Genomic DNA, 72,089 nt, shown 5'->3' on the forward strand with positions numbered 1-72,089 from the left:
TTGGCAATAACCTCTTACGCAACTATCAACATAACACTACGTACCGTGTCAGGAGGACACGGACGACGGAAGAAGGCGACGCACAAGAAGAAACTGATCTGCAACACGGTGGGGTGCGGCGGAAGTACTATCAACTCAAGTCCTGCAACGAAAAAGATTGCTTCGGTTACATATAACGGTCACATTTCCTCAATAAACACACTAATCAGCCTTCACTTACATACACACAAGATGAACATTTACCCAGTTATCTGGTACGCTAACAACTATGCTACGAACGTAACCTGGAATAGGAAAAAAATAGCTTCTTATAACGGGGTTTTAGCTTGACTTTGACAAAAACAGAACACATAAGGACAGGCCTGGGACCAAATTCCATATTACAACCATCACGCGATTGTCTTACTTTCATAATCAGATTTGTTGGCTGCATTCGGTTCGGGATTTGAGTTGCTTCATTCAATACGACTGTATCCGGCGACAACTGTGACTGCAGTGTCCAGCATCAATAGGACGACGGGAACCCCACGACTGTCAATTTCAACTACCAACATGAATGTTGGATGACAAAAGTCCACCCAGCAAGCAAACTACTAACATTTAAGGTTACCGATACTACTCTGGTTCTGTAGCAATTGGTAAACAGGGCATTCTAATATCCCGACGAATCCCTACTGACTTATTACTTAGAATCAACACTGCTTCATCAACATAATCTGAAATCCCAGACAGACACATCAGGTATAAAACACTCAATACGGAATTCATCAAGTAAATTATATACATTAACAACCATTTTCCAACAAATTCATATCAAAATGCACAACCTAATACAATGACTTCACAGATTATTTGATATCCGAGAACAACTTACCATCGTATCCACGATACAGTATCTTTGATTTAGCGAGAAACAACCCATTCTGTGACACGATACAAGGCATCGACGATACTGCCGCTAATTATGATGAATTGTGGAATTAGGGTTTCCATCAAATCTAACCCCTGACCACAACCTTCTCAGCTCAACCTCAGCTGTTCTTTTCGGTGAAACGTTTGGCCGAAAGAACCCTTGCCGATTAGACACCTAGTAATACGGAGCCAATCCCCGTCTCCTCGTCCTATTACCATCAAGCCGCCGCATAGAGCATCCCCCTTGCATGGCTACCGCCACCCAAAAATGGCATCTTTTACCTCTGACTCGTGTTGCGGTCCGACGTCATGATTTGATTCCTTAACCCTAAACCCTAACACGTGTCTCCACCAGTGACATCCAGGTACTCGAGATCCTCTGGAGATGTTGCCGCCGCGCATTCAAGTTGAGACCCATTCAAGATCCGATCGACGTTGCCGCTACCCAATAACGGTAACCCCCACTGATCCGACGCACCGCCGAAATACAAGGACACGTGGACCCAATGTTGGTTTCTGTTTGTGTTTCTGTCTGTAGATAAAACCTAAACCGAACGAGCAGTAATGAGGTTGAAGATGAACTGCCCATTTGTAGAACCCTCAGTTGGTGTTGGATAGGGTGATGTTTGATGTGGATAGAATATTATCTCAAAAGGATAGGCATTTTGTGCTTCTCCTTCTTTTCTTCTAGATCCTCCTCTTGTTTTTTATGCTCTGGACCTGCAAAATGAATAAGCCCACACCAGCCATTGGCCCAACTACCTTAAACAAGTCCACCACTGAAGACCAAGACCAAAAAAACAAATCAAAGTCCCAGCCCACCTACCAAACATTGGCACCACATAACTTTACCCCATGAGCCAGCTCCCCCATCAACACAACCGGTAGGCAAACTTGCAGAGCTCTGGCAAGCCTGTCCCCTGCATCCACCATCCTCGACACTTGTTAATATCCCATTCAATCTGTATCCCTAAATCTGTACCATATAATTGGCCAATCTTAAAATATTGAATATTGAACTCTCTTAAAAGTTAAAACCTTTTGACTCTTAATTTTATAGAAAACAAGTCTTAGTCATGCCATGCTGAGTATTTCTCCTGCTTCTCTCACGATCTGACATTTTGTATATATTTATACATATAATAATTAAATTATCTTAATAAAATAAAAGAAGTCGTAATAAATAAATAATTTAAATTGTTTGCAATAATATAATAATTTTTTTATAAAATATTAAATATATATTTTTCTATAGAATGAGTAGTAATTAATTTTAGAGTAAAGTATTGGTTTTGTTTCCAACGTTTGGGGTAAGTTCTAAAGTTGTCCCTAACGTTTCAATCGTTCTATATAAGTCCCTAAGGTTTTAAAATTGACTCAATGTTGTCCTGCCGTTAGGATCCGTTAACAGAATTGACGGCGGGACAAAATTGAGACAATTTTGAAACGTTAGGGATTTAAATAGGACGAAAACGTTAGGAACAAAAATAATATATAAAAATAAATTTTATTTAATTTTATCTTTCAATAATATTAATTTTTTACTGTACATAGTATTCAATTATTTTTTAATTACATCTAAAGAAATTACACTTAATCACATGACTTTTATTTTAAATAAATTTATTTTTTTATAATTTTAAAGAATTTTGATACATTAGAGACAAAAAGTATAATTTATATTTTATTGTATATATATTATTTTTTTCTTTTCTACAAGTTTATATACTAGTCATTCTACAAACATTTCATGATAACTAAAAATTTTTAAAAGTAAAATTATAAAAAAATAATTTATTTAAAATGAAAGTAATATGATTAAGTGTAATTTATTTAGATTTGATTAAAAAATAATTGAATACTATGCATAGTAAAAAATTGATATTATTGAAGGATAAAATTAAAATTTATTTCTATGTATCATTTTTGTCCGCAACATTTTCGTCCTATTTAAGTCCTTAATGTTTCAAAATTGTCTCAATTTTGTCCTGCCGTCAATTCTGCTAACGGATTCCTAACGGCAGGACAACATTGAGTCAATTTTAAAACGTTAGGGACTTAAATAGGACGATTGAAACGTTAGGGACAACTTTAGGACTTACCCCAAACGTTGGGAATGAAAACGATACTTTATTCTTGATTTTATTATTGACATGGTAATGTATTATTATAAAATTGGTTTTGTTTTATTATGAAAAAAAGAAGCATGACTGCATGAAGGAGATGTTGCGTTAAAAGAGGGAGGTGCGGTGAAGTGGTTGAGTTGAGTCAGTTACAAATTTACAATAAAAAAGCAAAGCAGCTTCAGAAATTTGGAAATGGCGCCTAAAAATTCAATCTATTTCTTTATCTATTATTTTTTATTATTAGTTTAAATGAGTTGGTTTCTAAAACGATAATAAGCTGATTTTAAATTAACAGTTTTAAATTACGTGATACGCCCAGTCGCCATTAATTACTTAGTTAAAATCACCTATTATTTTGAAACCGCCCATTTTTCCTATTATTTGAAATTGCTCATTTTCTCTATCATTTGAAACATTCTATTTTTAAGAGTCTGGTCCAATTTAAATTATTAATATTTTTATTATTTTAAAAAATTATATTTTTATATTTACAAATATATATATCTCGTTTACATTGTAAATAAGATAATTATGAATGTATCTCGTTTACGCTGTAAACGAGATATTTGTATTTGCTCTAGAACTCCCCATTCCCGCCCTCAAATTTGCTCCCTGTCTCTGTCTCCGTTCCTTGTCGTGGGGGAATATTGCTCCCCCATCCCCGTTTTCCACGAGACCCATTCTCCGCGGGGACCCCATTCCCCATCTCTCTGATAGTTCTAATTAATTATTAATTTTCATAATGATAGAGTTGAAAGTATCCATCCTATACAAAAAAGTAAGATTTTATACAAAAAGTCCAAACGATAAGAAGGTAACTTCTTTCAAAATGACACAGTGGGAACGCCACGGCAAGTCAGAGCACAGAGTAGTGGACGATGTGGGAGACGCAACAACAGAGAGGAAAATGGACACAGTGACAAATTTCTGGAAAGGAACGCCACGAATATAGAGAATGACACGGTGAGTGTGATGGAACGGTGAGGGGTGACAATGCGGTGAGACGTGAGAGTGGCGAGGGAGTGGTTGTAGAGAGGTTGGATGGAGTATGGACGACATTAGGATCTATGAATTGAAGAAGGGTTATGCAAATAAGAATTAGAAATTTTGGGTATATATATATATGGCATGTGAAAGGACTAAAATATATATATAAGAAATAAACTATTAATTACAATTACGTAAAATTACTTTAATAAAATAATAATTTTTAACCGCCCAGAATAGTTTTGAAAATATAGAAATGATCTTTTGAAATTAAAAAGGTGAAATTAGAATTCAATGAATTTTTTTAAGTTGGAAAATATATCTTTTGCAAAAGATTTTTGTAAGAATATGTACCGATACTTTAGCCGGCAGTACCGGTAGTCTGTCTGGTACCTTGTTTTAAGAAAAATAAGATTTTGAAAAATTATTTATTGTTTTAACAGGACAAAAATAATTTTGAAATTGAAAACTGGGCGTTAATCTTAAAGGTTTTGGCCCAAAGTGGGCCAAACGGACCTAAAACGCTAACGGATTGGACCGGACCCAAATCGAGCCCAAGACCCAACATATATAAATCCATTAATGAGCCAAATCATCTCATTCTCACCCACAAAGAAGTGAGGCACGCTGGTTTGAGAAGAGAGGGAGAAGAAGGCTTGGCACTATTCACCTCCATCTTCCTCAAGCCATATCTTGAGTTACAGAACTCCGATTGACGAGTCATTTGCAGCCACGCAAAGCTCTTGTCAATCTCTTCGATTCTAGATAGGCATTGTTGGTAAGACATCAAAACTCCAGCTCCAGTTTTCTGCCCTAGATCTTGTGCATTTTTTGTTCTTGTTCTTGAGTAGATTTTTGTGTTTTGTTTGCTTAGGGGTGATCTAGTATTGGAATATTATTGGGTTTTACCCATAATTCTGTTGGGTAAGGTGAGTGTATTCTTTTTCCTTGTGGTTTTGTGTATATGAAATCCTAGATTGATTTGTGGTAAAATATATGATGTATAGCTTAATTGTTGAGTTGATTGTGGCCTTTTGGAAATGGTGTTGGTGATTGAAAGCTTGTTGGATTTCAATCTTGGTACGGTGGGCATATTGAGAATCGGCCAATGTATGGTTTCAGTTTTCTCTATGTAATATGTAATATCTCTAGACACTTAGGCTAGTGGATCATAGGATAGGTTCGACTGGTTAATAGTGGATTTATGTTTATTGATGCTTGTGATGATTTTAATGAATTATGATGATAATTGTTGATGTTAGAATGAATAATGATACTTATGTGCAATATGATGAGATGTGATGAATTATGTTGGTAAAGAGTTGAATTGTGTAAGGTTGGGAATGTTGAGATCTTGATTTAGAACTTGTAGAGTTTGTTGAATTATGTTGGAAAATCAATTGAAATAGGTTTGAATTGATGGAAGAGGTCAATTGTTAAGTGGGGAAGACATATGATAGTGATTGTGACACAAATAGTAAAATCTAATTGTGGGTGGAGTTGATGTGGTTTTGGTTTGGTTTCGGTTGTGAAATTAGAAAATTGAGAACCTTGTGAAATTTTGGTAAAAATGGATTTTTGGTGAACTTTGACGGATCATAACTTGAGCCTCAGTTTTCAAAATTTGTTGAAATTTTCTTTAAATTAAAGTTCATTGAAAAATATTTAAATGGATATAAAGTTTGTGAAAATTAGATATTTGTAGAGGAAGTTATGGACGTTTGAAGTTTGGGGTTTGAAATTGATTTCTACAACTCTGCAGAATTTTCTAACTCTGGGAGTGCATGCGTACGCATACACCCCCTACGCATACGTTCAATTCTGTTTGGTGCTCATGCGTACGTATACATGGGTATGCGTACACGAAATGGGTAAATTTGGAGGTGTATGCGCACGCGAAATACCCCATATGCATACGTGCCATTCTGTTTGGCGCCTATGCGTATGCGAACGCTTGTATGCGTATGCGAAATGGGAAAAAGCTGCATGTATGTGTACGCATACATAGTGCTTGCGTATGCATAGACCTTGTTTTTCTGAAAAATGATTTCTCTTTATTTCCAAGGGTTCTCTAACCTTCTAAACTTCCATCCATACTGTTTTATGAGTACTATCTAGTCGTTAGGTTCTAATATTGTTAGAGATAAGTTAGTGAAATATTTTAGTTAATTTCTATAAGAATTTAGAAAATTGAGGCTTAGGTTTTTGGAATACTGAGGGTGGATTAATTGAGTGAAGTGGTAGAGTACTGTAAAGACAATTGGTATGATGAAATTGCGGAGTTGTGGATTTGATGATGAACTTGAGATATTGAGGATGAATGACTATAGATTATGAGATGACTATATACGGACTTGTGCTATGAGCAGTGATCTCTGAGATTGAGAATGTGATTGTGAAAATGCATTGTTTTCCGTCGTGGGGGTTGTGGCCGTTTTTCGCCTACGTTCGAATATGAGGGTTGAAGCTGGGCTTCTCTCTCACATTTCGCTCTCATGGAGAAGGTGGTAGGGCACTCATCCTTCGGAATTATTCCTCCTGAGAATGAGACTTCTCTCTGGTTGTAAGGTGGTAGGGCACTAACCCACGGAATCATGCGGCATTCAGAGGAAGGTGGTAGGGCACTCTCCCTCGGAAAGTTTCCCTCTGAAAGGAGAAGGTGGTAGGGCACTCATCCCTTGAAATTATTCCTCCTAAGTATGCGTGACAGAGAGACCAATCCAGGAGTTGCAGTCCGAATTTTGTGTCGGGTTTGGTACTATAACCGACATGTGATATCACAACCAATAGGATAGGCTTCATCATGTGCATATTCTGTATGTTTGATTGCTTTGCCGACTTACATTCTTTTCCTACTTGTGTAACATGCTTAATTGCTTCTTGATTTACTTGCTATACATGATAATTACTGTGTATTACTTGTTTGCATATACTTGTGATTGTCTGGTAGTTGAAGAGGTTTGGTAGGTAGTAGGGATAGGATCGCACGAAGGTTAGATTGGCGAAGGCTGTGGGATACAGCGGTGTGAGTAGTATTAGTTAGAAATCCCCTAAGTTTAGATGACCTTGTATATTATTTATGGTTTGAGTTATTTATTTTGCTAAGCTGGGATATCTGTTGGTATGAAGATCTAGGATTGCCTCTGGCATCCCGAGGTCTTACATCTTACATTACTGAGTACTGTTACCATATTGAGAACCTCCAGTTCTCATTCCATACTTCGTTGTTATTTTTTAGATGTAGGTCGCAACCCACCTCAGTTAGTTGCTTGAAGGTACCAGAGCAGAGGATCTTATTCTATTTTGTTGTCATTTTGGTTATTATGACTAGTTCTCTCACTTTTGTATTCATATTTGCCTTAGAGACTTACTTTGAGAAAGATATTTTGTATAAGCTGTTTTACTTTCAAAATTCTGTATGTCTGTATACACTAGTTGGTCTAAACTTCGCAAGCTGAGGCTAGTTCCTTATGATTATTATATTTTATTATATACTTATATCTTGTTATCTTGTACCTTAATTTTGTAGTTTCGTGTGAACGCTTCGCGCTTTGTAACTCTGTTTTTGAGCTTATTTCTTCATTGGGCTTCTAAAATTTATATTCCTTTACAGCATGAGGTAAGGCTTAGGCTAATTAGAGTGTTACACTTGCCTCAGAAAAAATTTTGCTCCCTGTCTCCATTTTTGCAGGAAAAATTTTCTACAATCGAATCTTTATTTGGGGCAGTCTGCATGGATCCTTATGTCTCGAGGAGTTTTGTCATCCCTAGTGTATACAAAATATATTCATAATTATTTCGTTTATAGTGTAAACGAGATAAAATTAGGAAACATATTTTTGTAATAATTTTTATAACTATTTATTTTAGTAAATAATATTTATTTAATTTATTTAAATAAAAAATATGTATCTTTAGAGTTATGCAAAAATTATAGAAAAATTATTTTAAAAATGTTATTTGTATACCAAAATTAACCACCAATATATTTGTGTATAAATACATGTGTGATTTAATTTATTTTCAATATGTATTTTATACTGGTGGCTGATTTTGGTGGCTGATTTTAGTGTACACTTAGTATAACTCAAAGGAAAAGTATAAAGAACCAACATTAACCAGCCAATTTTTTAAACAACTCTATTTAATAATTACTTTTAAATTTTTTAAATTCAAAATTTGAATAATTAAAAATTAATTAAATAAACCCTAATTAAAAATAGGAGAAATCCTTCCCTTTTTCTCTCACACTCCCACAACCCCACAGGAATCCTTCCCCTACTCTCCCTCTCCCACTCCCATTGCGGCGTCATCTACACTCCTCTCCATTGTCATCGTCACCAAACCACCCAGCACAAAGCTCTTTCTATCCTCCTCAGTCATACCAACCCTCTTCTCCTCTCTCCGCTAACCAGAGCTTCGCACCTGCCCCTGCTTTGTCGCCGCTAGCAACCCCAATGCCACCGAACACTAGCTCTGACCTCTCACTCTGTGCCACCCTGTCTCACTCTCCAACACTGAACTAGTAGAATAGCCGAAGCTCCCTGAGCTCAGCTAAGCTTCGACGCAATAGAGGACAACCCCTGTTCCTCTTCCTTCCAGCGAGCTTAGAGACACATTCTGGCTGTCTCCACCACCGTTGCAACCTCCACCTTTTTCCTAATTTCTTTTTCTATTATTCTGTACAGGTTTTAAACAAACTCAATTATTTAATTCCTTTATTTCAGTTTAATTTGGTATAGTTTTGATTAGAATTCAGGTTTAATTTTCAATCAATTTCATGATTAGTTCAGCTTAGTTTTTTATTTTCTTTTAGTGGATTTAGGTTGTATGATAGGATTAGCTTAGGTTATTAGGTTTTGAAAAGTGTTTGGATTGAATTGTATTGTTGGAAATTGCTGCTGAATTCGTTTGAGCTGAAAGCGTTGAAATTGTTGATTTGCTATAACCGCTGATAGAATTACTGTATTCATGATTTGCTGTTTTGTGCTGAATTAATGGAGAATTTGCTGTTGAGATTGTGTAAAAATTATTTGATTGTGTGGAGATTCACTGTTTTACTGCCCGATTTCATGAATATGTTGTTGAAACTAGTGGGTTAATTGTGTGATTGTGTTGAAAATTGCTGATGATTTTGTTGAGAAATTGGAAATATTCTGAGTTTACTGATGATTTTTTTTTTTTGAAAAATTGCTGCTGAAAGTGTTTAGAACTATTATGAGTTTGCTGATTGAATTGATGGAATATGCTACTGAATTCATTTGAACTGGTTTAATTGACTTTCTTTTGAATTAATAGAGGAATTGTTGTTGGCATAGTTTGAATATTATTGGGTTGTGTAGAGATTTCCTGTTTTATTGCTATTTTGCTGAATTTGTTGCCAGAGTTGTTAAGATTATTTGATCCTGTTAATCCATTATGTTACAGCCGATTTTGCGAAAATGCTTGGATATGCTATTTGATTTGGTTTAAATTGTTATACACCAGGAGTTTGTCATATGCCTCGAAGATCTTTTAATACAACTTTGGTTGTCGTAGCAACCTCTGCTTAGACGTGTACGCATACAAGATTGGAAGGATGTTGCAGTGAAGATTCTGAAAAGGGACAATGTACAAGGAAAAAATTTCAAATGACTATCAAGCTAGTGAAGAGTCCGATAGATCTATCGGCATAAAAATGTAAAAAATAAAAATCTTGCTAGAGGAACTATTAATGAGCATGAATTTTTAACTAAATAATGGCCTTGATCCCATTAAATTTGCCATAGCCTCAATGCCAATTCTATTGACAATTTTATTATGTTTGTTATATTATATTCAGAAGTTGGTATTTCAAATTTCAGAAGCAAAATGAATGAAGCTTGTATCCTTGTATGGAATTAATCTTTTCATTATGTTGTTGTTAAAGTAGTTTAGAGAGTTTTTTTAAACCAACATGACATGTTGCTTGGGAAGGTGGTGAAGAAATTTAGAGGCATCCATAATTGCTACACAAGTAAATTCACAAAAACATATAAAGTAATATCCATTTAGTATGAAAAAGGAACATCCCAATGCTTGACAGAAATAACAGCCACTTAGATTTTTGCAAAAATAATCAGGGACCTACACAAAGAAATATGACGTGTAGTATTTAAAAAAAGGTCATACAATTCTTAAAGAAATACAGTCTTTCACAACTACAACACAAGAAAACTCGAAAAATATTTTAAAGTAACATCCATTTAGTATGAAAAAAGAACATCATAATGCTTAACAAAAGTAACATCCACTTAGATATATGCAAAAACAACCAAGTACCTACATGGAAAAACATGCCGAGCAGGATTTAAAAAAAAGCCATGCAATTTGATAAATTCCAATTTTGTGATTTATCTTGTGTTGAATTTAGGGAATTTTATCAACTTTTCTCACATTTATTCAATAAAATAGCATGGTTTTATGAATTGCTCCTAATTTGTGCTTAAGAGTAAAAATATACTTTTTAGGCCTTTAAATCGCTAATTTTAATTCACTTTAATTCCATTCGATGCCTTGATATATTTGTTAAGTGATTTCAGGATTAGAAGGCAAAGATTGGGTTGAAAGAATGAAGAAAAAGCATGCAAAAATGGAGAATTCATGAAGAAATGAAGATTTGCTGAATAGAAGGCCACGCGCATGCGTCACTCACGCGTACGCGTGAGATGGAGATTCACCAGCGACGCGCATGCGTCACCTCACGCGCACGCGTGACAAGCTGCACACAACCTCACTAAAGGCAATACGCTGGGGGCAATTTCTGAGCTCAAGGAGGCCCAAATCCAACTCATTTCTGATGCTTTTGAACCCAATGATTGCAAGGGAATGGGGAGGGGGAGAAGCCATATTGTAGTTTTCATCATGTTATAGGCAGAATTCTAGAGAGAGAAGCTCTCTTATCTCTAGAATTTAGGGTAGTTTAGGTTAAATTTCCTTAGATCCACTTTTAATTCTTGTTTTTAGTTTAATTCTCTTTACATTTTATTGTTCTATTGTCTTAATCTTCTTAGCTTTTCTTGTTAATTTTCTTATTTTGCTCTCTTTTATGTTTATGAACCTTTGTTGGATTTTTTATTTTCTTTTAATGCAATTTTATGTTTCCATGTCTCTTTTATGTTTATCTTAGTTGTTATTGTTGATTTCTTTCTTATGTTAGTTATGGGTTTCATTAATTCTTGCATTTTGTGATGTTTATTTTTATTGCACTCTAGGTGTTTGATAAAATATTTTTACTAGTTTTTTAGTAGTTTTCTTTACTCTTGGCCTAGACTAAGGGAATTGAGTGACCTTGAATCATTCGGTCTCAATGAATTGGTGATTTGAGAACCCTTAGTGGTCAATTTGATAACCATTAACACTAGCCTACTACTAAGACAATTAGTAGCTAGGTTAGAACTTATGGATTGATGTTGATCAAGCCTATTTGACTACTTCAAGCGTTGAAGTAGACATTATACGTACTTCAAGCATAGAAGTAGACTTAATGGGTTGGTACCTCATAATTGCCAATATATGGTTTGTAGACAAGGATGGTGATCTCAATTCCCATGTCTTAGCCAAGAGTTCCTTTCCTTTCCTTTATTAGTCAATTGTTTATTTACTTCCTTGCTTTTATACTTTTCTTGCCAATTACAAAATCAAACCCCTTGTTCTTCATAGCCAATAATTGAGCACTTCATTGCAATTTCTTGTGAGACGACCCGAGGTTTGAATACTTCGGTCAATTTTCATTAGGGAATACTTGTGACAACCAAAACTTTTAAACTTTAATTGAGTATTATTTGTTGGTTGGGAACTATACTATCAACAGAATTATTTTGTGCAAAATTTCTAACCATACGAATAATTCTTTTTCACAATTCTTAATGAAATACAGACATCCACAACTGCAACACAATAAAACTCGAAAAATGTATAAAGTAACATCCATTTAGTATGAAAAAAGAATATCCTGATACTTAACAGAAGTAACATCCACTTAGATCTTTGCAAAAATAATCAGGTATCTACACAGAAAAACATGCCGAAAAGCATTTAAGAAAAAAGAAATATATATCAAAAGTGTCTCAAATGGTGACGGCATCCCATGTATACATTATCATGAATTTTATAGGTATCGTTTTTCTTCTGTCATATGACCTTAAAATTTTCATGTCTTCTGCAATGGATAGCGAAGAAGAAAAAAAGAAAGAGAAGGATAAGTTCCATAGCCGAATCCACATATGTGGGTGTCTTTATGGTGGCGCGCTACGGTCGGCATGAGGCTTTTCAGTAACATAAATCAAGTGATTTTGTAATCTGTAAAGATCTTTGTGTAAGACTTCGCACAAGCAGAACTTTTAATATAATTCCGCGAAAATGTATATAACAACCATACATTGTCCCCATAAAAAATTTATTGGAATTCACCAATTCAGGTAAGGAACAATAGTATTAAAAATAAGTGACATACATTATTTAAATGGGATAGAGTTTTAATTTTTTTAGACAAAACCATCCATTATCTAATGACAGCAACATCTAATATCTAGTTACATACAATTCCTGTTCGTGCTACAATTTTAATTGCACATATTCAGATCATACACTTAAACTTCTAAATTTAATTAATATTACAATATTCAGCAATTTAAAAAAAATTAAATCACCTACGAAACACACCCTAGATGAATATGTACTAAAATAGTCAAATAAATTTTAACTATTTTACCGTAAAATGTAACATCCCCAAACTCAGTAAAGAATCATCCGCATACATAGCAAAAAAACATACTTTTTTATGTGAACAAAAATATCTAAAAATCGGAGAGGAAAAACGGTTTCCAATTCACCATCTTTAGATAACTGAATCAATTGTAATTGTATAGTTAGATTTCAAACCGTGCATACAACACACAACCCAGTTGAGCATGTACAGGTAGAGTCAACTAAATTACAACTATTTTCAATAAATTTTAAAATCATCTGCATACATCTTTAACTTCACATCCATGTTCTTGATAATAAAAAACCAACAATGCTGAAAATAAATTGAGTCTTGCACCATATTTAAGACCAATATTAAATTAAACCAAAATTAATGTAAATTTAATCTAATTTTGTCATTGAACGCCCAAATCACCTTTATAAAACAAAAAGCTTGTGCAAAGCGTGCATGTAGAATCTACCAATTCAGAGAACAAATAACAGTATAGGAAACAAATTAAATCATCAACTTTTTGAATCGGAAAGAATAAAATTTTCTTTTAAAAAAAAAGCTATACAATCTATAATAACAATAACATCCAATTTATAATCGCATCTAATTCAGCATTATTAAACACAAATCAAAGAAAAAATTCCAATTACTTTCTCCCTCCAATATAGGGTATGAAAAAAAAGAAACAGATACATGTTCAAATGTGGTAAAAATAGAAACAGGAGACTCACGGTGGGAGGGTGGCGGCGTAGCGGCGGGTAGCGCCGCAAGGAGGAAGGTCGGCGACGATGGTGGGCACGGACATCACTCAGAACGCGCGTGGAGGCACCAGCAGAGACGACGCCTGGAACTGGGTGGAAGCGGTGGGTTGGTCGGCGTGGTGTTGGCGAGGATGTAGAGGTCGATCGACGCAGCGGTAACAACGTTGAACGGAACAGAGCTCGCAACTGGCAGCGTTGGCAGTGGAAGACTCGACACTAGTGGCCGTTTCACGTTGACAGTGACTTCACTAGCAGATGGTGGCGACGCAGCAGGGTGATGGGTGAGGGAGGAAAAGGAAGGATTGTGCGGTGAATTTTTGAATGTGAACTTGAAAGGTGAGATTAAGGTAACTAGTGGGTGAGTTTTTGGGGTATTTTTTTAGTTCATTGGGACTATACACTGTGCAACGGGATCAGGAAGATATCATACATGTATTGAGAAAGTGTCCAAAAGCTTCTACTATTTGTGTGAAGCTAGTGAAAATAGAAGAAATTCTTTATTTTTTTTTTCGACTAGAGTGAAAAAATTAGATTGAAACTAACCTCAAACAACAATTTAGGGAGGAGAAAGACCTAGATTGAAGGGACGTTTTTATCACAGTTTGCTAAAAGATTTAGCAATGGAAAAACAAGAAAATTTAGCCGCCAACTCACAATCAAGAAAGGCGAGTTGACAGGCTGGTGGGTTAATTCGCTTAACAATTTAAAAAAAATTAATAAAATTAACTAAAATTAATAAAAAAATTTTATAAATTAAATATTAATAAAAAATAATCAAATTATAATATAATTTTTTATTATTTTTTAATTTTTAATTTTAATTAAATTATTTAAAATAATATCTATCAATAAAATCATCTTTTATTTTAAGAAATATTTTAGAACATATGATATAAAATAAAATAAATAAAATTAATAACTAAAAAAATAAAAATAATAAAATATGTTTAAAAATTATACGATTATTAATTTTTGTAGTATTAATAATTTTTTTAGTTAATAAAAAATAAAATAAAATCATTTTTGGCTCGGGTTGGCGGGTTAGATCCGTCCCTCGCACATTTACAGAGCACTCAGCACTCAGTCACTCACACAGCACTCACTCATTCAGCACCTCACCATACTCTATAACAGAATTCTGGCGGGAACTCCTGACAACCGTACTGCCAGCCACCTCAGCTACCTTCTAGAACTTCCTACTCACTATCCTCTCCATGATTATAAATGTTCATTTTAACCGCTCGCGTTTTAGCGAGAGTGAGAGTGAGAGTGAGACTGTGAGAGAGAGAGGGAGAGAAGAAGAAGAAGAAGCAGCGATGGCCGCGATCAGGAGAACGCACTTATTTGGGGCTCCGAGTTTTCAGCTGAGAGAAGCTCAATTGCGTTTTGCAGGTTACGGTGCTATCCCTACGCGCTTCCGAGAGTCTCATCGGAACGTGGTTCTTGCACGCAAGGCTGGAAATGCCGCCGGGATTCTTCCCATAATCAGGGCTCAGACTCCCTCAGGTACAAATCCATGTAGAATGGAGAAAAAAAAAATCTAATTTATATTCACAAATTCTAAGAATGAAACTGTTGTTCTATTGCTAAATCTGTTTGTTGCTTATTCTCTATTTCTCTCTGTAGCAGTTCCGGAGGATGATCTAGAACCCAATTTCTACATCGTGGAAGCCGTTCTTAGGTTATAACCTTCTCTCTCTCATGTTCATCGAAGAGATTTACGGTGTAGTCGTTTAGCATGAGTGTTTTGTATTTTAGCTACGTGTTTATATCTTAGCTCGTTTGTTTTAAGCTGTTAATTCTCCTATGCAACAGGCCATGCCAGATCCCTAAGGTTTCTTCGGTGAGGCATCTTTCACCTTTTTCATCATCTCCATTTATTTCTCTGCAATGCGAGGTGGATCTTGTTATTTCCGCTGCATTACATATAGATATGCATGCATTATCAGCACAACTCTTCACTTTGTTACCCATGCATTTTAATGTTGAACTTAAAAAACATTATATACGATATCTATTATTGTTACTAATATTTTGGATCTAAAGAATTGAAAATACCGCCAAGATTTCTCAGTACCTGCCTATTGATACCGGATAGTTAGTTAGTCATTGTGTTAGAACTTAGAAGTTATTCTTGCAGTTATGTTAGAACAAACCTACTTCTAGGTTTCATTCACATTTAAATTTGAGCTTAATTATTTGTCATGCAACCTGTGATATATAAAGCACAGACTGATGTACATAATATCAACTAGCTAATTGATATTTTCACAGTTAAGATTCCTATCCAAATTTTCTGAGTTAGCTCTTTGCTCCAACTGGCTTCAGCAATTTACCATGTTTTCATATGTATAGAACAGGGTCAGCTTGGTTATGCTTTGGTGGCTATAGTTAGAAAAGAGCAACTGCCTTCTTAAACTATTGGTTTAATCAAGTATTGCTTGTATGCATATTTCAGTTCAGTGGCATTTTGCTGTTAGATTTACTAAGCTTATTGAGCTGTGACATGGTTGGTCGTGTTTTTCTCCTTCTTAATGTGAAAGGCATTGTTGAAAATGGGAATTGGTGGAATCACTGTGTCTGATGCCAGGGGCTTTGGTGCTGAGGATGATTCAGAAGAGGGGCAAGGAGGTAAGTTTGCAGTGGACTGAACTGAAAATGTGTCTCCCTAATGTCTGCAGCTTAATTGTTTATAGCCAAACTGTTATGCTTTCTAAATATATGTTACCTTACGAAACTAAAATGTCTGTGCGATCATTTAGGCCTCTGTGACCAATATACTTCAATTGTGTTCTATGTTTGTAATTGTGGTTAATGTACTACGCTACATATAAGTCACCTGTCACTTAATGGAAACTTGTTTTTCGCAGGTTCTGAATTTTCTGAAGACAGTTTTATTCCGAAAGTCAAGATGGAAATGGTGGTGAGGAATGATCAGGTATCTAGACATTTGGCGGGAATTGTAATTTACTATATACTTTTCTTGTTAATGGAATTTTGTAGGAAGGGAAAGGGAGAAAGAATTCTCAAATGTCAATTATTTAATTTTTTTATCACATCAATAATCTTGAACAAAAAAGAGAATGTTCATTTCTGCACTATTTGTGATTTTTTTTTATATGACATATGTTCATAGGCTGAAAATGTTGTCGTCAAAGTTGCTGCTGCAGTATATACTGGAAAGTTTGATGGTGGCAAAATATTCAGTAAGATTGAACCTAGAAACTTTCTTTAATTTATATGCTTGAATCACAATTGCATGACGTTCTTATATTGAAAATGAGAGAATAAGAACTAAGATGATGCAATGTCAAGATTCATTAAAGTTGATTTAATGATGTCAATATGTGGTTAAATTCATAAGTGCTAATAGAATTTATCAATTATACAGTGATTCCTGTCTCAGATGTTATAAGAGTTCGCACAGGTAAATACCCAAACAAAAAATTTTAAATACCCATTTGGGCAGTCAAGGCATCTCTTCATACTTTGTATGTGAGAATTTTACAGGCGAACGTGGGGAACAGGCATTGAGGATGGCTGGGGGACAAAGTGACATGTCTTCTGCTGTATGAAGTATAAACTGGTTGGGATCAATATTAGCATTTGGCCATTATGATTTACTCTTTGAGCGGCTGCTTACTTATACCTTTAGATGGTTTGCAATGAGCTATACGAAAATGCATGGGTAGTTGTTATTACTTGTGTAATGTAATGGAGACAATTGTCCATGATAATAAATAAATGCCAATTTAAGATAGTTGTGATAACTGATAAGTAAGATGCATCAACCTGCAGATCAAATTAATAATTGGTGACTCATGAATTATGAATGGGAACTTAATTGCTTAAGCAAAGTGGGTGCAAGCCACAACTTGTTATCACTCGCCTCCACACTACACAACACCACTACACAACAATGTTACTATAGAAAACATTAATCGAGGGCAAAGCTAATTTCTACTGTGTACTATAACATGATATGCTTCCATTGACAAATTAAGTGAACGAAATAAGAATTTCCTTCTAGCATCTGAATCTGAATTAGAAGCAGCTGTTCTTCGTTTTTGTTATTTCTAAGATGACTCCATGAAATTCAAGCTCAACAGACCGGAATGCAGTGTTTTTTTCTCTCTCTTGAGATTGCTTTGCGTGTTAAACACCCTGCTAACCTGACCGATCTCTTAAGCTTATTCTTTCAGTTTGACAATGAAGACACAAAGCTCCCTCTTCTGTAATCATTAGTACGACGCTGGTAAAATCTTTAGCCATCACTGAGTCATGTCTCTTTTGCGAACTTTTAAATCTTGTGCTCTCTATTGAATAATTAGCCATACTCGTTTTTGCAACATTATCATTAAACTCTGTTTGATTGGTATATTGGATCACCCACCCAAGCTATGCTATTTATTTTGATTGAATTCTGCATCTGAAATTGGTTGAATAATTTCCATAAGATTCGTAAAATTGGGAAATATTGTTGATAACGTCTAAGATGGATTTTCTTATATGAAGATTAGTTCGAAGTTTAAATAATCTTTGAACCTCATAGTAATACTTGCAATTGCAAACTAACCAATGATAGGAATCAAGATTCAAGAACCGAACATGGTGTAGAGATTAGCGTCACACTAGCATTTCTTATCGACATCGCTTAATGGGCTTTGTGGGCTCATAACACAGCTCATTTGGGCTAATAAATATCACACCCTATATGTGCGCCGAAGACGTCAAGCTACCAGTTCAAGAATAAACGTGTCGTGGCCGAGGCATTGCACCAATGGCCAATATGTTGGCCTCACAGAAGCCACATCTCAGGTTTGAATCCCAGCTACAGCTGGGTAGTGATAGAACTTTTAGAGTGTGTGTGAATGGGTGTGTTGTGTAACCTAGGATTGGAGGCTATCTAATCTATTGACTAAAAAAAAAAAAAAAATAAACGTGTCGGTTTAGGGTTCAAAATTCTTGCTAAATAAATTACTTATATCATGTCCAAAAAAACAAAAATTACTTATACAATACTAATTAATGGAGAAAAGTGCAAAAGTGTGTTGATTAACTTGTTTTAATGTATTCTTTATTAAGAATTCATTATAGGCATAAAGTCGTTTTCACTTTTCACTTCCTTACTAATAATGCTCTAGCAAAATCAATAATAATAAATGGTCCGGTTCGACCCAAAAATTCGATTACATTTTAGGAGTTAATTTAGTGTGATTTCATTAGGTTTAAGGTCGGGTAAGGATTTTAAAAATAGATCCGGTCATTATTTTGAGTTGAATCCGGGCCATAGTTCGGGTCACCCGAATTCGACCCGGTCATCATACACAATTAATATTTTGTGTTATTAGTAATAGGTGATGACTATTCTTATGTGGAATTTAAATATTGTAAATTTTAATATTTTGTGTTATTAGTCATTATAAGATTATAAGTTAATGTTTTATGTTTAAAATGCATAAGACTTTAGACAATATTTAGTATTATTAGACAATATTAGTATTGATTATGGTTATACTTTAATTTTAGAGAAATATTGGTTCTTGTTATATTTTTTAAGTGAATTTTACTATATGAATTGTGAAATAATGGTTGGAGATTAGATGATTTTTACATGTTAAAGACCTAGTTTTCATCCGATTTTTACCTAGTTTTCACCCGATTCGAAGGTGCATAGGTTTTATCAGGTCTAGAATCGGGTTAGGGTCTAAAAATTAGATCCAGTCTATATTTTAGGTCGAATATAAGATAAGCCAAATTCGATGTGGTCCAACCCATATACACCCTTAAATAATAAGATTAAGAGGAAAGCGTCAGAAACAGGGACGTTGAATTGAAGCACAAACAACATAGAAAGGTCCTATTGAACCAAAATATTTTTAACTCTTAACATGAATTAAGTGATCAATCCTTAATTCATCATTCAAGTTATAATCAGTAAATTTAAGAGACTACTTGGGAGTGCATTTTTTTTTTTTGTCACGTGGATTGAATAGTCTCTTTTTTTTTTTGTCAATAGATTGGACAATTCTTTAATTTTTTTTTTGGTCAATAGATTAGACAACTTCTAATCTTAAGTATTCCAATAGATTGGACAATCTCCAATTTTAGATACACAAACACATCCACACATTCTTCACACTTTTTACTACATTTTTTTCTCCATTGCAATCTCTAGCATTTAAATTCTAGACCTTTAAAGTGGGAAGAGGAAAAAATTCTTATCATATCAAAATAATAGTAAACAACATTGAATAAAATTTGATTTAAATACTTATTTATTTTTAACAAACATGACCGATCAAGTGGTCTTGTCTTCTCGAAGTATATTAAGCTGCGTTTGTTTCTGAGAACAGGATATGATAAGACACTGAGAATAGGATAGGACAAGACACTAATGGACAGAGACACAAAATTTTGTGTTCTTGTATTCTGTTTGGTGATAAATTAGAACAAATTATGAAAATCTAATTTATTCTCATTTTTTTTCATTCAAAAAAGTTGAGATGAAAAATATAATAATAAAAAAATATAATTATAAAAAATTAACAAAAATAATGGAAAAAAAATAAAAAATAAGTTGTGTCCCTTGTTAGTGTCTTCGTGTCTTTTCTATCAGGATAGACACAAAATACACTAATTTAGTGTCTTTGAATATACTGTCTCTGTCCATGTCTCCTCTGTCAAACATAATTTTGTGTCTCTGTGTCAATGTCTCAGTATCTTGTCTTTGTAAATAAACGCTGCCTTATAATCCATAAATCGAGTTTTTTAAACACTACCAAAATCTCTCTAAGCCATAGAAGAAACTATATACTCAGAAGAACAAACTAGTATTACTTAAAAAAAGAAACAAAAATCAAGACATCAACATATAAAATTTGATGCAGAAGCAAGCAGCTAATAAGAGGTGTCATGGTGAACCTTAAACTGGTCAAGCCGAGAGTCCTCAAGTCTACGAGAGTATGCGGCTTTCTTGTACTAACCTCATGTGAAGGGCTTATACTGACTTAGGTTTTGTGGTGGTGCAGTGAAACCATCTCCGGTAGTGGCAGTGCTCCGAATTTCATTATTGACATCCTTGTCTTCAGTGTGTTAGTCAGCACCCTGTGTCTCACACTTCTAAACCTTCCATTTGTAAAAAGAGACTATTTTAATAAAGACATTAAAAATATCTTTTTTATAAGACGTTTACATATGTCATATTGTTATTGGACATTTTTATTAAATCAGTTAATAATTTAGTATCTTTATTAAAGTGGTCTCCGGAGATGCTCCCATAAATATGCATAAAACGTCTTTTTGTAAAGACATTTACGTGTCGCATTATTATTGGACGTATTAATGAACCGATTATTTTTAAATTTCTTAACAAATTAGAATACAACCGATTTTTTTATAACAATAACAATAAATCTAATTTTTTTAGGGATTTAATTGTTTTAAAATTTTTAGGGATTTAAATGTCCGAAAAAACAAAAAGTCAAGGATATAATTGTCTTTTTATCAAAAAATTTAAAGATATTCGGTTTAAATTATATAATTCGATCGGATCAAATCGGTCTAATAATCATAATGCAGACAATCATGTTTATTATTGTTGCTATAATAAACCGATTTTATTCTGGTTTATAATAAAAAATAAATTATTAACCGGTTTAATAAAGATGTCTAATAATAACATGACATGTGTGAACGTCTTTAGAAAAAGACATTTTTAGTGTCTTTATACAATTTAAATCGAATATCTTTAAATTTTTTGATTAAAAAACAATTATATCTCTGACTTTTTGTTTTTTCGGACATTTAAATCCCTAAAAATTTTAAAATATAATTAAATCCCTAAAAAAATTAGGTTTATTGTTATTGTTATAAAAAAAATCGGTTTTATTCTAATTTGTTAAGAAATTTAAAAATAATCGGTTTATTAATACGTCCAATAATAATGCGACATGTAAATGTCTTTACAAAAAGACGTTTTACGCATCTTTATGGGAGCATCTTCTTTGTAAAAACTTTCATTCATGTACCATATTTGGTCATTGAGCTTGTTTGGGTGAGTTTAATCTTTTATTTTTTTAAAGATTTTATGAAAAAATAAAAATAATTTTATATTTGGTATCTTATGTAAAAAGATTTTTTTCATTTATCAATTATGTTTGGGTATAACAATATAAAAGTACTTTTTTATTTATTTATTATATAAAAAATATTTTTTTAAGAGAAAAAGATCTTTAAAAAAAAAGATGTAAATTATAATTTTTTTTAAAAAATATATTTTTTAATTTTTTTCTTATTTTTACTTTTACTATTAAAAATTTATCAAACACACTAAAAAATAAAAAAATCTCTTTTCATTAAATTTTTTTTTTATCAAAATAACTACGTTGAAACAAGCACATAAATAAATGACATAATAACTTATCACAGTTAACATAAACAGAATTTAATTATGAAATGTCCTTAGAAAGAAAAATAATTTTTTGAGAGGATTCATTTTCGGAAGTTTTACATTTGTCCCATTAAATAAGATTTGATATTCAAGTTTTGATGAGAAGAAACAAAACCTAGAGGGCATCGCCGACCATGACAAAGATTCGAAGAAGTGAGCGGGGTTGGGAGGGACAGTGAACCAGAGGCCATAGTGGGTGGTGGCCGGCGACGTCCTTGTAGCGCATGATGGTGAGGATCTGAGGGCCAGAGTGTTCCTCAAAGCCAATGCATTGTTGGTGTTACCTATTTTTGACTAGGGTGACACGAAATATAAACCAAACCCGACCCGATAAAAATAACACCAAATAGAAAAGGCATATCCGAACATGACAAGATAGGTCCGGGCCGAATTCGGTCTTCAGAAATTTGAATATAATTACAGAAATTGCCACCACTATGACTACCAACCCCACCGGCCACCACCAACCCCTTTCTTTTGTATAAGTCTCAACCCCCAAACTTCATTCGCCCCTCCTTATCTCATTTCAATTCAGTTCGCCATTTTTCTTATTCTTCCACCTGTGTTTTATTTCAATGGCTTCTCCTTCTACCCGTCTCTCTTCGAAGCCATTCCTTGGCGGCTCCATCTCTCTCGATCCAAACCTCCGATCCCTCTCCTCCGCCTACCTTCAAGTCTCCCTCCGCCCTCGCATTCACAAAAACCTCCGTCAGTCCTCTCTCCTTTCATTTCTTCGTTTTTTTCTTCATCGCATAATAATAATATATAAATTTCTCATTATTATCTGTTGATTTTAAGATCATCAGTTGCTGTAATCTGTGTTCTCTATTGCATCGATTTATTTGCTTTCGTGAATGCAATTTTTCCAGCTTAATGATTTTGAATACTGAATGAATCCCTTGCTGTATTTTAACGTTTTTAGTTCGATATAGCATGTAGTAATTATTTGTCATGTACCCACTGTAAGTCTGTAATTGGTGATTTGGTTTTGACTTTAAGTTCCGGCAACATCAGGTTTAATGCGAGTTATGCATTTAAGAGTTCATAGTTAATAATATTGAGATGGACATTGTTTTAAGGGTTTCATAGTTAATCTCAAATAATTACTAGTTCTCAAGTCATTGGTGACAGAGATATCGGCGGCTGGGAGTACATATGGAAATCACTTCCGTGTGACAACATATGGAGAGTCTCATGGAGGAGGTGTTGGTTGTGTCATTGATGGGTGTCCTCCCCGCATCCCTCTTTCCGAGTCTGACATGCAAGTTGATCTTGATAGAAGGTACTGCATGTTGAAAAACACCTCACAGGCTAAAGATAAATATATTTTAAGATGACTTTTCATTGTTCTAACCATGACGGATAGAAAATGGTTGTTTCTTATGCATTACAAAATGTTTAAAGAGTAACATTGTGCAGTTCTTGTGCATAGGAGGCCAGGCCAAAGCAAAATTACAACTCCTAGAAAGGAGACCGATACGTGTAAAATATTTTCAGGAGTCTCCGAAGGTCAATATTACTTCTATATATTAGTTGGGAAGCTGGATTTTAATTGCCCACAAAGAAAAAGAAACAATGAAGTATAATTTGTTAATTGCAGGACTTACGACCGGAACTCCAATCCATGTATTTGTACCTAATACTGATCAAAGAGGACATGTGAGTACCTAATGCTAGAGTTTATATTCACGTAGAAGAGAGTTAATAAAAACAAGAAACACTTATTATTATTCTAAACTTATGTTATAATGTTGAACTAAAAGGAGATTTTTTTCCCCTCCTTTCTTCTTTTTCTTTTCTTTGCACGTATGTGTTTTTGTTTGGGAGTGGGGGATTTTATTAATTAAAGATGATAAACTATATATTTTTTGGAACTTGCACTTAAAATCAGCCATATATTTTTGGGGACTTACTTTGAATTGGTCATGCTAAGACTAAGTTAGATGGGTGTTTTCTTAGATGACACATTTGTGCTGTAGAGTCTTGATTATACTAATGTAAATAACTTGTAGTTGCGAGTCTTGATAATAATTGATTATGATTTATTGATTCTGTAATGCTTACAGCTCTATTCATTACATTATCTGGATTTCAGGACTATAGTGAGATTTCATTAGCTTATAGGCCTTCCCATGCAGATGCAACCTACGACATGAAGTATGGTGTCAGATCAGTCCAGGTATCAACCTTTATGATTTCGTGAGTTTGACATTTTCTTGTAATCAGGTGTTAAAACTTATGCATTAGGGCTCTTATTTTTAAGGGTGGTGGTAGATCTTCTGCAAGAGAAACCGTTGGAAGGGTTGCTTCTGGTGCTGTTGCTAAAAAAATCCTTAAGGATTTAGCAGGAACTGAGGTGTGTACTTGTCTGGTGGTTTAGGCTAGAGTTTTTCTGCCTGTTTTATACAATGAAGTCTTTGTCCCTTCTTTTTTAGCGGTCCAATGCTTATTTTTAGAAGAAACTATAAAATTGTATCAATATATATTAATATGGGATAAAAATATATCGAATCTAATTCTCTCCCTTCCCTTTTTCTATTGTATGTCAACGTTTTCTGTTTCCTTCTATCAATTCCCACCTTTGAAAATATATGCAGAGAGTACATATTTTCTTCTTCTTGATAGGCAAAAATTTTTAAATGAGAAAAGAGGAAAGTATAACAAGGGAGAGGATAAGACATCCTCTAAAACAAGAAAAAAAAAAAAAACATGAAACTTTACACAGTAAAGACATAAGCGAAGTTGTCCGGCATCAATTATTTCTATATGTCTATTCATAGCCAGTGTATATTTATGTGCATGTATCATGTTTTTATATAATTATATGACAATTCCTTTATGATATTCTTTGCTAAAGGTCTCTTATTTTTTCAGATTCTTGCATATGTGTCTCAAGTCCACAAGGTTGTTCTACCAGAGGACTTAATTGATAATGAGAATGTGACACTTGATCAGGTATTAAAGTGAATATTAACATGTATATATGTTTATTGGTGCCTTTTGTAAAATTGTGTGAAGTATTTGAGACAAACAAAAAAGTTTAAAGGAGATTTAATGTATATCCTATACATGGAAAATTAAAGATGACTATTTATTTTAACTTTTTAATATTTTTAAATGGATTTTTGAATGGTACTAACTTATCATGTTGACATCTTCTCAACTCTCATCTAACGGATTGTCTTTGCATATCATGTCTATGTTTTTCTTTCCAATTTTGTGTTAGGACTAACTGCAGTAAGCCAAATTGGTGGATATTCTCTCTAACTTGGTTTCATAATTGGTTTTTACTCTCTTATATTATTGCAATTCTGAAGCTGAAATCTTGCTTTGGCATATATTCTTTGAAAACTTTCCAGATCGAGAGCAACATTGTTCGATGTCCTGACCCTGAATATGCAGAGAAAATGATAGCTGCTATTGAAGCTGTCCGAGTTAGAGGTGATTCTGTTGGTGGTGTTGTGACATGCATAGTGAGGAACTGTCCACGTGTAAGTTTTCTACCTTTTTCTGTCAGCATAAAACTACTGAGCAAGTTAGCAGTTACAATTTATGGTATAAGTAAACTTGTAAATTGATTAAGTTATAATAACACAAGGGTTTTATGGGTGAGTGTAATGTATTTTGTAGTTGGTACCCATGGAAAATAATAGTACTAGAAATAACAAACACTGGAGAATTTCTGGATTTAACATTGAATTTCAAGAATACAAGGGGTATCACATTTCAAGAGGCCAAAACTCTCATTTTTGAATGGTTGTTGATTCTAAAATTAATCTAATTAAGGCATGATTCGAATCTTCTATAAAATCTAGAAAATATTGGGAACAAGGCCTTAGTTGAACTCAAACAAGCTGTGCTCAAGTCATCCTTGGGAGTTTTAAGATCTTGCTTTCATGGGTAGCATGTATCCATGATTAAATTTGTAGCCCATCAATGTTAGAGTGCTTTTCTGATCCTGCTATTGGTACTTTAATAATTAGCACGCAAAACAGAAGGAAGACTGCTTTAACTTATTTTAGTAATGTATTATTTGATGTTCAATGTATCTTTCCACCTAAGAGTATAATTGAATCGATTATATATCAGGGGCTTGGTTCACCAGTATTTGACAAACTTGAAGCTGAATTGGCTAAAGCTGCTATGTCATTGCCTGCAACCAAAGGCTTTCAATTTGGTAGTGGGTTTGCAGGTATTTGGATTGCTTATGTTTATTAACTCTGATTGCCTGTGTTATGATATGACCTGACTATAGCAGAATTGTTTTAAAAATGCTATTTTCTTCAATTACTTTTGTCTGATGATGTGTTGATGAAATCATTACAGGTACCTTTTTGACTGGTAGTGAACACAATGATGAGTTCTATATAGATGAACATGGAAGGACAAGGACAAGAACAAATCGTTCGGGTGGGATACAGGTATCAATTTCCATTCTATTATTACTAATTAGCTGTCTCTAGATGTGCAGTATGATGGTCATATGTCTATAAATGTTTTACTTACTATTATCTATATTGATCATCAGGGTGGAATTTCCAATGGAGAAATCATAAACATGAGAATAGCTTTCAAGCCGACATCAACTATTGGTGTAAGTCCATTCTCTCCCCCTCTCTCTCTCATTTGTGTGGGAAGATTAATTAGTAATTGAGGTAGTTTACTTAACCACTTTCGTGAGGACATGTGCCATATTCATTACTCAACAAAAATCCTATTTTAAGTGGCAGTTGAGGAGCAAAGGGTGTTTATTTTCTTGGTCGAGCATGATTTGTCAATTTTAAATTGTAGAACTACAGAACTACTGGCATTGAACAATGAAAATGAGTTCCTGTGTGAATTTTGTCAAAGATAAAATGAAAGGTATAAAAAGGCCAAGTCATCTAATTTCTTGCCATATATATGTTCACTGGATGTTTAGCTGATCAGGCGGTCTTTTTTGTGACAATTTGACTTTGTGTTTACTTAAGTATTTTATCTGAAGTGAACATGATGTTATGCTTGTGCAGAAGAAGCAAAATACGGTGACTCGAGATAAAAAAGAAACAAAGCTGACAGTTGGGGGTCGTCATGATCCTTGTGTTGTCCCAAGAGGTTAGAAACTCGGCCTTTTTCCTTCCTCGTTTCTTCTTAGAAAGAGATTATGCTTTATATATTAATTCATTTAAGTTACTAGGAGATTACATTAGAATTAACTGAAACTAGATCAGATAGTTCGTTATGTGATAAAACATTTTCATGTGTCTATGTTATCTTCAATTACAAAATATAAACATATTTTGTTTGCTTGCACATCCATGAGTGGAAAAATGTGTGAAATTATTGCTTGGATTGTTGTTGCAGCTGTACCCGTGGTAGAGGCCATGGTAGGTTTGGTGCTTGTGGACCAGTTGATGGTGCAGTATGCGCAGTGTAATCTGTTTCCGGTAAACTCAGATTTGCAAGAGCCTTTGTTGCCCGTATTACAGCCAGAAGAAGTACCCTCTTGGATGATATAATGTCCCGTCCAAAAATAAAAAAAAAAATGTTTTTTTTTTTTTTTGAGTGCAATGTATTCTCCTGTATTATCATAAGATTTTAATTTTTAATAATGCCTCATGCGAGATGTTTGGGCCACCAATTTTATTACGATGAAAATAGTCAAGAATCTATTTTGATGGGCTAAGTTAAGAATGCGTCTCTTAGATTCTTACTTTCAAAAGAGTCTATAAAAAAATAAAGATACAACTTATTTAAATATAACTCAATTAAGAGACACTTTTATAACTTAGATAATGTAAAATTAATACATAATACGATATAATAATATATTTTAAAATAAATTTATTTAATTAACAACATAAATATAAAAATATATGATCCTGCATTAATGTCTGTCCCTATTGGAAATTGTGTTGTCATTATTTAAGAATTAAATGAATACAAAATACATTATTACTCTCAACAGCACATGACTCTTGTGCACCAATCCAGCTATTCAAAGACAAATAGTAACTAAACTCCCTTGTACCAAATATGATGAAACAAGTTTGCAGTGCCTTCTGTCCCTTAATCATACACACAAGACAACAAAAGTTTTTCAATTATAAGCCATGTTTGCACAACAAAACAGTGAAGCCGTAGTATTAACTTTTTTATTTTTTTTTCAAAAGATAATTTTTTTTTCAAAAGATAATTTTTTCATTTCAATGAGAAAAGAATAGAGGCGTCCATATCAGGACAATAAAGAGAAAGGTGGGGAACTCCCAACTAGTAGCTGATCCAAAAATCTTATAAAAAGGGCCGAAAACAAAAAAATTAAAAATGCCACATTAAAACTAAAAGTTTTAATAAAAAAATAATTGTATATTTTAATATTATTTTAAACTAAAATTAATTTTAAAAAATTCATTTATATCAAAGTTTTTTTCATAAAATTCTATTTTTTATCCTTATTATAACAAATATAACATAAATAATATAAATTTGTTTCTCTAATACTTTTAATATATGTATTTAAAATAAATTAGTGAATATAATATATAAGATATATTCATATTAATAAATAATTTATTTTTATGTATATATTTTTTTATTACATTCAATTAGGAATTATTATAAAAACTAAAGTATTTTTATATGATAATAAATCGAAGAATTATTAAAAAGAAAAGAAAAAATTGAAAGAACAAAAGAAAATAAATTTAAAATGCATGAAATGCAATTTAAACCCATATTTTGGAGTATAAAATGCATTCTTTCAACCACTAAATTAAAAGATGTATTATTTAAAGTTTTAGACATGATATCAAATATATTTTAAGTTTCAAAAATTCAGGTGGGACATGGCCCATGCTGGTCCCCTAAATCCGTCCATTGTTATACCCGTTAGAAATTTTCACAAATTTAGAATAAATTATTATCTTTCAAAATTTAAACTTTTTAAATTTTTTTTGTATCTTGAAAATTTTTGAAATTTTTTATCTTTTTAGTTTTGATTAAAAGATTATTTTTTAGTTTAAAAAATTTGAAAATAATAAAGTTTCAACCTTTTTGTTTACTAAATATTGCTGTACTTTATTTATTTTTCTACTTTAAATAAAAAATTTAATTTTTAAATTTAAAAATTTAAAAATAAGAAAATTAGTTTTTTAAAATTTTAATTTTTTTTTGTTTTTTTATTAACCGGATAATGCTACATATGTTGGATTTTTTCAAAATTTAGAATAAATTAGTTTTAAAATTTAAACTTTTTTGTTTATTAGATATTTTTAGAATTTTTTATTTCTCTTGTTTTAGTAAAAAACTTATTTTTTTAGTTTAAAAAATTTAAAAATAATAAAGTTTCAACCTTTGTGTTTATTAAATATTGCTGGACTTTATTTTATTTTTTAATTTAAATAAAAAATTTAATTTAGAAAACAAAAAAAACAAGAAATTTAGTTTTTAAAATTTTAAATTTTTTAAAATTTTTTTTATTTTTTTATTCACCGAATAATGTTATACCTGTTGGACTTTTTTAGAAATTTAGAATAATTTAATTTTAAAAATTTAAAATTTTTTAATTTTTTATTTCTATGATATTTTTAGAATTTTTTATTTTTCTAGTTTTAGCGAAAAAAATTACTTTTTTAGTTAAAAAATTTAAAAATAATAAAGTTTCAGCCTTTTTGTTTACAAAATTTTACTGGACTTTTTTTTATTTTTCTACTTTAAATAAAAAATTTAATTTTTAAATTTAAAAATTGAAAAATAAGAAATTTAATTTTCTAAAACTTTAAATTTTTTTTAAAAATATTTTTTTGTTTTTTATTTACCGAATAATGCTACACCTGTTGGACTTTTTCACAAATTTAGAATAAATTAGTTTTAAAAATTTAAAAATTTTAAATTTTTTATTTGTTGGATATTTTTAAAATTTTTTATTTTTCTAGTTTTAGTAAGTAGAATTTTTTTTAGTTTAAAACTTTTAAAAATAGTAAAGTTTCAACCATTTGTTTACTAAATGTTACTGCACTTTATTCTATTTTCCTACTTTAAATGAAAAATTTAAGTTTTTAAATTTAAAAATAAGAAAATCAGTTTTTTAAAATTTTAAATTTTGTAAATTTTTTTTTGTTTTTGTATTCACCGGATAATACTACACATGTTGAACTTTTTCAAAAATTTAGAATAAATTATTTTCAAAAATTTAAACTTTTAAAATTTTTTGTTTATCGGATATTTTAGAATTTTTTATTTCTCCAGCTTTAGTAAAAAAAATTATTTTTTAGCTTAAAAAATTTAAAATTATAAAGTTTCAACCTTTTTGTTTATCAAATATTGTTAGACTTTATTTTATTTTTTTTATTTAAATAAAAAATTTAATTTTAAAAAAATTCAAAAATAAAAATTTAGTTTTTTAAAATATTATTTTTTTTAAAAAATAATTTTTTACTTTTTTTATTCACCGAATAATAGTACACTTGTTGGACTTTTTTACAAATTTAGAATAAATTAGTTTTAAATATTTAAAATTTTTAAATTTTTTGTTTCTTTGATAATTTTAGAGTCTTTTATTTTTTAGTTTTAGTAAAAAATTGTTTTTTAATTTAAAAAATTTAAAAATAATAAAGTTTCAACTTTTTTTTTTACAAAATATTGCTAGATTTTTTTTACTTCAAATAAAAAATTAAATTTTTAAATTTAAAAATAAAAAAAATTTAGTTTTTAAAATTTTAAAATTTTTTTTAAAAATATTTTTTTATTTTTTATTCACCAAATAATGCTACACCCATTGGACATTTTCACAAATTTAGAATAAATTAATTTTAAAAATTTAAACATTTGAAATTTTTTATTTATTGGATATTTTTAAAATTTTTTATTTTTTTAGTTTAAAAATTTAAAAAATAATAAAGTTTCAACCTTTAGTTTACTAAATATTACTATACTTTATTTTATTTTTCTATTTTAAATAAAAAATTTATTTTTTAAATTTAAAAATTCAAAAATAAGAAAATTAGTTTTCTAAAATTTGAATTTTTTTAAAAATATTTTTTTATTTTTTTATTCACCGAATAATGTTACACATGTTGGACTTTTTCACAAATTTAGAATAAATTATTTTTAAAAATGTAAACTTTTTAAATTTTCTTGTTTATTGGATACTTTTTAGAATTTTTTATTTCTCTACTTTTAGTAATTTTTTTTTTAGTTTAAAAAATTTAAAAATAATAAAGTTTCAACCTTTATGTTTATTAAATATTGTTGGACTTTATTTTATTTTTTTTACTATATTTAAAATGTAATTAAAAAAAATAAAAAATAAAAAATTTAGTTTTTTAAAATTTTAAACTTTTTTAAAAATATTTTTTTGTTTTTTTTATTCATCGGATAATACTACACCTGTTGGAATTTTTCACAAATTTAGAATAAATTAGTTTTAAAATTTTAGACTTTTTAAAGTTTTTGTTTATTTGATATTTTTAGAATTTTTTATTTTTCTAGTTTTAGTAAAAAATTTATTTTTTTTTAGTTTAAAAAATTTAAAAATAATAAAGTTTCAACGTTTTTGTTAATTAAATATTTCTGAACTTTATTTTATTATTCTACTATAAATAAAAATTTAATTTTTAAATTTAGAAATTCAAAAATAAAAAATCTAATTTTTTAAAATTTTAAATTTTTTTAAAAAGATTTTTTTGTTCTTTTTTCACCGGATAATGCTACACCTGTTAGATTTTTCACAAATTTAGATAAATTAGTTTTAAAAATTTAAACCTTTTAAATTTTTGTTTATTGGATATTTTTAAAATTTTTTATTTTTCTATATTTATTAAAAATTTTATTCTTTTTGGTTTAAAAAATTTACAAATAATAAAGTTTTAACCTTTTCGTTTACTAAATATTGTTGGACTTTATTTTATTTTTTTACCTTAAAAAATAATTTAATTTTTAAATTTAAAAATTAAAAAAAAAAGAAATTTAGTTTTTTAAAATTTGAAATTTTTTTAAAAATAATTTTTTATTTTTTCGTTCACTGGATAATGCTATACCTGTTGGACTCTTTTTACAAATTTAGAATAAATTAATTTTAAAAATTTAAACTTTTTAAAATTTTGTGTCTTCGATATTTTTAGAATTTTTTATTTTTTCAGTTTTGGTAAAAAAATTATTTTTTTAGTTTAAAAATAAAAAAATAATAAAGTTTCAACCTTTGTTAATTAAATATCGATGGAATTTTTTTATTTTTTTATTTTGAATAAAAAGTTTAATTTTTTTAATTTAAAAATTTAAAAATAAAAAATTTAATTTTTTAAAATTTTAACATTTTTAAAAATAATTTTTTGTTCTTTTTTGTGTGTTCATGCTTACGTACGATACTTCTCCTTTTCCTCGAAAGCTGCTAAGACATTAAAAATCAATTTCTACATCTAACTTTTGACGTTCATAATTTTTTTTACAAAACTTCGATTTTCACAAACTTTAAACCATTTTAAAGCTCTTAAAATTATTTTTAATTTGAAATAAATTTCACATAAATTTAGAGTCCGATAGCCAAATTATAACCTATCGAAATTGGTAAAAAAATTACTTTGACCAAAAATACTAAAACCTCTATTCTTTCCAAATTCTCATTCCAAAACCAACTAATTCCTAATCAAAACCATCTCAAGCCATATCATAACTCACCAAACATCAACCCATCACTCATTTAATTACCTAAAATATCAAACATTTCATTATCAACCCAACACATATTCTCCATATTCATACATATACATGATAATTTCATCAATTCAAGCTATACCGCACCAATTCACCATCCACCCTTACATACATCACAATCAATAACAATCACCCACCATCCTCTCAACATGTGAATTCATCAATAACAACCAACAAGCTTCAAATACAACACAAATTAAACTCTACATTAATCATTTTTATTTATTTAAACATTAACAATTCACATATTCAGCTTATCCTACAGTCAATTAATCTAAGTTCACGTGACATTATATATTATCTACGAAAAACTAAAATCATACCTTGACCGATTTCTCCCTAAACTCAAAACACCAAACGTCAAACTTCTAAGATTCTAAATCAATTCCAACAAGCTCCAATTTGCCAATTCAACACCAAATTCAACATAATTCTATCTTACCAACGAGTTAAACGGGCAAAATCCGTTGTTAGAATTCACTTAAACTATCAAAATTATTCAATTTCTCAATATCAAAACCTAAGATTTTCAAAATTGAAAAGGGGAGAATTGGGTGAGAAAATGTAATTTTCTTAACAAATTGTTGGATGGATCTTGTAGAGAATTTTGAGACAAACGCATAGCCGCTGACGGCTCGTCAATCGAAACTCCAAATCAAAAGTTATCGGCGATTAAAATTCCAAGAACTAAGGATTTGTTCTTGCTTTGTTCTCCTCACCCCAAATCAGCGTGAATCCCTTATGTTTGAGGGAGGAGATGCTGAATTATGGTTCTTATACGTTGGATTTTGAGCTCAGTTCATTTGGTTCAATCCGTTTAGTTCAATTTTGGATTAAAATCTTTAAAATTAATGTTATTTATATTTTAAATATTTCTAACTTTATAACTTATTAAATTTAATTTTTTAATTTTTTTAAATAATAATTAATTTATTGATTAACTAATTATTCAGCTCATTTTTTGGGTTGGCTGAGTAGAATATGAATGCTTTGATATTGGATGATCTCACATGATTGAGTAATAGTGCACTTTCATGGTATTGGATATTTATAGATGGTATAGAGACTTACAAATAGAGTATTATTCTAGCTTCCTATGGTCAGGTTTGTCTCACATGAACCATATTCATGTTAGCAATATTTATTTTGTGGTTATGGCTACATGACATGGAGAACATATATTATTTGATGATATGTTGTATGCTTATTTTGCATTTTGTTGGATTATATTTTAACTTCATTGCTGGAAGTGGGTGAGAGATTTTTGGGGACAATTACTTATTTGAATAAGCGTTATCTGCCAGCTAATCTTCACTTTCGACTTTCTTAGAGCAAGTCGTGGTTAGAACCGACTTCTTGAGGGAAGGTCGGTGTAGAGTGAGGATCAATCTCTTGAATTGGGCCTCTCATTTGTACCTGGGCCTTAGTGTTGGGCCAGGGTATGAACAGTGCCCCTACTCGAGTACAATCTCTTTTCTTTAAGAGTTGGGTTCGAGTATTTTAACTTGGGTTTGTAGCCGACGTGATAAGGAGCCGACGTGTTTTTTTGAAACCGATGTGATTCAAAATTTCTCAACAGTCGCGTCTAATCAAACGTCACGTCTGTTTTGGGTTTTCGTATTTACACATGGGGAGCAGTTACATTGGTAACGGCGCATCTATTTAATGATTGCGTCGATTTACCATTAAGCCCCTGGTGTGCTTATAAATACTTTCTCTCTCTTTTTTTGTTTTGTTTCTGAAAACTTTTGCCTTCACTCTCTGCTTAGAAGAAACTTCTTCTGCTCGAAAGAAACTTCTTCCTTCTACGAGTCACCGTCGTCTCTGCCTTTCTTCACTAACAAAGGCTAGTTCTTTCTCTTCTCCTCTTTTATTAATGAATGCTTTTTCGCTTGCATGTTTTGTTTAGAGGAGTGTTCATAGCAAGTCTGGCTGTAGGCCTAGTATTTTTGTTTCACTGAGAATCTTACCTTGGCCCTGTAGAGACCCTATTTTTTACGCTTTTTCCTTTTTTCTTTGTAGGTTCCGTCACCTTTTTACTAGGAAAAGATGTATTCTTTAGAGTCCCTTTCATAGTGGGTGGATGTCACCGTTCTTGGGGAGAGCCCCTTAGTAGACTCTAACTATATTACTGATCTTCGTACTCACCATAGAATCTGTGTTCTTGATGAGGATAAGCCAAAATATGAACTGTTCATACCTTGGGTTGAGCTGTCCGACCCGGGATGTTCGACAGACAAAGTGACCGACCTCTTCAGGACAGGACAACCCGACCTCTTTCCAAAGAGCTCGACCAAGTCACCAGGAAAGCCCAAAGAAGGGCCCAAATAGAGGAACACGCCCTAAATCCTAAGGCGGCCCAAGCCTACAGGGAGAAGGGCGGTTCCCTTGAAGATAATATGACCTCACTTGAAGATAAGAAAAAGATAAGATAAGATAACTAACTTATCTTATCCACAGAAGGTCACATCTCACCATTATAAATACACTGGAGCACCCAGGTATAACTCATACTCTGATTCTACTCAATACCTGCTTAATACCCTTGCTAACTTAAGCATCGGAGTCCCTTGCAGGTACCTCCCACCCTTCGGTGACAAAGGATCAGCAACACTCTCAGTTCCACAAGTTGAACACACCAGCTCCGGCCGCTATACACCTGCCGGACGCGTCGGCTCCGACCATCACAGAAGATCTCGTCCGAGATCGACCTATAGTTTCAGGTAACTCTCGGAACATTGGCGCCGTTGCCGGGGACCTGGAAGTCATCCCATCACCATGGCGGATGACCATGACAACGACCACGATTTAGATTTGGAAAATAGAACACCGCACAAGAACGCGGATGTCACGCTGCAATATACCCCGAAAACCAACAAGGACAAAGACTCACCAAATTCGGGGGCAATAGAAGCGCTCCTAGACCGCCTAAAACAGCTTGAAAAAGAAACCCAACAACAACGGAAAATCGGAAAAGATCTACAAAGAGAGGTGCGGCGACGTCGAGAATTGGAAGAAAAACTACAGCAATTGGAAGCCGACCTTAAATTAAAAGCCCCTCGGGCCAATCTCGAAGAAAATTCACGCAAAGAGCAAGACCCGTTCACCAGGGAAATCATGAAAACCAAAATTCCAAAAGACTTCAAACTCCCGGATATGACCCTGTATGATGGCACCACGGACCCCAACCATCACCTCAGCAACTTCAGAAGCAGAATGTACCTCACCGACGCCCCAGATGCTGTTCGCTGTAAAGCCTTTCCAACAACTCTCACAAAGACAGCAATCCAATGGTTTGACAACCTGCCCCCTAAGTCCATCTCAAGCTTTGATGACCTAGCTAAAAAGTTCCTAGCCAGATTCTCCATTCAGAAAGATAAGGCCAAACACGCCCCAAGCTTACTAGGGATCAAACAAGGAGATCGGGAGAGCCTCCGCAACTACATGGAGAGATTCAACAAAACGTGCATGGACATACAAAGTCTACCAACAGAGGCCACCATCATGGGACTCATCAACGACCTACGAGAGGGACCTTTTAGCCAGTCTATATAAAAAAGTACCCGACCTCCTTAGACGAAGTACAGGAACGAGCAGAGAAATATATCAACATGGAAGAAAATGCTCGGTTAGGGGAAACCTCAAAATTGGGGGACTCCTACCGAGACAAAGACAAGGAATCCAAGAGAAAAGAAGATCGACAAGGGGAGAAAATAAAAAAATACCATAATTACACTCCTCTCAGAGCATCCCTGGTCGAGATATACAAAGAAGTCTGCCATACGGAAAAAATCCCCCCAGCACGACCACTCAAAGGCAAAAGGGGAGGAGGAAACCGGAAGGAATATTGTGAATACCATCGAGTCTGAGGACACTCCACAAATGAATGCTTCAACTTAAAAAATATCATAGAAAAGTTGGTAAGAGAAGGAAAATTAGATCGATTTCTGGCCACCCGAGATGATGATTAAAGAAAGAGACGAATGGATGAAGATAACGAACGAACCGAACGATCACCTCGGACGCCAGAGAGGCATGTCCACATGATACATGGCGGATTCGGAGGAGGAGGGATCTCCAAATCATCTCGCAAAAGATATCTCAAAGAAGTATATCATGTCGAGGGAAAGGAAGAAGCACTTAACATCCCAGCAATAACATTCACTAAAGAGGACGCCTCCGGCATCATCTCAGGACACGACGATCCCATGGTCATCACCATCATATTGGCAAACGCCAATCTACACCATACCTTAATAGACCAAGGGAGTTCCGCCGACATCTTATTCAAAACAGCCTTCAATAAACTCGACTTAGAAGAAAAAGAACTTAAAGCATATCCAAACAGTCTGTTCGGACTAGGAGATACCCCGGTTCAACCACTGGGATACATACCACTACATACAACCTTCGGAAAAGGGAACCAATCCAGGACCCTCAAAATAGACTACATCGTGGTCGATGTAAGTTCAGCTTACAATGCTCTCATAGGTCGGACAACACTCAACCAACTTGGCGCAATAGTCTCAACCCCACATCTATGTATGAAATTCCCCACTACGAAAGGAATAGCCACGATAAAAGCAGATCAAAAGATGGCACGTCGCTGTTATAACGAAAGCCTAAACCTCAGAGGTGGGGGAGAAGAGTTCCACACAATCGAGCTGGGCGGAGTCCAACGACGAGAAGAGCTTCGTCCACAGCCAGAAGGTGCGATAGAGAAGATTCAGATCGAGGATACGTCAGAAAAAACAACTAATATCGGCACAATCCTAAGAGAAGATTCAAAAGAATTACTAATACAATTCTTACGAGATAATGTTGATCTCTTCGCATGGAAAGCCGCAGACATGCCAGGAATAGACCCTAAGCTAATGAGTCATAAGTTGGCGGTCTACCCAAGATCTCGGCCGGTACAGCAGAGACGAAGAAAACTTGGGCCAGAGCGATCCCAGGCTATGAAAGAACAAGTACAAGCACTACTGGAAGCAGGATTCATAAGAGAAGTCAAATACCCACTATGGCTAGCCAACGTTGTCTTGGTGAAAAAATCAAATGGGAAGTGGCGAATGTGCACCGATTACACCGATCTCAACAAAGCTTGTCCAAAAGATCCATACCCACTCCCAAGTATTGATGCTCTGGTAGATGCTTCCTCTGGATATAGATATCTCTCGTTTATGGACGCATACTCGGGGTACAACCAAATCCCTATGTACCCACCAGATCAAGAAAAGACCTCGTTCTTAACACCGAAAGCAAACTACTGCTACATTGTAATGCCTTTCGGTCTCAAGAATGCAGGAGCTACTTATCAAAGGCTAATGAATAAAGTCTTCTCTGATCACATCGAAAAAGTCATGGAAGTCTACGTGGACGACATGCTAATAAAAATACAAAGCGAAGAGACATTATTGTCCGACCTGGCCCAAGTGTTTGACACCATAAGAAAGCATGACATACGACTCAATCCCGCAAAATGCACCTTTGTAGTAGAAGTGGGCAAATTCTTAGGTTTCATGCTCACACAAAGAGGAATTGAAGCAAATCCAGACAAATGTCAGGCCATACTCAACATGAAGAGCCCAACCTGTGTCAAAGAAGTACAGCAACTCAACGGGAGATTGGCCACCTTATCCCGATTCTTAGCAGGAGCTGCGATAAGATCTCTCCCCTTCTATGCTACTTTAAGAAAGGGAAAACAGTTCGAATGGACAACAGAATATGAGCAAGCCTTCCAAGACTTTAAGAAGTTCTTAGGACGGCCACCTATCCTATCTCGACCACGAGAAGGAGAACCACTCATATTATATCTCGCAGTAGGAAACCGGGTAATAGCCTCAGCACTAGTCAGAGAAGACGAGAATGGACAACAACCCGTCTACTTCATCAGCAAAGCACTACAGGGATCCGAGCTGAACTACCAAAAAATAGAAAAATTTGCCTATACTCTCATTCTAACATCCCGACGACTTCGCCCTTACTTCCAGGCTCACACCATTAAGGTTCGAACTAACCAGCCCCTAAAAGGAATATTACAGAAAACAGACTTAGCAGGCAGAATTCTACAATGGGCAGTCGAGCTGTCAGATTTTGACCTCCAATATGAAGCTCGGACGACCATCAAATCACAGTATCTGGCCGACTTTATCGCAGAATTCACAGATGTCCTGAAAACCCTCACAGAATGGAATCTCCATGTGGACGGTTCTTCAAATAAAACTGGAAGCGGCGCAGGCGTAATAATAGAAAGCAACCAAGGAACCCAAGTCGAGCTCTCCTTCAAGTTCGGGTTCCCGGCCTCAAATAACCAGGCGAATATGAAGCATTGTTAGCTGGTTTGAAGCTGACTGAAGAGGTGGGAGCTCAAAAACTCAACATTTACAGCGATTCACAAGTGGTTACATCACAAATAACAGGGAGCTACCAGGCCAAAGATCCCACCATGAAAAGGTATTTAGATAAGACCAAGGAACAACTCGGACAAATCGGGGAATATAAGATCTGCCACATACCCCGCGAACAAAATGCCCGAGCTAACGCACTCTCGAAACTAGCCAGCACCAAACCAGGGGGCAACAATAGAAGCCTCATCCAGGAAATGTTACAGAACCCGTCAATTTTGGAAGAAGAAAAAGTCCTAGCCATAGTAAACCAGGACCAAGGATGGATGACCCCCATAATCAACTACCTCAAAACAGGAACACTCCCGACAGAAGAAAAGGAGGCGAAAAGGCTAAAAAGGGAGGCACAGTACTACACCATCATAAACAACATACTGTACAAAAGAGGGATCTCAGTACCATTATTAAAATGCGTTCCGACCTCCCACATAAGGGAAGTGTTAGAAGAAATACATGGCGGCATTTGTGGCAACCATCTCGGAGCACGGGCTCTTGTCAAAAAAGTACTCCGGGCAGGGTTCTATTGGCCAACATTACAGAAAGAAGTCACAGAATTTGTAAAGACATGTCCACCATGTCAGAAACATGCGAACTTTCACATCGCCCCGCCAGAAGAGCTCATCAGCGTGACTTCTCCTTGGCCGTTTGCAAAATGGGGACTCGATCTTCTCGGCCCCTTTCCCCAGGGATCAGGACAAGTTAAATTTCTCATAGTAGGGGTAGACTACTTTACAAAGTGGATCGAGGCTGAACCCCTAGCTAACGCCACTGATGGACGAAATTGTGATCAACAATATTGGCTCTTTGGTATGTACACAAAAACTATTGTGAGAGAAATCATTATTATGGCACTGGTTGAATCCACAACTCCGTTCAACTAACCAGCAAGTGTACTGGGTCATCCAAGTAATAAACCTTACGTGAGTAAGGGTCGATCCCACAGAGATTGTTGGTATGAAGCAAGCTATAGTCACCTTGTAGATCTTAGTTAGGCAGATTAAATTGGTTTATGGTTTTTTAAATAGAAATAAGAAAATAAATAATAAAAGGGATAAAATACTTATGCAGACTCATTGATGGGAATTTCAGATAAGCGAATGGAGATGCTGTATGGCTCAAGGACGCCTGCTCTCCTACTGCTTCAACTCAATCTTTCTTACTCCTTTCCATGGCAAGCTGTGTATAGGGGTTCACCATCAGCGGTGGCTACTTTCAATCCTCTCGGGAAAATGATCCTATGCGGCTGTCACTCGCACGGCTAATCGTCTGGAGGCATCACCCATGGTTGATGGCTACATCCCATCCTCGCAGTGAAAACTACGCTCACGCACTCTGTCACAGCACGGCTAATCACTGGTTGGTTCCTGCGCCTACTGGAATAGAATCCCTTGATTCTTTTGCGTCTGTCACTAACGCCCAGCACTTGCAAGTTTGAAGCACATCACAGTCATTCATTACCGGAATCCTACTCGGAATACCACAGACAAGGTTAGACTTTCCGGATTCCCAGGATCCTACTCGGAATACCACAGACAAGGTGAGACTTTCCGGATCCTCATAAATGCCGCCATCTATCTAGCTTATACCACGAAGATTCTGTTGGGGAATCTAAGAGATACGCATTCAAGCTCGGTTGTATGTAGAACGGAAGTGGTTGTCAATCACGTGCGTTCATAAGTGAGAATGATAATGATCGTCACTTTCATCATTACACTCATCATGTTCTTGGGTGCGAATGAATATCTTGGAATAAGAATAAGAGAGATTTGAATAAAAGAAAGTAGAATTGAATTAATACTTGAGGTACAGCAGAGCTCCACACCCTTAATCTATGGTGTGCAGAAACTCCACCGTTGAAAATACATAAGTAAAAGAGGTTCAGGCATGGCCGAGAGGCCAGCCCCCATGGTCTAAGAACTATGCGTTCAAAGATCTGATCCTAAGATCTAAAGTGATCAAAAGATGTCAAATACATTAGTTAAATGTTCTATTTATAATAAACTAGCTCCTAGGGTTTACATAAGTAAGTAATTGATGCATAAATCCACTTCCGGGGCCCACTTGGTGTATGTTTGGGCTGAGCTTGATCAATCCACGAGCTGAGGCTTCTCTTGGAGTTGAACTCCGAGTTATGACGTGTTTTGGGCGTTCAACTCCGGATCATGACGTTTTTCTGGCGTTTAACTCCAGACAGCAGCATATACTTGGCGTTCAACGCCAAGTTACGTCATCAATTTCCGAATAAAGTATGGATTATTATATATTGCTGGAAAGCTCTGGATGTCTACTTTCCAACGCCGTTGAGAGCGCGCCATTTGGAGTTCTGTAGCTCCAGAAAATCCATTTTGAGTGCAGGGAGGTCAGATTCCAACAGCATCAGCAGTCCTTTTTGTCAGCCTTTTTCAGAGTTTTGCTCAAGTCCCTCAATTTCAGCCAGAATTTACCTGAAATCACAGAAAAACACACAAACTCATAGTAAAGTCCAGAAATGTGAATTTAACATAAAAACTAATGAAAACATCCCTAAAAGTAACTAGAACTTACTAAAAACTACCTAAAAACAATGCCAAAAAGCGTATAAATTATCCGCTCATCACAACACCAAACTTAAATTGTTGCTTGTCCCCAAGCAACTGAAAATCAAATAGGATAAAAAGAAGAAAATATACTATAAATTCCAGAATATCAATGAATATTAATTATAATTAGATGAGCGGGACTTGTAGCTTTTTGCTTCTGAACAGTTTTGGCATCTCACTTTTTCCTTTGTAGTTTAGAGTGATTGGCGTCTCTGGGGAACTTAGAATTTGGGATAGTGTTATTGACTTTCTTAGTTAAGCATGTTGATTCTTGAACACAGCTACTTATGAGTCTTGGCTGTGGCCCTAAGCACTTTGTTTTCCAGTATTACCACCGGATACATAAATGCCACAGACACATAACTCGGTGAACCTTTTCAGATTGTGACTCAGCTTTGCTAAAGTCCCCAGTTAGTGGTGTCCAGAGCTCTTAAGCACACTCTTTTGCTTTGGATCACGACTTTAACCACTCAGTCTCAAGCTTTTCACTTGGACTTTCATGACACAAGCACATGGTTAGGGACAGCTTGATTTAGCCGCTTAGGCCTGGATTTTATTTCCTTGGGCCCTCCTATCCATTGATGCTCAAAGCCTTGGATCCTTTTTACCCTTGCCTTTTGGTTTTAAGGGCTATTGGCTTTTTCTACTGCTCCTTCTTTTTTTTTTTCTATTTTTTTTCGCCATTTTTTTTCTTTTTTTTTCGCAAGCTTTCTTTTTCACTGCTTTTTCTTGCTTCAAGAATCAATTTCATGATTTTTCAGATCCTCAATAACATTTCTCTTTGTTCATCATTCTTTCAAGAGCCAACAATTTTAACATTCATAAACAACAAGATCAAAAGACATATGCACTGTTCAATCATTCATTCAGAGAACAAAAAGTATTGTCACCACATCAATATAATTAAATTAAATTCAAGGATAAATTCGAAATTCATGTACTTCTTGTTCTTTTGAATTAAAACATTTTTCTTTTAAGAGAGGTGAAGGATTAATGGAATTTATTCATAGCTTTAAGGCATGGTTACATACTAATGATCATGAAATAAAGACACAAAACATAGATAAACACAATATTAAAAACCGAAAAACAGAAAGAAATAAAGAACAAGGAATGAATCCACCTTTAGTGGCGTCTTCTTCTTGAAGGACCAATGATGTTCTTTAGCTCTTCTATGTCCCTTCCTTGCCTTTGTTGCTCCTCCCTCATTGCTCTTTGATCTTCTCTTATTTCTTGGAGAATGATGGAGTGCTCATGATGTTCCACCCTTAATTGTTCCACATTGTGGCTTAAATCTTCTAAGGAGGTGTTGAGTTGCTCCCAATAGTTGTTTGGGGGAAAGTGCATCCCTTGGGGCATCTCAGGAATTTGTTGATGATGAGCTTCCTTATGCACTTCTTGAGGGCCGTGAGAAGCTTCTCTTGCTTGCTCCATCCTTTTCTTGGTGATGGGTTTGTCTTCTTCAATAGAGACATCTCCGTCTATGATAACTCCAGCTGAGTAACATAGATGGCAAATAAGGTGAGGAAAGGCTAGCCGTGCCATAGGTGAGGACTTGTCGGCTATTTTGTAGATTTCATTGGAGATGACCTCATGAACTTCTACTTCCTCTCCAATCATGATGCTATGGATCATGATGGCCCGATCCACAGTAACTTCAGATCGGTTGCTAGTAGGAATGATAGAGCGTTGAATGAACTCCAACCATCCTCTAGCTATAGGCTTGAGGTCCAGTCTTCTTAGTTGGACTGGCTTGCCCTTGGAATCTATTCTCCACTGAGCTCCTTCCACACAAATGTCCATAAGGACTTGGTCCAACCTTTGATTAAAGTTGACCCTCCTAGTGTAGGGGCGTTCATCACCTTGCATCATGGGTAAGTGAAACGCCAACCTCACATTTTCCGGACTGAAATCTAAGTATTTCCCCCGAACCATTGTGAGATAGTTCTTTGGATTCGGGTTCATACTTTGATCATGGTTCCTAGTGATCCATGCATTGGCATAGAATTCTTGAACCATCAATATTCCGACTTGTTGCATGGGGTTGGTTATGACTTCCCACCCTCTTCTTTGGATCTCATGTCGGATCTCCTGATATTCATTCTTTTTGAGCTTGAAAGGAACCTCGGGGATCACCTTCTTCTTTGCCACAACATCATAGAAGTGGTCTTGATGGCTCTTGGAGATGAATCTTTCCATCTCCCATGACTCGGAGGTGGAAGCTTTTGTCTTCCCTTTCCCTTTTCTAGAGGATACTCCGGCCTTTGGTGCCATTGATGGTAATGGAAAAACAAAAAGCTTATGCTTTTACCACACCAAACTTAAAATTTGCTCGTCCTCGAGCAAGAAAGAAAAGAAGTGTAGAAGAAGAAGAAGAGAATAAGGTAGAGAGGGAGAGAAGTGGGTTCAGCTATGTGGGAGAAGAAAGGGGTTGTGTTGTGTGAAATTGAAGAAGAATGGAAGGGTATTTATAGGGAGAGGGGAGGGTTAGTGTTCGGCCATTTTGGGTGGGAATGGGTGGGAAATTGAATTTGAATTTTATGAGGGTTGGTGGGGTTTATGGGGAAGAGGAGGGTGATGTGAATGGTGAATGGGGTAATTGGGAAGAGGAATTGAGGTGATTGATGAAGAAGATTGGGAATTGTGACATGGGGAATTCAAATCACAAAAATAGGATTAGGAGGTAAGGTGGGAATATGGTAGGTGGGGATCCTGTGGGGTCCACAGATCCTGAGGTGGGGATCCTGTGGGGTCCACAGATCCTGAGGTGTAAACAAATACCATTCCTTCACCATATAGGCATGTAAAATGCCTTCATGCATCATTCTGGCGTTCAAACGCCCATCGGTGCATGTTCTGGGCGTTCAACGCCCATGTAATGCATGTTTCTGGCGTTGAACGCCAGTTTCATGATTGTTTCTGGCGTTCAGCGCCAGTTTGTCTTCTCTATGCACGTTCCTGGCGTTTAACGCCAGGTTGTTGCTTGTTTCTGGCGTTCAGCGCCAGAATGGTGCTCTGTTCTAGCGTTGAACGCCGGCCAGATGCACCTTACTGGCGTTGAACGCCAGTCTGCGCTACCTCCAGGGTGAAAATTTTTTTCTTCTGTTTTTGACTTTGTTTTTAATTTTTTTGATTTTTTCGTGACTCCTCATGATCATGTACCTAATTAAACACAAAAATAACAAAGAAACAAAATAAAATAAAATTAGATAAATAAAATTGGGTTGCCTCCCAACAAGCGCTTCTTTAATGTCAATAGCTTGACAGTGGCTCTCATGGAGCCACAAGGTGATCAGGTCAATGTTAGTGTGTAGTCCCAACACCAAACTTAGAGTTTGGATATGGGATCTTAACACCAAACTTAGAGTTTGGTTGTGGCCTCACAACACCAAACTTAGAGTTTGACTGTGGGGGCTCTTCTTCTTGACTCTGAACTGAGAGAAGCTCTTCATGCTTACTCTCTTTTGTCACAGAGGGATAGCCATGTGCCTTAAACACAAGGTACTCTCCATTCAATTGAAAGACTAATTCGCCTCTGTTGACATCTATCACAGCTCCTGCTGTGGCTAGGAAAGGTCTTCCAAGGATGATGCAATCATCCTCTTCCTTCCTAGTGTCTAAGATTATGAAATCAGTAGGGATGTAAAGGCCTTCAACCTTTACTAGAACGTCCTCTACTAACCCATAAGCTTGTCTCAATGACTTGTCTGCCAATTGTAATGAGAACAAGGCAGGTTGTACCTCAATGATCCCCAGCTTCTTCATTACAGAGAGTGGCATTAGATTTATCCCTGACCCCAGGTCACACAGAGCCTTTTCAAAGATCATGGTGCCTATGGTACAGGGTATTAAGAACTTGCCAGGATCTTGTTTCTTTTGAGGTAGAATTTTCTGAATCCAAGTATCTAGTTCACTAATAAGCAAGGGAGGTTCACTTTCCCAAGTCTCATTACCAAATAACTTGGCATTCAGCTTCATGATAGCTCCTAAATATTGAGCAACTTGCTCTCCAGTTACATCTTCATCCTCTTCAGAGGAAGAATAGTCTTCAGAGCTCATGAATGGCAGAAGAAGATTTAATGGAATCTCTATGGTCTCTATATGAGCCTCAGATTCCTTTGGATCCTTAATAGGAAACTCCTTCTTGCTTGAGGGGCGTCCCAGGAGGTCTTCCTCACTAGGATTTTCGTCCTCCTCCTCCCTTGTGCATTCGGTCACTTTGACTATGTCAATGGCTTTGCACTCTCCTTTTGGATTCTCTTCTGTATTGCTTGGGAGAGTACTGAGAGGAGTTTCAATGACTTTCTTACTCAGCTGGCCCACTTGTGCCTCCAGATTTCTAATGGAGGATCTTGTTTCACTCATGAAACTGAAGGTGGCCTTTGACAGATCAGAGACTACATTGGCTAAATTAGAAGTGTTTTGTTCAGAATTCTCTGTCTGTTGCTGAGAAGATGATGGATATGGCTTGCTATTGCTCAGCCTATTGCGTCCACCATTATTAAAGCCTTGTTGAGGCTTTTGTTGATCCTTCCAGGAGAAATTTGGATGATTTCTCCATGATGGGTTATAGGTGTTTCCATATGGTTCACCCATGTAATTAACCTCTGCCATGGCAGGGTTCTCAGGATCATAAGCTTCTTCAGAAGCTGCCTCTCTAGTACTGTTGGATGCATGTTGCAATCCATTCAGATTTTGAGAGATCATGTTGACCTGTTGAGTCAACATTTTGTTCTGAGCCAATATGGCATTCAGAGCATCAATTTCAAGAACTCCTTTCTTCTGAGGTATCCCATTATTCACGGAAGTCCTCTCAGAGGTATACATGAACTGGTTGTTTGCAACCATGTCAATGAGTTCTTGAGCCTCTTCAGGCGTTTTCTTCAGGTGAATAGATCCACCTGCAGAATGGTCCAATGACATTTTCAAAAATTCAGAGAGACCATAATAGAATATATCTAATAGGGTCCATTCTGAAAACATGTCAGATGGACATCTTTTGGTCAACTGCTTGTATCTTTCCCAAGCTTCATAGAGGGATTCACCATATTTTTGTTTGAAGGTTTGAACATCCACTCTCAGCTTGCTCAGCTTTTGAGGAGGAAAGAATTTATCCAAGAAGGCAGTGACCAGCTTATCCCAGGAGTCCAGGCTATCCTTAGGTTGTGAATCCAACCAGATTCTAGCTCTGTCTCTTACAGCAAAAGGGAAAAGCATGAGTCTGTAGACTTCAGGATCAACTCCATTCGTCTTTACAGTCTCACAGATCTGCAAGAACTCAGTTAAGAACTGATAAGGATCTTCAGATGGAAGTCCATAAAACTTGCAGTTTTGTTGCATTAATGCAACTAGTTGAGGCTTAAGCTCAAAGTTATTGGCTCCAATGACAGGAATAGAGATGCTTTTTCCATCAAACTTGGATGTTGGCTTTGTGAAGTCACCAAGCATTCTCCTTGCATTATTATTATTATTATTTTCGGCTGCCATTTCCTTCTCTTGTTCGAAAATTTCTGAAAGGTTATTTCTGGATTGTTGTAATTTAGCTTCTTTTAATTTTCTCTTCAGAGTCCGTTCAGGTTCTGGATCAATTTCAACAAGAGTGCCTTTTTCCCTGTTCCTGCTCATATGAAAGAGAAGAAAACAAGAAAAGAAAGAGGAATCCTCTATGTCACAGTATAGAGATTCCTTTATGTCAGTAGAAGAAGAAAGGGGTAGAAGAATCCAAATACAAGGGATATAAGAAGTTTGGATTCTTAGATGAAGGGAGGTGAGGAGAAGTGTTAGTAATTAATTAATTAAATAGAATAAGAGAAGAGAAGAGAAATTTTGAAAATAAATTTTGAAAAAAAAAGGGGTTAGTATTTTCGAAAATTAAAGATGAAATATAATTAAAATTAAAATTTAAAACAAAAAGAATTTTTGAAAAAGAGAGGGAGAATTTTCGAAAATTAGAGAGAGAGAAGTAGTTAGGTGGTTTTGAAAAAGATAAGAAACAAACAAAAAGTTAGTTAGTTGGTTGAAAAAGATTTGAAATCAAAATTTAAAAAGATAAGAAGATAGGAAGTTAGATAAGATATTTTGAAATCAAATTTTGAAAAAGATAAAATTTTTGAAAAAGATAAGATAAAGATAAAATAAAAGTTTTAAGAAAAAGATATTTTGAAAAAGATTTAATTTTTAAAATCACAATTAATGACTTGACTCACAAGAAATCACAAGATATGATTCTAGAACTTAAAATTTGAATCTTTCTTAACAAGAAAGTAACAAACTTGAAATTTTTGAATCAAAACATTAATTTTTGATGCAATTTTCGAAAATATGATGTAAAGATAAGAAAAAGATTTTGAAAATATTTTGAAAAAGATTTTTGAAATTTTCGAAAATGATGAAAAAATGGAAAAGATATGATTTTTGAAAAAGATTTTAAAAAGATAAGATTTTTAAAATTGAAATTTTTGACTTGACTTGTAAGAAACAACTAATTTTTAAAAATTTTTGACCAAGTCAACCCAAAATTTCGAAAATTTGGAGGGAAATAAGGAAAAGATATATATTTTTTTTTTGAATTTTTTAATGAGGAGAGAGAAAAACAACAAAAATACTCAATGCATGAAATTTTTAGATCAAAACAATGAATGCATGCAAGAATGCTATGAATGTCAAGATGAACACCAAGAACACTTTGAAGATCATGATGAATATCAAGAACATAATTTTGAAAAAATTTTTGATGCAAAGAAAACATGCAAGACACCAAACTTAGAAATCTTTAATGCATGGACTTTAACAAACAAAAAATGCATATGAAAAACAACAAACAACACAAAACAAGAAATCATCAAGATCAAACAAGAAGACTTATCAAGAACAACTTGAAGATCATGAAGAACACTATGAATGCATGAGATTTTCGAAAAAAATGCAAGAAAAATTTTAAAAGCATGCAATTGACACCAAACTTAAAAATTAACACAAGACTCAAACAAGAAACACAAAATATTTTTGATTTTTATGATTTTATGAAATTTTTTGAATTTTTATTAATTTTTTCGAAAATTATATAAAAAAAAAACGAAAATAATAAAAAAATATTTTTGAAAGATTTTAGAAAACTTTTTGAAAAGAAAATTACCTAATCTGAGCAACAAGATGAACCGTCAGTTGTCCATACTCGAACAATCCCCGGCAACGGCGCCAAAAACTTGATGGACGAAATTGTGATCAACAATATTGGCTCTTTGGTATGTACACAAAAACTATTGTGAGAGAAATCATTATTATGGCACTGGTTGAATCCACAACTCCGTTCAACTAACCAGCAAGTGTACTGGGTCGTCCAAGTAATAAACCTTACGTGAGTAAGGGTCGATCCCACAGAGATTGTTGGTATGAAGCAAGCTATAGTCACCTTGTAGATCTCAGTTAGGCAGATTAAATTGGTTTATGGTTTTTTAAATAGAAATAAGAAAATAAATAATAAAAGGGATAGAATACTTATGCAGACTCATTGATGGGAATTTCAGATAAGCGAATGGAGATGCTGTATGGCTCAAGGACGCCTGCTCTCCTACTGCTTCAACTCAATCTTTCTTACTCCTTTCCATGGCAAGCTGTGTATAGGGGTTCACCATCAGCGGTGGCTACTTTCAATCCTCTCGGGAAAATGATCCTATGCGGCTGTCACTCGCACGGCTAATCGTCTGGAGGCATCACCCATGGTTGATGGCTACATCCCATCCTCGCAGTGAAAACTACGCTCACGCACTCTGTCACAGCACGGCTAATCACTGGTTGGTTCCTGCGCCTACTTGAATAGAATCCCTTGATTCTTTTGCGTCTGTCACTAACGCCCAGCACTTGCAAGTTTGAAGCACGTCACAGTCATTCAATACCGGAATCCTACTCGGAATACCACAGACAAGGTTAGACTTTCCGGATTTCCAGGATCCTACTCGGAATACCACAGACAAGGTGAGACTTTCCGGATCCTCATAAATGCCGCCATCTATCTAGCTTATACCACGAAGATTCTGTTGGGGAATCTAAGAGATACGCATTCAAGCTCGGTTGCATGTAGAACGGAAGTGGTTGTCAATCACGTGCGTTCATAAGTGAGAATGATAATGATCGTCACTTTCATCATTACACTCATCATGTTCTTGGGTGCAAATGAATATCTTGGAATAAGAATAAGAGAGATTTGAATAAAAGAAAGTAGAATTGAATTAATACTTGAGGTACAGCAGAGCTCCACACCCTTAATCTATGGTGTGCAGAAACTCCACCGTTGAAAATACATAAGTAAAAGAGGTTCAGGCATGGCCGAGAGGCCAGCCCCCATGGTCTAAGAACTATGCGTTCAAAGATCTGATCCTAAGATCTAAAGTGATCAAAAGATGTCAAATACATTAGTTAAATGTTCTATTTATAATAAACTAGCTCCTAGGGTTTACATGAGTAAGTAATTGATGCATAAATCCACTTCCGGGGCCCACTTGGTGTATGTTTGGGCTGAGCTTGATCAATCCACGAGCTGAGGCTTCTCTTGGAGTTGAACTCCGAGTTATGACGTGTTTTGGGCGTTCAACTCCGGATCATGACGTTTTTCTGGCGTTTAACTCCAGACAGCAGCATGTACTTGACGTTCAACGCCAAGTTACGTCGTCAATTTTCGAATAAAGTATGGACTATTATATATTGCTGGAAAGCTCTGGATGTCTACTTTCCAACGCCGTTGAGAGCGCGCCATTTGGAGTTCTGTAGCTCCAGAAAATCCATTTTGAGTGCAGGGAGGTCAGATTCCAACAGCATCAGCAGTCCTTTTTGTCAGCCTTTTTCCGAGTTTTGCTCAAGTCCCTCAATTTCAGCCAGAATTTACCTGAAATCACAGAAAAACACACAAACTCATAGTAAAGTCCAGAAATGTGAATTTAACATAAAATTAATGAAAACATCCCTAAAAGTAACTAGAACTTACTAAAAACTACCTAAAAACAATGCCAAAAAGCGTATAAATTATCCGCTCATCAGCCACCGCCCAAAGAAGCCGGAAATTCCTATATAGAAACATTGTTATAAGGTTCGGAGTTACATATTCAATAACCACAGACAATGGCACTCAATTCACAGATGCAGGCTTTAGAAAACTAGTAGCTGACTTGAATATAAAGCACCAGTACACTCCGTCGAACATCCACAAGCCAATGGACAGGCCGAAGCCGCCAACAAAGTCATTTTGGCCGGGTTAAAACGGAGATTACAAGATGCAAAGGGAGCCTGGGCAGAAGAGCTTCCACAGGTCCTATGGGCATATCGAATGATGCCACATTCCACCACAAAGGAATCCCCCTTCCGGTTAGCATACGGAATAGAGGCAATGATTCCAGTAGAGATTGAGGAAAGATCGCCTAGAGTAGTTCATTACAATGAGGGAGAAAACTCCCAACTTCAGAGGGAAGAGCTCGACCTACTACCTGAAATCCAAGAAAGAGCTTGGATCAGGGAGGAAGCTCTAAAGTGCCGAATGGCTTCCAGATATAATCAAAGGGTAGTACCGAGAAGTTTTACAGAGAACGATCTTATCCTAACCCGAAATGATATTGGAACAACTCGACCAGGAGAAGAAAAGCTGGCAGCAAACTGGAAAGGACCCTATCGAGTTATAGAAGTACTTGGGAAGGGCTACTACAGACTGTCCGAACTCGATGGACGAGAGCTTCCCAGATCATGGCACGCCTGCAACCTAAGAAGGTACTACAATTAGAAAAGGTAAAGGATCTCATTATTGGATGCACTCTTTTTTCTAAAAAGGTTTTTTAATGAGGCACCAGGTTGAGACCTAGACACTATTCGACTTAAAAGGATGAAAAAATTCCCACATGTATATATTTTGCACTTTTCTTTGAATAAAATTTATTTAGATATTCTACAAGATTTCAAGACGCATTAATCTGAAGTATTCATCATCCGATTATAAAGCAACAGATCGGCAGAAAGTGAAAAACAATTTCACTGCACGATCACGATAAAAATAACCGTCCGATAAAGGTGAAAACACGATTCACCCAAAAGGCAATCTAAATATGCCAACCACTTTCTACAAATCGGCAAAGATGAACACAGAATAATGTAAGAAGTTATCGAAAGCAATCCAAAAAGAGCCTGACGAGGTCTTACGGATAGCTAAAATAATAACTTAAAGACTGGCCGACGTTCAGAAGTCGGACCAAGTCAACCCAAGTTATAAGTAAACCCTGGAAAGAGGTCTGGCCAACCCTATTAAAGAGGATTACTTTAACTTAAGAAGAGATCGACCTAACGAAGTCAGTTTCCTACAAAACAAAGTTATAAAAGTAATCTCTGAAAGAGACCTGACAAAGGTTCAGGAAAGAGGATTACAAAAATAACTTAGAAAGAGATCGACCTAACAAAGTCGGTTTCCTACAAAAAAAAAGTTATAAAAGTAATCCCTGAAAGAGACCTGACAAAGGTCCAAGAAAGAGGATTACAAAAATAACTTAGAAAGAGATCGACCTAACAAAGTCGGTTTCGTACAAAACGAAGTTATAAAAGTAATCCCTGAAAGAGACCTGACAAAGGTCCAAGAAAGAGGATTACAAAAATAACTTAGAAAGAGATCGACCTAATGAAGTCGGTTTCCTACGAAAACAAAGGTATAAAAGTAATCCCTGAAAGAGACCTAATAAAGGTCCAAGAAAGAGGATTACAAAAATAACTTAGAAAGAGATCGACCTAACGAAATCGGTCTCCTACCAAACAAAGTTATAAAAGTAATCCCTGAAAGAGACCTGACAAAGGTCCAAGAAAGAGGATTACAAAAATAACTTAGAAAGAGATAAACCTAACGAAGTCGGTCTCCTACCAAACAAAGTTATAAAAGTAATCCCTCAAAGAAACCTGATCAAGGTCCAAGAAAGGGGATTACAGAAATAACTTAGAAGGGACCAACGCAAAAGAATTGGTTATGGAGCGCCAAAAATACGTACAAAAGCGAGAAAACTGAGAAACAAGTAAGACCCACATAGACACAAACTCAAAGGATCCAAGCCATAAACAAAACGCACAAAGTAATCCCAAGAAGTCGAGCCGCAAGGTTCCAACATTCTCAGAAAGCAGAAGAGAAAACAAAGTCAAAAACCTTGATATAATCTACAAAGTTATAAAAGCCTTGGCGGCCATCAACACCTACCAAAGATAGCGAGCTACTCTTTGTTTTTCAAAATAAAAGTTGCTAAAACAAGCAACTAGAAACCGTCAGCAAAATAAACAAAGTTTCAAAAAGCCCACAAGCCGGGCCAACTATATAAATATCTAGAAAGAGATCAGCAAGCACCAGGAGCCTTCTTGGCAGCATCAGGACAAGGAGAAGGAGGGCGAGTCTGAATAGGCACAGCATCTATAGTTCCATCCTCCTGGTTCAGAACCTGGCAATCCGAATCAGGTGCAACCAGAGGAGCAGAAGAGGTCGACACTTTGGCAGATGACACAGGGGGAAGATTAGCATCATCATCACCCTCGTCATCAGGGACAATCTTGCCATCCCTGACAACGTTGTCCAGGCTGAAAAGGGCGAGATCAGCCTCGGGAGCAATGACCCGAGCTTGCTCCTTCAAATTCTCGTAAGCAGCAGTCACGCTGCCAACAAGATGACCTTGGAGCTCAGAATAATCTTCCCGGACATTATCCAACTCCCCCCTCAGACGCATCACTTCCCGATAAGTCGTAACGTAACTCTCCTTATGCATCAGAGCTGTGTCCTCGGCCAACCTCAAAGAAGCTGCCAGTGAAAGGGAACTCGCCTTCTCATTCTCTAGATCCTTCTCCAACTTGGTCACCTTTAATTCAAGTTCCTCCTTCAGCCCCTTCATCCGGTCAAACTCCTGCTTTGCCTCCTCCATAAATGCTTTGGTAGCATGGAGAGGAAGATTCTGAGTAGTCCGGTATATAGCAGCCACCATGTACGCCATCTGTACGTGATTTCGGGCCATAAATTCCAAATGATGGAGGATGGACACATCGTCTATGGAGAGGGTACCATAGGGACCGATTTGCTGATCCACAAATTCAATGGCATTAAAATCGGGAGCGTCGAGGTTGAAAGGCTCAGCTGTTTTTTGTTTTTTATTGGGAGGAGCAACAGAAGGAGCAGCAGAAGTAGGGTGAGGATCCACTAGACAAACTCGGGGAGTAGGGATCACCTTCTTCACCCCAGGGGAACTCGGCACAAACGGCTTCACATGCACTTGGGAGGATCCTTCCCTAGCCGCCTTGGCCGAGATGTTTTTGGCAGCAGTCGCCCTCTGCGCTCTTTCAAAAGCTTTCATGGATTCATTATTCTTCATCGCCTCTGCAAATAAAACAGAAATTAAGCTACAAGTCGGGAAAGACAGTTACGAGTAATATAAAACAGATAAAAAAGGAAACACAAAATACCCAACTCAGTTTGAAGAAGAGAGGGATTGGTTAGAAATTTCTTTGTGTCGAGATGGGGAGGTTGACCCCAGTGTTCTTCCAAGACAGTCACAAAGACTCGCTCAGCCTCATCCAACATTTCCCACGTATATCGGGACACCCTCACATCTTTTTGTCATTCCAAGGGAAAAGCAGGCTCGTCATTTTCATCCAGAAAGAAGGGCCGAGCTCCTTCAACAGCTCGGACCTTGAAAAAGTAGTTTTTAAAATCACGGAATGACTCGTCAAACATGGAAAAAACCTTCTTTCCTTGGGTAGAGCGAAAGGAGACCCAAGCTGCCTTCTTTTTTACCACTCCGGGTTTAGTCAAGACAAACAGATAGAAAAAGAGAGATTGGGAAGCAGGGATACCAAAACCATTGCACAACAATTGAAAAATCTTTATGAAACCCCAGGAATTAGGGTGAAGTTGAGAGGGTGCAACATTACAGGACCATAACAGGCCGATCTCAAATTTAGTGAAGGGAAGGGTGATACCCAGCTGACCAAAGAAAAAGTCATAAACATAGAAGAAAGGGCGATCGTCAACAACCCGAGTAGAGAAGCAGACTCTCTTGTCAGAAGAGGGAGGGACAAGTTCATAGTTCTTCTCATCACCAGGATTACTACAGACACTACGGAACTGCCTAAGCTGCGCGCAAAACTCAGAATCAACCAGAGAGACACACATAAGAACCATTGAGTCCACCCAATTGGCCATGCCCGCAGGGACCTGGGAAGGCATCTCTACAACGTTATTTCGGGAAGACATGAGGCCAACTAAGATCCTACAAAAAGAAAAGAAGAGCGGATTACTTTAAAAAAACATCTCGGATGAGGGGCAAAATAACTCGACGGACGGACAAACAGAGAAGGAAAACCCCAAGACTCAAGCCAAAAGTCTTGGGGCATCCCTTGGAGGCAGTAACAAAGCAAGGTTTTTTAGGAAATCTCTACAGCTCACGTCCTGACACTCATCAAAAAGAAAATAAAGTCTCAAAGGACACAAAGAAACTAAAAACGCAAAGTCGCCACCCTTCTACAGTTCATTGTCAAAAACACCAAAAATGCCAAGCAGAAAAACAGCAAAGACGCAAACTTTTTCGGAATCAAGCAAAAATCATCAGCGAAGGCACAAGCAGAAACGACGACAACATAAAGAAAAATATCCAAGCAACAAGAAAAAAGATTCGCACCATAAACGAAGAAATTCCAGAGCATGCAACAATCGGGCATGATAAAAGCAGAAAGACCCAAACTTCCTCTAAACAAAATGTAAACTTCCCACATATAAGGAAACAGAAGAAAGAAAAAACAAACCTGGAAAAAGGTAGAAGAAAACCTTGAAAGCCGAAAGAACAGAAGCCACAAAGCCACTCCTCGAAAGCAGAAAACTGTGGAGGAAAAAACCTAGAAGTCACCCCTCTTCCACAGAAAGCAGCGACAAAACAGATGGAAGAAACTACGAAAGAAACAAAAAATGAGAGAGTAAAGGGAGAAGTTACGAAGAAGGAATGAAGAAGAGAAACCGTTTTTTGATTAAGAAATTCAAAATAAAAAGACCAAGAGAAAATGGGGCAATTAATGCCAATTAAATGCAGATATTAAAACCCTCTCGCGTTCCCAAAAAAGTGTTGATATAAAAACGCGCGCTTTTAGAGGAAAACGTTCTACATTCAAAAGCTGTTACAAAGGAATCGAAAAAATGCTTGAGTCCGACTTCACCAAAGAAGGACCGGAGTCAAAGACTCGACCTCAAAGAAGTCCGAGCTCAAGTAGGGGCACTGTTCATACCCTGGGTCGAGCTGTCCGACCCGGGATGTTCGACAGACAAAGCGACCGAGCTCTTCAGGACAGGACAACCCGACCTCTTTTAAAAGAGCTCGACCAAGTCACCAGGAAAGCCCAAAGAAGGGCCCAAATAGAGGAACACGCCCCAAATCCTAAGGCGACTCAAGCCTACAGGGAGAAGGGCGGTTCCCTTGAAGATAAGATGACCTCACTTGAAGATAAGATAAAGATAAGATAAGATAACTAACTTATCTTATCCACAGAAGGTCACATCTCACCATTATAAATACACTGGAGCACCCAAGTATAACTCATACTCTGATTCTACTCAATACCTGCTTAATACCCTTGCTAACTTAAGCATCGGAGTCCCTTGCAGGTACCTCCACCCTTCGGTGACAAAGGATCAGCAGCACTCTCAGTTCCACAAGTCGAACACACCAGCTCCGACCGCTATACACCTGCCGGACGCGTCGGCTCCGACCATCACAGAAGATCTCGTCCGAGATCGACTTATAGTTTCAGGTAACCCTCGGAACATGAACTAATTGCCTCGGGTCTGGAAGACCGAATTTGTTTTGGGAGGGCTTCTGATGCGGACCCTCATTTCTTTTTTATGTATGAAAGCCTTTTTACCCTTCTGGGAGTTTTTCTACCCTTTTCTGATTTCGAGATAGCTATTTTGTCTCACTGCCACATCGCTCCTACTCAACTTCATCCCAAATCTTGGGGTTTCCTGAAGATTTACCAACATGTCAGCCAGGCGCTGGATTTTCCGACTTCTTTGAAAATCTTCTTTTACCTTTTTCATATGACCAAGCCCTTCAGTGGGCAAAATACTAAACAACAGTGGGTATCTTTCCGTGCCATCCAAGGTCGGAGAGTCTTTACCCTTTTTGATGAATCTTTCCATGACTTCAAAAACTTTTTATTTTAAAATTCAAGATGTAGAGGGTCACCATCCCTTTTTTCTGGATGAAAATTCTTCTCCTCGTTTTCCTTTACACTGGTTGGAGGCTTCTCCTGTGGGGAAGTATGGTCTGGATGACTTAGATGAGGTCGAAGAGGCTGTTGTGGGGTTCCTCTGAGAAGTTTGGAGGAGGGCCCCTTATCTGGATACAAAGAAATTCCTCCAAGGGTCTCCATATTTTGTTCGAACCCAAATAGGTAGTTTTATTATTGCTTTCTGACTTGATTTTGTTGATTCCGACTTTGTTGTTTTGTTATTTGAAGGTTTTTTTTTCCTCCGACTTGGTAACTTATCTTTCTGCTTTCTTTTCAGAGATGGGGAAGAAAAATTTCAACTCCTCATACCAGAAAGTACAGGACGCCAAGAAGAGGTCTCGGGCCCGAGTTGACGCCGCCAGGGCTGCTGGTACTCTGCCTCCTCCTTCTCCTCCTCCCCCTCCTCCTCCTCCTCCTCGTAACTTGGGGACCTCCTCTCGTCCCATTTTGGTATCTTCTTCTTCTGCTTCTTCTCTTTCCTCTCCTCCGCCCTGATCTTCTCCTGAACCCGAGAAGAAGAAGCACAAGACTTCAGAGTGTGGCTCTTCTTTTGCTGGGAAATCTAATTTTGATGGTCCCAAATTCGTTCGGAATCACATCTATCCTTATACTCGAATTAATATGAATGATGTTTCTGTTCGAAACTATCTCAATTTCTTAGTTCAGGGTAGTGTCCGGGTGGCTGGAGTGTGTACCAAATTACTTGATATTTTTGAAAAGACTCCCCTCAGCTCGTTGGGTTCTTCCCAAAAGGTTGAGGAGCTGGAGGGGAAAATTTTCTTATATCAAGAGGAAGAGAAGAGGCTAAAGGAGGAGGTCACCGAGTTAAAAGAGGAGAAAGTTCGTCTCCAGGAGAGGGAGAAGAGGTTGGTGGGCCAGTGTGCCATGGCGGAGGGCCTTAAGGTGAAGGCGGAGCAGAACTATATTAGGCTCTTTGGGGAGAACCTGGACTCAAAGAAGGAGCTGGCAGGATGTTGGGAGGCCTTCCAGGAGCTGGAGGACTCAGTGGCTGAAGGTTCCAAGAAGGCGTGGAGGATCTTCAAGGAGCAGGTCGGGGTTATTGCCCTTGACCTGGATCTTTCTCTGCTGGACCCCAACAAGATCGTGGTTGATGGTGGCCATTGGTTCTGCCTCGATCCACTTCATGAAGTAGTCTACCCCCACTATTAGGTATTTTACTTGACCAGGTGCCTGAGGAAAGGGTTCTAATAGGTCCAATTCCCATTTTGCGAAAGGCCATGGGGAAGTTATACTAATGAGCTCCTCGGGGGGAGCGACGTGGAAGTTTGCGTGCATTTGGCATGGCTGACACTTCTTCACGAATTTTGTGGTATCTTTCTGCAAGGTCGGCCAGTAGAACCCAGCTCGGATGACTTTCTTGGCTAATGACCTGGCTCCGAGATGATTTCCGCAGATACCATTGTGGACCTCTTCTAAAACTTCTATCGTCCTTGAGGTCGGGACGCACTTCAGTAATGGTGTTGATATCCCCTTTTTGTAGAGGATAATTTTCACCAAAGTGTAGTTTTGTGCTTCCCTCCAGATTTTCTTGGCTTCTTTTTCTTCTTTGGGCAGGATGTCAAATTTTAAGTATTCGATTAAAGGGTTCATCCATACAAGGTCTAATCCAGAGACTTCAAAGACATCTTGCTTGGCCTCTGTTTTTGCTACGAAGGGTTCTTGGAGAGTTTCTTGGATCAGGCTTCTATTATTCCCCCCTAGTTTGGTACTTGCTAGCTTGGAGAGGGCGTCTGCTCTGCTGTTGAGATCCCGAGTTATATGCTTGACCTGGGTTTCTGCAAAGCGCCTAAGATACTCCAAGGTTTTGTCCAAATACTTCTTCATGTTGGGGTCTTTAGCCTGATACTCTCCATTGATTTGGGAGGTCACCACCTGAGAGTTGCTGAATATCACTACTTTCGTTGCACCGACTTCTTCTGCCAGCTTTAATCCTGCAATCAAGGCCTCATATTCTGCCTGGTTGTTAGAAGCTGGGAATTCAAATTTTAGGAACACTTCTATTTGCGTTCCCCCTTTGTTGACCAGTATTATGCCTGCACTGCTTTCTATTTTGTTTGAGGATCTATCTACATATAACTCCCATGTAGTGGATTCTTCCTCTTGGTCTCCTGTATATTCTGCTACGAAGTCGGTAAGGCATTGGGCTTTTATTGTTGTCTGAGTTTCGTACTTTAAGTCAAACTCGGATAGCTCTATTGCCCATTGAACCATTCTACCCGCAATATCCGTCTTCTAGAGGATTTGCTTCATGGGTTGGTTCGTTTGAACTCCTATTGTGTGAGCTTGAAAGTAAGGCTGTAACCTTCGAGAGGCTACTATTAAGGCATATGCAAACTTCTCGAGTTTTTGATACCTTAACTCGGGGCCTTGTAGAACTTTGCTGGTGAAGTATACAGGATGCTGCCTAACCTCATCTTCCTGTATTAGAGCTGATGCTACAGCTTTGTCTGCTACGAACAAATACATGATGAGTTCTTCCCCAGCTTTAGGTCAGGTCAGAATAGTAGGTTGGCTAAAAAACCTTTTGAACTCCCGGAATGTTTCTTCGCACTCAAGAGTCCATTTGAACTGGCATCCTTTTTTTAGTAGAGAGAAGAGTGGTAGGGATCTTAATGCTGATCCCGCCAAGAACCTGGAGAGGGCGGCAAGTCGGCCGTTCAGCTGATGGACCTCTTTTAAGCAAGTCAAACTTTTCATTTCTAGGACTACTTTACACTTTTCGGGATTAGCTTTGATTCCTCTTTTGCGGGATTTAGCCTCATCCGATGCATCCTTATGGTGCTGAAAACTTGCGAAAGGTCAGCCAGGAGGTCAACCTCATCCTTGGTTTTTACTAGCATGTCGTCTACGTAGACTTCCATCAATCCCCCAAGGTGAGGTGCAAACACCTTATTCATTAGCCTTTGATATGTGGCTCCAGTGTTTTTTAGTCCAAAGGGCATGACCACATAGCAATAGTTTGCCTTAGGCATGATGAATGATGTTTTTTCTTGATCCAGCTTGTACATCGGGATTTGATTGTATGCCGAGTATGCATCCATAAACGACAAGTATTGATACCTTGAGCTGGAGTCTACTAGAGTATCAATGCTTGGAAGTGGATATGGGTCTTTGGGACACGCCTTGTTCAGGTCAGTGTAATCGACGCACATCCTCTACTTGCCATTTTGTTTTTTGACTAGCACTCCATTTGCCAGCCACGCCAGATATTTGACCTCTTTGATGAACCTGGCTTCTAGGAGGGCTTGCACTTGTTCTTCCACAACTTGAGCTCGTTCAGGTCCAAGCTTCCTTCTTCTTGGCTGAATAGGTTGCTGATAAACCCCGATTTTGTGGTTTATCTTGTGCTTAATTTGGGGGATTTTATCAACTTTTCTCACATTTATTCAACGAAATAGCATGATTTTGCAATTCTCCCTTGATTTGTGCTTAAATGTGAAAACATGTTTTTTAGGCCCTAAAATTGGTAATTTTAATTCACTTTAATTCCATTTGATGCCTTGATATATTTGTTGAGTGATTTCAGGTTCATAATGCAAGTATTGGATGGAAGAAGTGAGGAGAAAAGCATGCAAGTGGGAGAACTCATGAAGAAATGAAGGAACCGTAAAGCTGTCAAGCTTGATCTCTTGGCACTCAATCGATCATAACTTGAGCTACAAAGGTCAAAATGAGACGGTTCTAGTTGAGTTGAAAAGCTAACATCCGGGGCTTCAAAATGATATAAAATTTACGATAGTTTCCTGACGTTTAGGGGCGCGCACACGCCATGTATGTGTGCGTACCGATGGAGCACGTGGTTCACTAAAGTGAAATCGTGGCTAGCGAATTTGCAGCTCATTTTGGGTCCAATCCAACCCATTTCTGATGCTATTGAACCCAAGGATTGAGGGAAGAATGAACCAAGTAGTCATAGTTTAGTTTTCATCAAGTTTTAGGTTAGAATTCTAGAGAGAGAAGCTCTCCCTTCTCTCTAGAATTTAAGGTAGTTTAGATTTAATTTTCTCAAATCCAATTTTCAATTCTTGTCTTGATTTAGTTTTCCTTCTTAATTTCTTGTATTACATCTTTACTCTTCTAGTTTTACTTGTTCATTTCCCTTATTTTGTTACTTTTATGTTGATGAACCATTGTTGGATCTAATTTCCTTTTAATGAAATTTCATGTTTCTATGTTCTTTTATGTTGATCTTGCTTGCTATTGTTGATTTCTTGCTTATGATAGTTATGGGTTTCCTTTAATTTCTGCATTTTGTGATGTTTACTTTTCTTACACTCTAGGTGTTTGATGAAATGTTTACACTATTTTTTGAGTAGTTTTCTTTACTCTTGGCCTAGGCTAAGGGGATTGAGTGACCTTGAGTCATTGGGTCTCATTGAATTGGTGATTTGAGAACCCTTGGTGATCAATTTGATACTCATTGACACTAACCCACTACTAATCTAATTAGTAGATAGGTTGGGTGATAAACCACTGTTTTATGGTTTATCTTGTGCTCAATTGAGTGTTTTTTATCAAGCCTTTGCACACTTATTCATACTATTTGCATGGTCTTACAATTCCTTCCTTATGATATGATATATGTGAAAAACATGTTTTCTATGCTTTAGAAATATTAAATTTAATTATCTTTTATTACCATTCGATGCCTTGATATGTGTGTTAAGTGATTTCAGGGATTATAGGGCAGGAATGGCTTAGAGGATGGAAAGGAAGCATGCAAAAGTGGAAGGAATACAAGAAGTTGAAGAAACTGCTAAGCTGTCAGCTTGACCTATTTGCACTCAAACGAACATAACTTGAGCTACAAAGATCCAAATGACACAGCTTCAGTTGCGTTGGAAAGCTAACGTCCGGAGCTTCGATTTGATATATAATTTGTCATAGTGGTCATACCGCTAGGCGACGCGAACGCGTGATCCACGCGGATGCGTCGCAGTGACGAAAAACCAGCATAGCTAAATTTGTAAACAACGATTTCTGGGCTGTTTCTAACCCAGTTTTCGGCCCAGAAAACACAGATTAGAGGCTATAAAGTGGGGGAATGCAGCCATTCAACAGAGAACATTCATAATTCACTTTTCGTAATTTAAATGTAGTTCTTAGAGAGAGAGGTCTCTCCTCTCTCTTAGGATTTCTATTAGGATTAGGCTATGATTTCTTCATATCAGGTTCAATGTTTCTTTAGTTTATTTTCTATTCTTATTTTATTACTTTAATTGATATTTATCTTTTCAATTTAGCTTATAAACCTTTCCATGTTAGATCTGGATTTATGTTTAAACGTAGTTTGATTGGAAGTTGATTAAAAGGAGAACCTTGAGTTGGAATACTCAAGAGTTCAATTGTAATTGGATTTATTGTTGGATCACCCTCTAGTCATTGACACTAGTCCCTCCCAAGGGAGAGGATTAGGACTTGTGACTAGAAATAGCTTCCAACTTGCTTGACTTTCCTCTACTTAGTAAGGGATAACTAAGCAGAGCAACCTTTAATTATTAATTAATCTTGATAAATTTCCAACAAGAATATAACTTCCAATTAACCTCTCCTAATCAATGCTTTTTATCGTTATTATTTTATTTTTTTTGCCATATACTATTGTTGCTTTTTATTTTATACATTAAAACCCCAAAACATACCTTTTTCCATAACCAATAATAAATCATACCTCCCTGCAATTCCTTGAGAAGACGACTCGAGGTTTAAATACTTCGGTTATCAATTTCAAAGGGGTTTGTTAATTGTGACAACCAAAACGTTTGTAAGAAAGGACTTTTGTTGGTTTAGAAGCTATACTTGCAACGAGAATTTATTCTGAATTCTAGACCACGCAAAAGTTCTCTCTTCAAAATGGCGCCGTTGCCGGGAAATTGCAAACGTGTGCCTTATTATTGGTTATTGTAAATATTTTTCTTTTACTTGTTTATTTGTTTTTTGTTTCTCTTCCCCCTTTATTTCTGATAGCTACTATGAATTCTCACCCCTCTCGCTTTGAGTTTGGTTCTAATTTTGTTGAAAGGAATGGAAGCCATAACAGGACTATGCATCATGGTCTAAGCAATCAAAGATGGATGGAGCCAAGAGGATCTGATCACCCTTTTAGGCAACAACACCCTCCTAGATATCATGGACAGAGACCATTCTACAATGCATTACAAGCTGATAGATATGGTGAACCGCCTTGTAGCTACCAACAAGCCCCACCCTATGCTCAGAGACCATCCTTTCAACACAACCTCAACCCACCATACTCACAGGCTTCTTTTCACCATTCGCCACCACATGATCCTTATCCACCCCAACGCCAATCCAGTTACTCCCAAGAACCACCACTCCCCTATACACCATGTCCATATCCATCAAGCCAAGAATCACAGGTTCGCTTCGAAGAATCAGTAAACCAATTTAATGCAACCCTTCATCAACTGGAGCAAGCAATAAATCAATTATCTTCCAGACGTTCAGCCCCTCAACAGACTTCCATGGCTTCATGTGGAGAATCTAATGAAGAATGTATTGTGAAGAAGACACGAGAAGCTCCAATGGACAGCATAGAGCATAACTTCATACGAGAACAAGTAGAGGACACTGTCATCGTAGAAGAAGAAGAGTTGGTTGACGATTTAGAAGATGCTGAACCTCTGCAGGAATCCAGAGTTGTGGAGAATTCCATCGAGGACATTACAATTAATGCTAAGGAGGATATTGCACAACCCCCAAGGCAGGTGATGGAGCACAGAAGTTGGTGAATTAAAAATTATTAAAATGGTTATGTTGTAAGTATAGTTCTTAACTCACCAAAAATCTGCCTATCAATTTAAAATGTGTCATAGAAAATTTAAATTAAAAATTACTGGGAGTATGAATCCCAGGTCGTCTCCCAACGAGTTGCAGAAAGTGTGCTATTTTATTAACCAGAGGTTTTCAAAGAAGTGAATTGAGTAACAGGAAAATTACAGTTAATAAAATTGAATAATGTAAATAAAAAGCCTTGATTGGGAGTTGATCAGTTAGAATCTCTAATGTTGTTGGAATTCTCTCAGAGTAATTGATAATTAAAGATTGGTTTGTTTAATTATCCTTTACTAAGTAAGGGAAAGTCAAACAAACAAATTGGAATGCCATGTCTGTTCACAAGTTGCAATTCAATTAATAAAAATGAGTTGGTATTAGTGACTAGAGAGCAATCCAATAATTATCCCAATTACAATTTCTCTTTCAATCCTTCCAACTCAAGAGTTCCTTTCAATCAACTCCCCATCAAGTGAGGGGAACTACTCGCTTATTGTAAATAACAAATCCATAACATATGAAAAGGAATTAAAAGAAGACATGATTATTGGAAGGTAAAATGGATTAAAATGAAAGGAATAATTCTATTATTAAATAATCATAAAATATTCAAATGACAAAATTGAACAAAGCAAAGAACGTGGAAGAATAAAACCAAGTTAAGAGAACGAACTAGAATGACGAAGTCTGGATGAGGAAATAACTCTTCTCAATGTTCCAATACTAAGACCAAATTGAAAATTAAAATTCTAAAACCTAGAGAGAAAAACCTAGAGGAGGAGTAAAACTAGATCTAAAAACTCTCCACTGTGTGGAATGAATGTTTTGTTTGTTTCTACATGTTCTCTGGCTCTAGTCTGCTGTTCCGGGCCGAAAACTGGGTCGAAATAGGGTCCAAAATCGCCCCTAGCGAATTCTGCAGATTATGCAGATCGCACATGTCACGCGATCGCGTCACCCATGCGGACGCGTCACTCGCGTTTTTCTATGTCACGCGTTCGCGTCGTCCATGCTACCGCGTCGCTTGAGCTTTTCCAATCCGCGCGGCCGCGTGAGCCATGCGACCGCGTCACTGCGAATTGCTCTCCTTCACGCGGTCGCGTAATCCATGCGACCGCGTCACTTCTCGCTGGTTATCTCCTCAAATTCTTGTGTTCCTTCCATTTTTTTGCTAGCTTCCTTTCCAATCTCTAACTCATTAATGCCCTGTAAAGTCTGAAACACTCAACACACAGATCACGGCATCGAATGGAATAAAGGAGAATTAAAAGTACATAATTAAAGCCTTTAGGAAGCAGTTTTCAAACATGTAATGAATTCAGAAAGGAAATCTAAATGCATGCTATTTTAATGAATAAGTGGGTAAGGATCATGATAAAACAACACAATTAAACACAATATAAACCATAAAATAGTGGTTTATCAACCTCTCCACACCTAAACATTAGCATGTCCTCATGCTTAATTGAAGGAGATAAAATGAATAAGTATGAACATGTAGAAACCCATGCAATGCAATCCTATATATATAAACAAATGCAACTATATGATTCTTGCCCACTTGATCAAAAGTAAATAAGCTCTTCAAAACACTTACAAATCAAATTCCACTAATTCTATCATTTTACAGTGACACAGATAAAAATGCAAGAAGATAGCTCATGAAAGCAGGGAACATGAAAATTCAAGCATTGAACCCTCACTGATAATGTATGTAGCTCTAATCTCTAGTGTATAGGGTAATCGCTCTATCCTTCTCTAATCATGCTTTCTAACTTTTGTTTTTCTCCTAACCAATCAACAACAGTTAATATACCAATGCAAACATCATGAGGTCTTTTCAAGCTTGTAATGGGGCCAAGGTGAGGGTATGGATATACATTTGGTTAGGTGAGCTGATAAATTGAATCTTTAATTAACCCAAGCTTCAACCCAACCTATATATTTTAATGTAATCTTAAAGTTCATACCTAGCTACCCAGAATTCCCTTTTCCAATCCATACTCATGTATCAACTTATATTTTGGTTCTATCATATGTGCATTGATCTTTGAATTCTGAATTCAACATTGGGGTAATTTTGTCCCCTTATTTATTTATTTATTTATTTATTTATTTATTTATTTTGACATTAAAATAAATATATCTTATCAATGCACATGGATTTTCAGTTCTTGTAGTTTCACATGAGTAGGTATCCAAATTCCTATTAAATGACACATTCCTATAACAACCTTTGTTCCCACAATTTCCCATACTTAACTAGCACACATAATTTTATCTTAAGCTAACCAAAGATTCAATTTGGGATACAATTGTTTTTCAGCTTAAGGTTATTAATGTGGTAGAATATAGAACAAATGGGATTTAAAGGCTCAAAGTGGTTAACAAAGGTAATTGAAAATGGTAGGCTTAATTTGGATAAGTGAGTTTAAACAAATAATGGCCTCAATCATTTTCAAGCATGCAAATATAATAAATATTGGACATATAAGATAAAACAAAATATAGATTACAATCATAGAGAAGTAAACACACAAGAATAAAATAATTATGGTTAAATAATGTAACCATACATAAAGGCTCAAATCTTTCATAGGTTGTGTTCTTTAACTCAAACATCATGTTCCAAATACAACTCAAGCAAATTTATCATAAAATTTTTTGAAAAATTAGTGAAATTTTTGTTCCAAAGATAGAGTCTTAGAAGAAACTTATTGTCCTTTCAATCAAGTAGAACATGCATGCAACTATCCTAACCTATGCAATTTATTCTATTCTATAAAAGAAAGAAAATCTAACTAAAATATCCTAATTATTGGTGCTAGAGAAGAGAAATTACCTCCGGAAGTCAGGTACTGACCGACCTCCCCACACTTAAAGCTTTGCACCGTCCTCGGTGCCATCTGTTAGGAATAGGGGTGTGCTGGTAGCAGTATCTCCACAATCGGGACCGTCATGGCTCCCTATGCTAGTGAAAGAAGTGGATTCCGGGGTGTCGGAGTCTTTGCAATCTCCTCTAAGTAGCTCCCTGAGGTGTTTGAATCGTCGATTGTTACGGCGCTCTCTCAATTTAGCTTTGTGTTCTTGCCGATCCAACCGTTTGATTATCTGCTGGAGCAATTCATCAATTGTAGGTGCTTGTGGTGTTGAAGAAGGATTTTCTTCAACTGGAGCAGTAGGAAGGCTTGTAGTGGTTGCTTGAAGTCTGAGGTATTTCCCGTTAGGGACGTACTGATCATCCCGTTGAAGCACGGCTTTGGTGTCCCCAGCTCTGTGGGCGATTCCGGCTGCTGAGACAAGATCTGAGACTAAGGCGGGAAAAGGTAAATTGCCCGCAATTTGTACGTGTCCCATAGCATTCCGGATATGGCTTGAGAGATTCAAAGGTTGGTCTGTAAGGATGCACCATAGTAGAACAGCCATGTCCACAGTGAAGGAGGACTCGTGAGTGCTCGAAAAGACGTAATGGGACATAAATCTGTGCCCATACGCGAGCCTCCAAGGTAAGTGCTGAAGCCAAGATTCCCTTAGGGCGGGTACGGTGGTATCCGTAGATCCAACGGCTGCCAGGTAATGCGATAACTCCGAGAACGGAGTCCCAGTCAAATTGGTACCTCTGGCGCTTAAGTGCGGCTTCTTGGAAGGCGTCCATTGCTTCTGGAATAGGGGGAAGACTCAGAGCTTGCTGAATGGCCTCTTCCGTAATGGAGACTTGCTTCTGCCGGACATAAACAGACTGCTGGGTTGGCATGTAGAAGTTGGAGTAGAACTCAACTACCCAAGAAAGATTGACCTGCCTTGGCTATCTCCGTAGGAAACCCCATTGTCTTCGTTCAACTTGCGGCTCAACAAAGGAAGCAATATTGGACAGGAGGATAAGAAGGTATTCATTGTTATAGTTCCTTTCTGCTAGGATAGGGAACATCTGCTCACAGTAGCGATTGGGAAATCGCGCAGTGTCCTTTGCTGGAAAGGCTTTCTCCTTTTCATCAACCTTTATTATCCTCTTAACTCTCTTTGTTGAGGGCTTGACTGCGGTTGAAGGGGGCTCTGCCACTAATGCTCTTTTAGTTCCTCTTCTTGCTGGGGGTTTAGGATTTTCTTTCTCCTTTCCTTTCTTGGTAACCATCCTGAAAAAGGGAGGAGAAAGTAAATTAAATTCAAATAGATATACAGTAAGGAAGAGAACGGAAGAGTGGAGATGGATGTACAAAAGAATGTAAATGACATTAACACATGCTCTCGAGTACATGTGAAAAGCCATCAATGAAAAGTAGGAAGTGCATTGAAACATAAGTGGATGCAAGGTGTTTATTGGCATGCCGGAAAAGGGCATGAGTTGCATTGACCAAGCATCAGTTGTAACAAGCCAAAATTATTTGTATTGACAATTAAATTCAAGTAAAATAATAGTAAAGAAAATATGTGAAAAGAAAGCATTGAATGGTAGAGTAAAGTAATGTAGAAAAGTGCATAATGCTATATGGGCTTTTTCACAAACACATGGCATGCATGGTAGATAAGATATAAAAAGTATGAAAGTGAACATGCAAGCAATCCCTAAAAAAAAATAAGAATAATAATTGTCAAAAAATTTGTAACAATTCACAAGCATATAATGAGGAATAATGACTCAAATAAATATCTAACACCATGTAAAAAGGAAAAGAAGAAAAAAGAAAATAAGAATAATGAAAAAAAGAAGAAAAGAAAAAGAAAATAACTTATAAAATAATAAGAATGATAGAAAAGTGAAGAGGGAAGAAGAAAATAGAACCTTAGGAATGGAGGTGAGAGAGAGAAAGTGAAAGGTGAGATAGGAAGAAGAAGGGAAAAGGAACAAATAAGGAGGGAAAAGAAAAATTAGGATTTGGAGGAGAGAAAGATAAGATATGTGGCAATTTTAGGGTGAGCTGTGCGGCGCATGCGACGTGGCCGCGTGGGGCACGCGTTCGGATGGATGCGCATTAAGTATGGGTACGCGATCGCGTCAGTCACGCGGTCGCGTGACCTATGTTATGCTTCTGGCGCGAGTGCAGCCTCGCGCCAGCATAACTCTCTGTTCAAATTAATTTAGTTGCCAAAATTGGGGTGACGCAATCGCGTAGGGCACGCGATCACGTGAGTATGCTTCAGAAGATCGAGGACGCGGCCGCGTGGGACACACGGTCGCATGATAAAGATTGCGCTTCCAGCACCAATCCAGCACCACTCTCGCACAATATTTCATTGTGTACCCTTTTACGTCGAAAACCCAGGGCACGCGGTCGCATGGGAGGCCATACTTCCCATTCGACGCGGATGTGTCAGCGACGCGGTCGCGTGGGTTGATATGTGCCATTAGCACGCCTCCAGCCACGCTCCAGCGTGACTCTCTGTTCACTTTTATTTTTCCTTTCTCTCCAAGCGACGCGGACGCGTCGCTGATGCGATTGCGTCGCGTAGCAAAATTTTTTTTTAAATGAAACATGTAAATGAAAATGCATGAAAGTACTAATAAAGAGAAGAGTTATTGAATAGGAAAAACTAAAAATAAGGGAAAGAACGATCATACCATGGTGGGTTGTCTCCCACCTAGCATTTTGCTTTAACGTCCTTAAGTTGGATGCTCCACTAGCTCAATCTTCTGCTATGTGGGGATCTTCCAAGAGAAAGATCTCAAGCTCCTTGTTTCTCTGCCTCTTCTCGCCATGGTATAGCTTCAGGCGTTGTCCATTAACTTTAATGAGTTCAGAGCTTGAAGGATGGCTTAGGTGATAAACTCCGTATGGTTCTGCCTTCTCTACTTTATATGGACCTTCCCATCTTGATCTCAACTTACCTGGCATGAGCCTTAGTCAAGATTTGTAAAGGAGGACTAAATCTCCAGGTTGGAACTCTTTCTTCTTGATGTTTTGATCATGTACAACCTTCATCTTCTCCTTGTATATTCTTGAGTTCTCATAAGCTTCTAGGCGAAGGCTCTCCAATTCTTGTAGTTGCAACTTCCTTTCAGCTCCGGCTTTATCAATTCCCATGTTGCACTCCTTAACTGCCCAAAAGGCTCTGTGTTCTACTTCAACTGGGAGATGACAAGCTTTTCCATAAACCAAGCAGAAAGGACTCATCCCAATGGGTGTCTTATATGCTGTTCTATATGCTCAAAGTGCATCTTGTAGCCTGGTGCTCCAGTCTTTTCTATGAGGCTTTACTATCTTTTGTAAGATACGCTTGATTTCTCTGTTTGACACCTCGGCTTGCCCATTAGTTTGGGGATGGTATGCTGTTGCGACTTTATGGATTATCCCATGCTTTTTCATTAATCCTGTTAGTCTCCTGTTACAGAAATGGGTGCCTTGATCGCTCACGATTGCTCGTGGTGATCCAAAGTGACATATAATATGGTTTCTCACAAAGGAAACAACAGTGTTAGCATCATTAGTACGGGTAGGAATTGCTTCTACCCATTTAGAAACATAATCCACAGCTAACAATATATAAAAATAACCATTAGAATTTGGAAATGGACCCATGAAGTCAATGCCCCAAACATAAAAAATTTCACAGAAAAGTATAATTTGTTGAGGCATCTCATCTTTCCTGGATATATTACCAAATTTCTGGCATGGGAGACAGGATTTACAAAATTCAGCAGCGTCCCTAAAAAGAGTAGGCCACCAGAATCCACAGTCTAAGATCTTTCTAGCTGTTCTTTGAGGACCAAAATGTCCTCCACTCTCAGATGAGTGACAGGCCTCTAAGATAGACTAGAATTCTGATTGAGGCACACAGCGTCTAATTACTTGGTCAGCGCCACATCTCCATAAATATGGGTCATCCCATATATAATATTTGGACTCGCTTTTCAGCTTGTCTCTTTGATGCTTAGAAAAATTTGGAGGAAATGTGCGGCTAACCAAATAATTAGCAACAGGTGCATACCAAGGGACTACCGTAGATACTGCTTGTAGGTTATCAAAAGGAAAATTATCATCTATAGGAGTAGAATTATCCTTAATATGCTCAAGGCGACTCAAATGGTCTGCCACTAAATTCTGATTACCACTTCTATCCTTTATTTCTAAATCAAATTCTTGTAACAGCAGTATCCAACGTATAAGTCTTGGTTTGGACTCCTTTTTAGCTAATAGATACTTTAAAGCTGCATGGTCTGAATACACTACTACTCTAGTACCAAGTAAATAAGCTCGGAATTTATCCAGAGCAAAAACAATAGCAAGAAGCTCTTTCTCAGTAGTAGTATAATTGGACTGGGCAGTGTCTAAAGTCTTAGACGCATACGCAATAACAAAAGGATCCTTACCTTCACGCTGAGCCAGCGCTGCTCCTACTGCATGGTTGGAAGCATCTCACATGATTTCAAACGGCTGGCTCCAGTCTGGTCCTCTCACAATTGGAGCTTGAGTCAGAGCAGTCTTCAGCTTATCAAACGCTTGTTTGCAATCATCACTGAACTCGAACTCAATATCCTTCTACAGTAATCTGGATAAGGGAAGTGCTACCTTACTAAAGTCCTTGATAAATCTCCTGTAAAAACGGGTAGCTTGGTTGAGACGCCTGTAATCAATGCAGACTCTCCAAGCATTCTGAACTCTAGTTGCTATGAGCTCTCCATGCTCATTCTTCACTGTAGTGACTCCAGACTTCTTGGGCACCACTTGTACTGGGCTTACCCATTCACTGTCTGAAATGGGACATATGATACCTGCTTCCAATAGTCTGGTCACTTCCTTTTTGATAACTTCCAAGATGGTGGGATTTAATCTTCTTTGGGGTTGACGGATAGGTCTTGCTCCCTCTTCTAAAAATATTCTGTGCTCAAATACTTGAGGGTTGATTCCTACTATGTCTGCCAAACTCCACCCAATTGCCCTCTTATGCTTCCTCAGCACATCAAGTAACTGCTCTTCTTGTTGAGAAGTAAGTTCTCTTGCAATAATAACTGGAAACTTCTGCTCATCTCCAAGATAAGCATATTTGAGATGTGGAGGGAGGGGTTTCAATTCTAACTTCTGTTCATGGGCAGGCTCTGGAGTATCTGGAGCTTGTGAAAATGATGAAGTGCCCACATTGTCACTTGGACCTTGTCCAGTGTGCCTCTCTTCTAACTCTTCCTTGTGAACTTCAGCTACACTTTCATCTATGACATCACACTGGAAGATAGAGCGATCTTCTGGAGGGTTATTAATGACTCCATTCAGATTGAAGATCACAATGCGGCCATCTATTTCAAAGGAGTATGTTCCTGAAAAAGCATCCAATTTGAATTTTGACGTCTTCAGGAATGGTCTTCCAAGTAGGATTGATGATGGCTTATCTGAATCATTATGGGGCATCTCCAAAATATAAAAATCAGTGGGAAATGTAAGCC

The 72,089-nt window shown here is 36.5% G+C and overlaps 2 protein-coding genes and 1 non-coding gene across 6 annotated transcripts; all 3 read left to right on the plus strand.

Annotated features, from left to right (window-relative positions):
* The first annotated feature begins 14,604 nt into the window (after window positions 1-14,604).
* Window positions 14,605-17,248, plus strand: LOC130943888 (nitrogen regulatory protein P-II homolog). 2 transcript variants are annotated; one of them, XM_057871969.1, is made up of 8 exons: window positions 14,605-15,011; window positions 15,132-15,186; window positions 15,321-15,348; window positions 16,049-16,136; window positions 16,376-16,443; window positions 16,642-16,711; window positions 16,897-16,932; window positions 17,016-17,248. In XM_057871969.1, the coding sequence occupies exons 1-8, from the start codon at window positions 14,720-14,722 to the stop codon at window positions 17,078-17,080; spliced, it is 702 nt and encodes a 233-aa protein (XP_057727952.1). In that variant the 5' UTR covers window positions 14,605-14,719; the 3' UTR covers window positions 17,081-17,248. The 2 variants fall into 2 exon arrangements, with proteins under 2 accessions (XP_057727952.1, XP_057727962.1); XM_057871979.1 differs by having other exon boundaries at window positions 15,135-15,186.
* A 328-nt stretch (window positions 17,249-17,576) lies between these two features.
* LOC130954345 (small nucleolar RNA Z107/R87) lies at window positions 17,577-17,687 on the plus strand. Its single transcript, XR_009076283.1, has one exon. It is a non-coding gene; the product is annotated as a small nucleolar RNA Z107/R87 (small nucleolar RNA).
* A 4,720-nt stretch (window positions 17,688-22,407) lies between these two features.
* Window positions 22,408-27,622, plus strand: LOC130945537 (chorismate synthase, chloroplastic-like). 3 transcript variants are annotated; one of them, XM_057874251.1, is made up of 13 exons: window positions 22,408-22,665; window positions 23,089-23,239; window positions 23,390-23,466; window positions 23,558-23,616; window positions 24,053-24,136; window positions 24,221-24,313; window positions 24,832-24,912; window positions 25,317-25,448; window positions 26,047-26,149; window positions 26,284-26,378; window positions 26,486-26,551; window positions 26,967-27,051; window positions 27,301-27,622. In XM_057874251.1, exons 1-13 carry the CDS (start codon window positions 22,533-22,535, stop codon window positions 27,453-27,455), a joined length of 1,314 nt encoding a protein of 437 aa, XP_057730234.1. In that variant the 5' UTR covers window positions 22,408-22,532; the 3' UTR covers window positions 27,456-27,622. The 3 variants fall into 3 exon arrangements, with proteins under 3 accessions (XP_057730234.1, XP_057730228.1, XP_057730239.1); XM_057874245.1 differs by having other exon boundaries at window positions 22,412-22,665; window positions 23,068-23,239; XM_057874256.1 differs by lacking the exon at window positions 22,408-22,665 and having other exon boundaries at window positions 23,084-23,239; window positions 23,377-23,466.
* Window positions 27,623-72,089: the final 44,467 nt, after the last annotated feature.

The sequence above is a fragment of the Arachis stenosperma genome, chromosome 1 (genome assembly GCF_014773155.1).
Source record: "Arachis stenosperma cultivar V10309 chromosome 1, arast.V10309.gnm1.PFL2, whole genome shotgun sequence".
Taxonomy (NCBI): Eukaryota; Viridiplantae; Streptophyta; class Magnoliopsida; order Fabales; family Fabaceae; genus Arachis; species Arachis stenosperma.

Bases quoted from the DNA above. Each gene is read 5' to 3' on its own strand.
- LOC130945537 (XM_057874245.1), top strand. From the start codon at position 22,533: ATGGCTTCTCCTTCTACCCGTCTCTCTTCGAAGCCATTCCTTGGCGGC. The intron at 23,240-23,389 runs GTACTGCATGTT...TCTTGTGCATAG, and splicing joins CAAGTTGATCTTGATAGAAG to GAGGCCAGGCCAAAGCAAAA. The intron at 26,150-26,283 runs GTATTTGGATTG...AAATCATTACAG, and splicing joins ATTTGGTAGTGGGTTTGCAG to GTACCTTTTTGACTGGTAGT.
- LOC130943888 (XM_057871969.1), top strand. From the start codon at position 14,720: ATGATTATAAATGTTCATTTTAACCGCTCGCGTTTTAGCGAGAGTGAG. The intron at 15,187-15,320 runs GTTATAACCTTC...CCTATGCAACAG, and splicing joins ATCGTGGAAGCCGTTCTTAG to GCCATGCCAGATCCCTAAGG. The intron at 16,444-16,641 runs GTATCTAGACAT...ATATGTTCATAG, and splicing joins TGGTGGTGAGGAATGATCAG to GCTGAAAATGTTGTCGTCAA.